Here is a 72,089-nt window from a genome sequence, read left to right on the forward strand (position 1 = left end):
TTCATTTTTTTGTTTTTGCTGTGATGGTGTATTGTGCTGCTTTTATAACCCAAGATGTAGGTTAACACTATGTGTTGTAATTTCACGTATGCTTAAAAGTGAACACTTACTTTGTTCCCTTTTTTGCAACGATTATTTAAAATTGTATTTAAAGAGACAAAAAGAACCAGGCAGACTGAACAAAGCTGGCATTTCAAAAGTACCCCACGACAAAGGTTATCTTCCCTTTGTGGAGTGTAATATTTGTCCAGAACGTCAGCATTAAAATGCCGGCTATTTTTAAATCCCCCACCTCAATTGGTACAATTTGTTGCTTTATTGCAGCAGAATCTAGGACAGGAGAATGTGCATTTATTACAGCTGTGCCCCAGATCGATGGTGGCGCAGTGGCGCCTAAAAATGAATGCCTATTATGGTTTCGGTATTTTATATTTCTTTGACAATGACAAAGAAAAATCATATTCAGATTTTCCAAATATCCAGAATAGAGTGTACGGGTATGACACAAGGAAAACTTTTCTAATTATTGATAAAAGAAAAGAGCTATGATGTTAAGGCCTCCACCAATGGACATCTGTTAATGAATATTAATAATAATAAGGTATTAAATTAATATTTAGTCATAATTTCAACCATCTTGAACACAAACGAAACTGTAAAATCCACTAATAAAATGTGCACTTTTTAGTGGAAAATAAATAAATGCATGGGTTTATGTAGCCATGCTTTTCACTCGAGTGTAGATTGGTACCTAAACGAATAACAGACCCCTATGTTTAGGTAACTAATAAAGATCCTTTAACAGAAAAACGTTCTCTCTGTCCAGGCCTGTAACACCAGCAATCGAGATTTCAAAACGTACCTTTCATGATGACTGTTAGAAATTGGGTTACAGGTTGAATGGGGTGTGAGCCCTGGTCAAGCAGCAACCACAGTCCTAGTCAGGATAAGGTTCAGGCAAACCCTAAATTAACCCCTGCTCACCCTCTGGTAGCTTGGTACAGAGAAGTCAGGCTTAACTTAGAGGTAATATGTAAAGTATTGGTGCAACACTTTAAACCTTAAAATAGTGAAAACACAACACAAAATAATTCCACCCCAGGTTAGAAAAATAGCTCAGATTTGAATAAAAACAACAAGACTCAAACAAAAAAAATCCAATTAGTAGAACCAGAGATATTGAATTTCAGAGTTTTTAAGTAAAATGGCGCTCAAACAAAGAGTAAAGCGCCAACCGAGGATATCTGGTCGTGCTGGACTGAGACAAAGCCAAACATTTAGATGGAGCTCAGGCCAGCAAAAGGATCTCAGTTAGGCCCCCTGGAACAAAGTACCTGAAAGCTTAGGTTATGGAGCATTGTGTGGCAAGATGCGCAATACAGCAGAGGCTATGTATCGGTTCCGAAATGCAGGGAGGCCACCATGCAAAGTCCTGTCGACATCAAGGATCTTGTCTATGGGGCTTTTGATGCAAAGCCTGGTGTAAAAGATACGAGGTGCAGCAGAGGCTATGTGTCAATGCTGATGAGCGGTGAAGCTGCGATGCAGGGTTTTGTCGTCGTCATCAAGGATGCCATTGACGAGGGATGAGAGGAGCTTGGGCTGGGAAAAGTGTTGCATAGCAGCATTTCCAAAGGTGATGCATCTGTCCCAAGATACAGGGCATTGCAGTGATGGCAGTCTTTGCGACAGGTTTAATCCATGCAGTGATGTTTCTTGAATTGGTTCTGCTTGGGATTGTGCTGTGCAGCAGAGGTGCATCGGTTTTGATGAGTCCACCAAAAAGAATGCACCCTAGGCCCACCTCCAAGGGTCCAGGACTGGGGCGGCACACTGGGCAAGGTAAAATAACAGATGGTAGAGTCTAGGTGCAGGAGCAGGGTTGTTGGAAGTCTGATATGTCCCTGGGACTTCAGATCAGGAGGCCAGCCAGCTATCCCTTGGAGTCACTCTGGTTTCTGGGTTCATGAAAGATGCAGGTCCAGTCCTTCTCTCCCAGGAAAGAGGGCAGCAGGCAGTAGGTCAGCACAGCTGTACAGGAGTTCAGCAAAGCAGCAGACTAGTGGAGTAGCAGTCCTTCAGCAGCACTAATGTCCTTCGTCCTGGCAGAGTATCCATGTGTCCAGAAAAGTACTGAAGTGGTGGTGTCTGAGATTTGAGTACCAATCTGCCACTCCCAGTGTTTTCTAACTTTATATATGTTTTTCATTTGCATTGCGATTTATGTCATGTGATTATACATTGCTGTTTTAAGTTTAGTTTGTTCAACTACACTTTTTTAAACGTATATATTAAATTTGTAAATGTGATATTGTTCTTTTTTATCTTCAATAAATTGTTTACTGTATAAACATTTTGTAGCTTAATCCCCTTCCATTTATGAATATTTCTTTGATTGTCTCTTATGGTTGCCTAGATTGTTAAATATCAAACAACCGGTGTCTGAGATTCAGCCTTTATATCCAGTAGTGCCTTTGAAGTGGGATAGATTTAAAAAAACATGTCTTTGAAGTCCACAGATGTCCTCCGTTCTTGGCCTGTGTCCAAACTCACTACAGGAGGTATGCATCCCTTTGTGAGTGGACAGGACACAGCCTATTCAGGTGTAAGTGAGGCTTTACACAGCTCCTCTCTCTGTATCTTACTAGGGACTTACAAGTACATTAAATATGCCAATTGGGTATGAGCTAATATTATCATGTTTAGAGAAGAGAGCAAATGCATTTTAGCACTGGTTAGCAGTGGTAAAGTGCTCAGAGTCTTAAGGCCAGCAAAAACAAATTCAGCAAAAAGTAGGAGGAAGACAAAAACATTGGGGGGACCATACAGAAAGGGAAATTTCTAACAATGACTGCTTGAGTGTTAAACAAGGTTACGTATATTTTTATCAATGTCAGACATTTTGCACCATAAAGTATAGGTGTCTTCCAATGAAAAAGCAGCATTTGCACCCTCACATTACTGCACAAATGTAATTTACACCGACTAGCTAGTTGGTGAAAATGAAACGCAGAGCTGCCTTACATTTGTGCACATATATGTTATCTGGCCCTGTTGTGTCTTTATTGTTTGGATTTGAAATAAACAAAAGAAGTGCAAATACTGTGGTTGATTTACCAGACCACAACCAACTAAATTGGAACCCAGACTAACAATGACTCAATTGCTAGTCGGTTTTAGAAATGAATCAATTGTATTTATTTTTATATTCAGAAATACCTTATTTTTGTATAGACAAACATATATTGGCAAAATACTTTTTGTATTTATATATATATATATAAAGAGACAGACGAAAGATGAGTGAGATAAATTGCAGAGTAGGACAGGCAGTCCGTGCGTTGAACATACAACTTTCACATATCAGTCATTCCACATTCACACTCGTATTCCTTCCATACCATAACAAACATTGTGCATGTGAAATAAGACAGAACAAAAAAGGTCAAGCAAGCAGAGTCAAGAGCAAATCAGAAATAACACTAAAAATGTTGAAAAGATACTTAATATCACAACAATTTTATGACAAACATAATATGTACAATTCCTTATTGACCAAAAAACCTAACAACAAAAGGTACACAAGGTCGACGCGTTTCGAATCGGACCCTTTGTCCGATTCTCATCAGGACCACAGAATCTGAAAAAAGGAAAGAAATTTCCTTAAGTATATTTATGTTTAAAGAGTGGAAAACAGCGACCAGTCAAAACCAAACATAGCCTCCTACCTGTGTGTATTCAGTGTTAAGTCACAGGGGTGGCTGTGGACAGAGAGTTAGTCTATGGTTAGTAATTAAGAACAAGAACAAGCCTACAGTCATCAAAAGGGGTGAATCATGGGAGGTATTCAGATGAAGGAAAATACCTGCATCAAGTGTTTTAAACATCGGATGTTTAATCCAAAACGGGCTGCATGGAGTCGGGGTCGTCAGGGAGCCATTGTGAACGGGCGCTTTTAAAATGAAGGCTGTGAACGTGAAGAAACAAGCACCATAAATTGTTTACATTGAAGGGCGGTAACATAGAGCGAGTCTACTGAGATCTCAATGGAGCGCTAAGTACCTCTAGAGCGTGACGAGTTGCTCGAGGTCCGGTTTTCGATCGTTTGAATGGGGCCGATCAGCAATTCACAGCCGCTGGCTGAAAGAGAACCCGGAAGGGCGCGTTAGTGCTTAGGCTCGGGGATTGAAAGAACAGACATCGAGCGAAGCTGCGTGGCAGCATTTACCTTATGTGAACTCCTTTCGCAGCGTAGATCGGTGGCGTCTCTTTGTGCTTGCCGGTCTTCATGTTCTGGGTGCGGGTAGGAACAGTAAATGAAGGCGCGCGGTGCGCGAGGTTTCAGGTGCGGTCACATGGTCTCAGAGGGAGTTATGGGAGTTGAAGTTTCAGCATGAACCGCGTTGTATTTTAGAGGACTCGAGAGACTTCAGAAAGTTCATTTAACCCATTTAAGACCGTATTAAATTTTAAAATAAGGGTAGCTTCCCGTTGACACAGTTTTTCTTCAATGTCGCCGCCCCTGATGTCTAGATCCAACTTTGACAGCACAGTCCATTTGATGTCCTGTTCCGTATGTCCAGCCGCAGTCCAGTGACTGACAAGTGGTGCATTCGCAACAACTTTTCTCACTCTTGATTTATGCTGGCAGATGCGCTGCCTAATTTCCTGAGATGTTATGCCGACGTACAATTTTTGGCAGGGGCATAAGATTCCATAAACCACATTTCTAGATTTACAATTAGTAAACGTATGGTGCCTCCAAAATGTACCGTTGTAGGAAAAAACATCACCCTCAATCGTTTTGTCGCAACACACACAAGTGCCACATTTATGATGCCCCCGTATGGGCTGTAGGCCAAGTAAATTTCTTAGTGTGGGTGGTTCCTTTACGGGGACTGCTGCACGGACTAGAAAGTTGGCAATGCTTTTTTCTTTTTTAAAGGCAAACAGTGGTGGTTGGAGTAAACTGTCTTCAAGGTGTCTCACTAAATGCCAGTTCTGATTGATGGCTTTCTTCAGTTGATTTGCATGTGGGCAAAATGTCGTTACACATACTGTTCTTTCGAGATTTCGCTTCTTCTTTTTCTCCAGCAAGGTCTCACGTGGGGTCCACCATGCTCTGCGCATGGCATTTTTGAGCAGTTTTTTGGGGTACCCACGTTCCAAAAGGCGATCCAACAGTTTTTGAGCATGATCAAAGTATTCATCTTTAACTGAACAGTTACGTCTGATTCTTAAGAATTGGCCAAAAGGAAGATTTTGGCGAAGATTTCTCGGGTGATTACTGGTGTAATGTAATGCCCGGTTTCGGTCAGTTGCTTTCCTAAATAGCGTTGTCGCCAATGTCCCTTCCAGTGCATAGACTTTGACATCAAGGAAGGTGATTTGGTGATTGTTATAATTGATGGTAAATTTAATGTCCTGAGTGCGTCCGTTCAGCCATTCCAGAAAATGTTTGAGGTGTTCTTCTGTACCATTCCAAATAAAAAATGCGTCATCAATATAACGCATGTAGTGACTGATACATTCTTTGAATGGATTATTGTCCGTGATGAATTTAGCCTCAAACAGGCCCATAAACAGAACAGCCAATTCTGGAGCAAAGGGGCAGCCCATGGCGACCCCTTTGATTTGGTAGAAGAAATCAGAATCAAACATGAAAAAGTTTTTTTGGAGTGCTAGTTTGGCCAGAGAGATAATAAAATCTGTGGGCACTCTTACCGGTCGTTCCCTGTTGTTTAAGAAGTAGCTCAAAGCCTCGAGTGCTTCTTCTTGGGGAATCTGAGTATATAAGGCGACGACGTCCATTGTGACAAGCAGCTGGGTGGTTGGATCAAACGTAATGTTAGTAAGTCTGTTAAGGAATGCCGTGGTGTCTTGTAGATGAGCTGGGATTAAAGCAGTGAATGGTTTCAAGAAAAAATCGATGTACTTAGACACTGGTTCCCATAATGACTCGCAGCCGGAAATGATGGGTCTACCGGGTGGGTTAGTTTCATTTTTATGAACTTTAGGGAGTGCATAAAAAAGTGGTATGCGTGGTTTTTTATTCTGGAGAAAAGAGGCTTCCTTTGGTCCAAGAAATCCTTGTTCAAGTCCCAGTTGAATGATATTAGACAATTGTCCTTGTAATTCTGCAGTAGGATCACTTTTGATTTTTCTGTAACATTCCAAGTTGTTTAATTGGCTCATAACTTCTTCTTTATATTTATCCGTTTTCCACACCACTATTGCTCCTCCTTTATCCGCTTGCTTTATAGTTAAAGTCGGGTCATTTTTTAAGGATAGCATGGCGTCTTTTTGATCTTTTGGCAGATTGAATTTCACATATTGTTTTTTAGATTCCATTTCAGTGATGGCGGATAATAAAGTTTTTTCAAAGGTCAAGACCTCCTTTGGTACTTTGTTTCCTGTTGGACAGAAGTTTGATTTGCGGCGTAGGCCCGTGACTTCTTCATTAGGTTGTATTTCTTGATCTTTAAAGAAAGTTATAAGCCTAATTTTTCTGCAGAACTCGAGGGCTTCTAACTTCATTTTTACAAAGTCTGTCCTTCTGGACGGGACAAAAGAAAGTCCTTTCTCCAAAAGAAGGGTCTCAGTTCTGGTCAGCTCCCTACCGGATAGATTGAATATCACTGAGCTGTTTAGCTTTTGTAAAATTGGCGTCTCGTGGTCATTTCCCATGGTTGGGAGTTGTATTGGGGTCTGCCCCTGTTCCTCCGTGGGCCTCTTCCTAAAAAAGGTTGCTGGTTGTTTCTTTGTTGGTATGAGGTGGATTGGCCACCACTTTTATTTGCGCTGCTGTTATCTTGTTCGCTAGTGCCGGCTTCAGAGCCAGACGAGGAGGAAGTATCTGAGAAGGTGAGGAATCTGTTTTTTGAACGTCCTTGAATGTTTTGGAGGTATCTCCTCGAGTTGGTCGTTGTGTAAAAATCCTTGTTCAGGTACGGGTAGTTATTTTCCAGTGAGTAGTTGTTTTTGTCTGTTTCAAATTTATTTGATTTTTGAGCCACTGTGTAATCCTTAAATTCCAGGATTTCTTTTTCTACCTTCTCCAGCAGATTCTTTGAGTCGGCGATTTGCTGGTTGCTAGAAATTTCTGATATCAAAAGATCTATTTCCTCTAGTTGTTTTTTGGAAATCCTTAGCGCGTCGTTTCCACGGTTAGGACCATGAGGTCCCGGCTGCACTTAGTTTCAATGCAGCTGAAACTTTTTTTATATTCAGGGTCCTCAGTGAAGACCATAGGGATGTTCCGAATTTGGAGACCCCCAGGGATGGTACCAGCCTTTAGATGTTGAATAAGGAAGTGTCCATGAAGATCGGTTCTGATTTGTTTTTTCTTCAGTCTGATCAGTTTTTCAGATTCATTTTTAGTCTGAGCCGTAACACTCAAGGTAACGGAGGCAAATGTAGGCGGGTCGCTGAGTAAATTTTTGATGTGATCTTCGCTATACGCAAAGGTATCACCGTCATTCATAGTCCTACCGTCCTAATGTTTAGGTTAGTCAGATATTAGACACACAACAAATAACATATATATATACACAGTGAAGAGTGAATTCTTAGTTCAAGGGAGGGGAACCTACCTAGTGTGTTTAGAACAAAAACCGCTACGGGGAAATAGCGAAGCCTCGCGAATATGGTATCCGCTTAAATGTATATAACAACAAACAAGGGCTTTGACTCATCCACAGTAAAGCAGAGTCCAATACTAGAAATAAACAAAAGAAGTGCAAATACTGTGGTTGATTTACCAGACCACAACCAACTAAATTGGAACCCAGACTAACAATGACTCAATTGCTAGTCGGTTTTAGAAATGAATCAATTGTATTTATTTTTATATTCAGAAATACCTTATTTTTGTATAGACAAACATATATTGGCAAAATACTTTTTGTATTTATATATATATATAAAGAGACAGACGAAAGATGAGTGAGATAAATTGCAGAGTAGGACAGGCAGTCCGTGCGTTGAACATACAACTTTCACACATCAGTCATTCCACATTCACACTCGTATTCCTTCCATACCATAACAAACATTGTGCATGTGAAATAAGACAGAACAAAAAAGGTCAAGCAAGCAGAGTCAAGAGCAAATCAGAAATAACACTAAAAATGTTGAAAAGATACTTAATATCACAACAATTTTATGACAAACATAATATGTACAATTCCTTATTGACCAAAAAACCTAACAACAAAAGGTACACAAGGTCGACGCGTTTCGAATCGGACCCTTTGTCCGATTCTCATCAGGACCACAGAATCTGAAAAAAGGAAAGAAATTTCCATAAGTATATTTATGTTTAAAGAGTGGAAAACAGCGACCAGTCAAAACCAAACATAGCCTCCTACCTGTGTGTATTCAGTGTTAAGTCACGGGGGTGGCTGTGGACAGAGAGTTAGTCTGTGGTTAGTAATTAAGAACAAGAACAAGCCTACAGTCATCAAAAGGGGTGAATCATGGGAGGTATTCAGATGAAGGAAAATACCTGCATCAAGTGTTTTAAACATCGGATGTTTAATCCAAAACGGGCTGCATGGAGTCGGGGTCGTCAGGGAGCCATCGTGAACGGGCGCTTTTAAAATGAAGGCTGTGAACGTGAAGAAACAAGCACCATAAATTGTTTACATTGAAGGGCGGTAACATAGAGCGAGTCTACTGAGATCTCAATGGAGTGCTAATTACCTCTAGAGCGTGACGAGTTGCTCGAGGTCCGGTTTTCGATCGTTTGAATGGGGCCGATCAGCAATTCACAGCCGCTGGCTGAAAGAGAACCCGGAAGGGCGCGTTAGTGCTTAGGCTCGGGGATTGAAAGAACAGACATCGAGCGAAGCTGCGTGGCAGCATTTACCTTATGTGAACTCCTTTCGCAGCGTAGATCGGTGGCGTCTCTTTGTGCTCGCCGGTCTTCATGTTCTGGGTGCGGGTAGGAACAGTAAATGAAGGCGCGCGGTGCGCGAGGTTTCAGTTGCGGTCACATGGTCTCAGAGGGAGTTATGGGAGTTGAAGTTTCAGCATGAACCGCGTTGTATTTTAGAGGACTCGAGAGACTTCAGAAAGTTCATTTAACCCATTTAAGACCGTATTAAATTTTAAAATAAGGGTAGCTTCCCGTTGACACAGTTTTTCTTCAATGTCGCCGCCCCTGATGTCTAGATCCAACTTTGACAGCACAGTCCATTTGATGTCCTGTTCCGTATGTCCAGCCGCAGTCCAGTGACTGACAAGTGGTGCATTCGCAACAACTTTTCTCACTCTTGATTTATGCTGGCAGATGCGCTGCCTAATTTCCTGAGATGTTTTGCCGACGTACAATTTTTGGCAGGGGCATAAGATTCCATAAACCACATTTCTAGATTTACAATTAGTAAACGTATGGTGCCTCCAAAATGTACTGTTGTAGGAAAAAACATCACCCTCAATCGTTTTGTCGCAACACACACAAGTGCCACATTTATGATGCCCCCGTATGGGCTGTAGGCCAAGTAAATTTCTTAGTGTGGGTGGTTCCTTTACGGGGACTGCTGCACGGACTACAAAGTTGGCAATGCTTTTTTCTTTTTTAAAGGCAAACAGTGGTGGTTGGAGTAAACTGTCTTCAAGGTGTCTCACTAAATGCCAGTTCTGATTGATGGCTTTCTTCAGTTGATTTGCATGTGGGCAAAATGTCGTTACACATACTGTTCTTTCGAGATTTCGCTTCTTCTTTTTCTCCAGCAAGGTCTCACGTGGGGTCCACCATGCTCTGCGCATGGCATTTTTGAGCAGTTTTTTGGGGTACCCACGTTCCAAAAGGCGATCCAACAGTTTTTGAGCATGATCAAAGTATTCATCTTTAACTGAACAGTTACGTTTGATTCTTAAGAATTGGCCAAAAGGAAGATTTTGGCGAAGATTTCTCGGGTGATTACTGGTGTAATGTAATGCCCGGTTTCGGTCAGTTGCTTTCCTAAATAGCGTTGTCGCCAATGTCCCTTCCAGTGCATAGACTTTGACATCAAGGAAGGTGATTTGGTGATTGTTATAATTGATGGTAAATTTAATGTCCTGAGTGCGTCCGTTCAGCCATTCCAGAAAATGTTTGAGGTGTTCTTCTGTACCATTCCAAATAAAAAATGCGTCATCAATATAACGCATGTAGTGACTGATACATTCTTTGAATGGATTATTGTCCGTGATGAATTTAGCCTCAAACAGGCCCATAAACAGAACAGCCAATTCTGGAGCAAAGGGGCAGCCCATGGCCACCCCTTTGATTTGGTAGAAGAAATCAGAATCAAACATGAAAAAGTTTTTTTGGAGTGCTAGTTTGGCCAGAGAGATAATAAAATCTGTGGGCACTCTTACCGGTCGTTCCCTGTTGTTTAAGAAGTAGCTCAAAGCCTCGAGTGCTTCTTCTTGGGGAATCTGAGTATATAAGGCGACGACGTCCATTGTGAGAAGCAGCTGGGTGGTTGGATCAAACGTAATGTTAGTAAGTCTGTTAAGGAATGCCGTGGTGTCTTGTAGATGAGCTGGGATTAAAGCAGTGAATGGTTTCAAGAAAAAATCGATGTACTTAGACACTGGTTCCCATAATGACTCGCAGCCGGAAATGATGGGTCTACCGGGTGGGTTAGTTTCATTTTTATGAACTTTAGGGAGTGCATAAAAAAGTGGTATGCGTGGTTTTTTATTCTGGAGAAAAGAGGCTTCCTTTGGTCCAAGAAATCCTTGTTCAAGTCCCAGTTGAATGATATTAGACAATTGTCCTTGTAATTCTGCAGTAGGATCACTTTTGATTTTTCTGTAACATTCCAAGTTGTTTAATTGGCTCATAACTTCTTCTTTATATTTATCCGTTTTCCACACCACTATTGCTCCTCCTTTATCCGCTTGCTTTATAGTTAAAGTCGGGTCATTTTTTAAGGATAGCATGGCGTCTTTTTGATCTTTTGGCAGATTGAATTTCACATATTGTTTTTTAGATTCCATTTCAGTGATGGCGGATAATAAAGTTTTTTCAAAGTTCAAGACCTCCTTTGGTACTTTGTTTCCTGGTGGACAGAAGTTTGATTTGCGGCGTAGGCCCGTGACTTCTTCATTAGGTTGTATTTCTTGATCTTTAAAGAAAGTTATAAGCCTAATTTTTCTGCAGAACTCGAGGGCTTCTAACTTCATTTTTACAAAGTCTGTCCTTCTGGACGGGACAAAAGAAAGTCCTTTCTCCAAAAGAAGGGTCTCAGTTCTGGTCAGCTCCCTACCGGATAGATTGAATATCACTGAGCTGTTTAGCTTTTGTAAAATTGGCGTCTCGTGGTCATTTCCCATGGTTGGGAGTTGTATCGGGGTCTGCCCCTGTTCCTCCGTGGGCCTCTTCCTAAAAAAGGTTGCTGGTTGTTTCTTTGTTGGTATGAGGTGGATTGGCCACCACTTTTATTTGCGCTGCTGTTATCTTGTTCGCTAGTGCCGGCTTCAGAGCCAGACGAGGAGGAAGTATCTGAGAAGGTGAGGAATCTGTTTTTTGAACGTCCTTGATTGTTTTGGAGGTATCTCCTCGAGTTGGTCGTTGTGTAAAAATCCTTGTTCAGGTACGGGTAGTTATTTTCCAGTGAGTAGTTGTTTTTGTCTGTTTCAAATTTATTTGATTTTTGAGCCACTGTGTAATCCTTAAATTCCAGGATTTCTTTTTCTACCTTCTCCAGCAGATTCTTTGAGTCGGCGATTTGCTGGTTGCTAGAAATTTCTGATATCAAAAGATCTATTTCCTCTAGTTGTTTTTTGGATATCCTTAGCGCAGTTTCCACGGTTAGGACCATGAGGTCCCGGCTGCACTTAGTTTCAATGCAGCTGAAACTTTTTTTATATTCAGGGTCCTCAGTGAAGACCATAGGGATGTTCCGAATTTGGAGACCCCCAGGGATGGTACCAGCCTTTAGATGTTGAATAAGGAAGTGTCCATGAAGATCGGTTCTGATTTGTTTTTTCTTCAGTCTGATCAGTTTTTCAGATTCATTTTTAGTCTGAGCCGTAACACTCAAGGTAACGGAGGCAAATGTAGGCGGGTCGCTGAGTAAATTTTTGATGTGATCTTCGCTATACGCAAAGGTATCACCGTCATTCATAGTCCTACCGTCCTAATGTTTAGGTTAGTCAGATATTAGACACACAACAAATAACATATATATATACACAGTGAAGAGTGAATTCTTAGTTCAAGGGAGGGGAACCTACCTAGTGTGTTTAGAACAAAAACCGCTACGGGGAAATAGCGAAGCCTCGCGAATATGGTATCCGCTTAAATGTATATAACAACAAACAAGGGCTTTGACTCATCCACAGTAAAGCAGAGTCCAATACTAGAAATAAACAAAAGAAGTGCAAATACTGTGGTTGATTTACCAGACCACAACCAACTAAATTGGAACCCAGACTAACAATGACTCAATTGCTAGTCGGTTTTAGAAATGAATCAATTGTATTTATTTTTATATTCAGAAATACCTTATTTTTGTATAGACAAACATATATTGGCAAAATACTTTTTGTATTTATATATATATATAAAGAGACAGACGAAAGATGAGTGAGATAAATTGCAGAGTAGGACAGGCAGTCCGTGCGTTGAACATACAACTTTCACACATCAGTCATTCCACATTCACACTCGTATTCCTTCCATACCATAACAAACATTGTGCATGTGAAATAAGACAGAACAAAAAAGGTCAAGCAAGCAGAGTCAAGAGCAAATCAGAAATAACACTAAAAATGTTGAAAAGATACTTAATATCACAACAATTTTATGACAAACATAATATGTACAATTCCTTATTGACCAAAAAACCTAACAACAAAAGGTACACAAGGTCGACGCGTTTCGAATCGGACCCTTTGTCCGATTCTCATCAGGACCACAGAATCTGAAAAAAGGAAAGAAATTTCCATAAGTATATTTATGTTTAAAGAGTGGAAAACAGCGACCAGTCAAAACCAAACATAGCCTCCTACCTGTGTGTATTCAGTGTTAAGTCACGGGGGTGGCTGTGGACAGAGAGTTAGTCTGTGGTTAGTAATTAAGAACAAGAACAAGCCTACAGTCATCAAAAGGGGTGAATCATGGGAGGTATTCAGATGAAGGAAAATACCTGCATCAAGTGTTTTAAACATCGGATGTTTAATCCAAAACGGGCTGCATGGAGTCGGGGTCGTCAGGGAGCCATCGTGAACGGGCGCTTTTAAAATGAAGGCTGTGAACGTGAAGAAACAAGCACCATAAATTGTTTACATTGAAGGGCGGTAACATAGAGCGAGTCTACTGAGATCTCAATGGAGCGCTAAGTACCTCTAGAGCGTGACGAGTTGCTCGAGGTCCGGTTTTCGATCGTTTGAATGGGGCCGATCAGCAATTCACAGCCGCTGGCTGAAAGAGAACCCGGAAGGGCGCGTTAGTGCTTAGGCTCGGGGATTGAAAGAACAGACATCGAGCGAAGCTGCGTGGCAGCATTTACCTTATGTGAACTCCTTTCACAGCGTAGATCGGTGGCGTCTCTTTGTGCTCGCCGGTCTTCATGTTCTGGGTGCGGGTAGGAACAGTAAATGAAGGCGCGCGGTGCGCGAGGTTTCAGGTGCGGTCACATGGTCTCAGAGGGAGTTATGGGAGTTGAAGTTTCAGCATGAACCGCGTTGTATTTTAGAGGACTCGAGAGACTTCAGAAAGTTCATTTAACCCATTTAAGACCGTATTAAATTTTAAAATAAGGGTAGCTTCCCGTTGACACAGTTTTTCTTCAATGTCGCCGCCCCTGATGTCTAGATCCAACTTTGACAGCACAGTCCATTTGATGTCCTGTTCCGTATGTCCAGCCGCAGTCCAGTGACTGACAAGTGGTGCATTCGCAACAACTTTTCTCACTCTTGATTTATGCTGGCAGATGCGCTGCCTAATTTCCTGAGATGTTTTGCCGACGTACAATTTTTGGCAGGGGCATAAGATTCCATAAACCACATTTCTAGATTTACAATTAGTAAACGTATGGTGCCTCCAAAATGTACCGTTGTAGGAAAAAACATCACCCTCAATCGTTTTGTCGCAACACACACAAGTGCCACATTTATGATGCCCCCGTATGGGCTGTAGGCCAAGTAAATTTCTTAGTGTGGGTGGTTCCTTTACGGGGACTGCTGCACGGACTAGAAAGTTGGCAATGCTTTTTTCTTTTTTAAAGGCAAACAGTGGTGGTTGGAGTAAACTGTCTTCAAGGTGTCTCACTAAATGCCAGTTCTGATTGATGGCTTTCTTCAGTTGATTTGCATGTGGGCAAAATGTCGTTACACATACTGTTCTTTCGAGATTTCGCTTCTTCTTTTTCTCCAGCAAGGTCTCACGTGGGGTCCACCATGCTCTGCGCATGGCATTTTTGAGCAGTTTTTTGGGGTACCCACGTTCCAAAAGGCGATCCAACAGTTTTTGAGCATGATCAAAGTATTCATCTTTAACTGAACAGTTACGTCTGATTCTTAAGAATTGGCCAAAAGGAAGATTTTGGCGAAGATTTCTCGGGTGATTACTGGTGTAATGTAATGCCCGGTTTCGGTCAGTTGCTTTCCTAAATAGCGTTGTCGCCAATGTCGCTTCCAGTGCATAGACTTTGACATCAAGGAAGGTGATTTGGTGATTGTTATAATTGATGGTAAATTTAATGTCCTGAGTGCGTCCGTTCAGCCATTCCAGAAAATGTTTGAGGTGTTCTTCTGTACCATTCCAAATAAAAAATGCGTCATCAATTTAACGCATGTAGTGACTGATACATTCTTTGAATGGATTATTGTCCGTGATGAATTTAGCCTCAAACAGGCCCATAAACAGAACAGCCAATTCTGGAGCAAAGGGGCAGCCCATGGCCACCCCTTTGATTTGGTAGAAGAAATCAGAATCAAACATGAAAAAGTTTTTTTGGAGTGCTAGTTTGGCCAGAGAGATAATAAAATCTGTGGGCACTCTTACCGGTCGTTCCCTGTTGTTTAAGAAGTAGCTCAAAGCCTTGAGTGCTTCTTCTTGGGGAATCTGAGTATATAAGGCGACGACGTCCATTGTGACAAGCAGCTGGGTGGTTGGATCAAACGTAATGTTAGTAAGTCTGTTAAGGAATGCCGTGGTGTCTTGTAGATGAGCTGGGATTAAAGCATTGAATGGTTTCAAGAAAAAATCGATGTACTTAGACACTGGTTCCCATAATGACTCGCAGCCGGAAATGATGGGTCTACCGGGTGGGTTAGTTTCATTTTTATGAACTTTAGGGAGTGCATAAAAAAGTGGTATGCGTGGTTTTTTATTCTGGAGAAAAGAGGCTTCCTTTGGTCCAAGAAATCCTTGTTCAAGTCCCAGTTGAATGATATCCGACTTTCTTTTGTCCCGTCCAGAAGGACAGACTTTGTAAAAATGAAGTTAGAAGCCCTCGAGTTCTGCAGAAAAATTAGGCTTATAACTTTCTTTAAAGATCAAGAAATACAACCTAATGAAGAAGTCACTGGCCTACGCCGCAAATCAAACTTCTGTCCACCAGGAAACAAAGTACCAAAGGAGGTCTTGACCTTTGAAAAAACTTTATTATCCGCCATCACTGAAATGGAATCTAAAAAGCAATATGTGAAATTCAATCTGCCAAAAGATCAAAAAGACGCCATGCTATCCTTAAAAAATGACCCAACTTTAACTATAAAGCAAGCGGATAAAGGAGGAGCAATAGTGGTGTGGAAAACGGATAAATATAAAGAAGAAGTTATGAGCCAATTAAACAACTTGGAATGTTACAGAAAAATCAAAAGTGATCCTACTGCAGAATTACAAGGACAATTGTCTAATATCATTCAACTGGGACTTGAACAAGGATTTCTTGGACCAAAGGAAGCCTCTTTTCTCCAGAATAAAAAACCACGCATACCACTTTTTTATGCACTCCCTAAAGTTCATAAAAATGAAACCAACCCACCCGGTAGACCCATCATTTCCGGCTGCGAGTCATTATGGGAACCAGTGTCTAAGTACATCGATTTTTTCTTGAAACCATTCACTGCTTTAATCCCAGCTCATCTACAAGACACCACGGCATTCCTTAACAGACTTACTAACATTACGTTTGATCCAACCACCCAGCTGCTTGTCACAATGGACGTCGTCGCCTTATATACTCAGATTCCCCAAGAAGAAGCACTCGAGGCTTTGAGCTACTTCTTAAACAACAGGGAACGACCGGTAAGAGTGCCCACAGATTTTATTATCTCTCTGGCCAAACTAGCACTCCAAAAAAACTTTTTCATGTTTGATTCTGATTTCTTCTACCAAATCAAAGGGGTGGCCATGGGCTGCCCCTTTGCTCCAGAATTGGCTGTTCTGTTTATGGGCCTGTTTGAGGCTAAATTCATCACGGACAATAATCCATTCAAAGAATGTATCAGTCACTACATGCGTTATATTGATGACGCATTTTTTATTTGGAATGGTACAGAAGAACACCTCAAACATTTTCTGGAATGGCTGAATGGACGCACTCAGGACATTAAATTTACCATCAATTATAACAATCACCAAATCACCTTCCTTGATGTCAAAGTCTATGCACTGGAAGGGACATTGGCGACAACGCTATTTAGGAAAGCAACTGACCGAAACCGGGCATTACATTACACCAGTAATCACCCGAGAAATCTTCGCCAAAATCTTCCTTTTGGCCAATTCTTAAGAATCAGACGTAACTGTTCAGTTAAAGATGAATACTTTGATCATGCTCAAAAACTGTTGGATCGCCTTTTGGAACGTGGGTACCCCAAAAAACTGCTCAAAAATGCCATGCGCAGAGCATGGTGGACCCCACGTGAGACCTTGCTGGAGAAAAAGAAGAAGCGAAATCTCGAAAGAACAGTATGTGTAACGACATTTTGCCCACATGCAAATTAATTGAAGAAAGCCATCAATCAGAACTGGCATTTAGTGAGACACCTTGAAGACAGTTTACTCCAACCACCACTGTTTGCCTTTAAAAAAGAAAAAAGCATTGCCAACTTTCTAGTCCGTGCAGCAGTCCCCGTAAAGGAACCACCCACACTAAGAAATTTACTTGGCCTACAGCCCATAAGGGGGCATCATAAATGTGGCACTTGTGTGTGTTGCGACAAAATGATTGAGGGTGATGTTTTTTCCTACAACGGTACATTTTGGAGGCACCATACGTTTACTAATTGTAAATCTAGAAATGTGGTTTATGGAATCTTATGCCCCTGCCAAAAATTGTACGTCGGCAAAACATCTCAGGAAATTAGGCAGCGCATCTGCCAGCATAAATCAAGAGTGAGAAAAGTTGTTGCGAATGCACCACTTGTCAGTCACTGGACTGCGGCTGGACATACGGAACAGGACATCAAATGGACTGTGCTGTCAAAGTTGGATCTAGACATCAGGGGCGGCGACATTGAAGAAAAACTGTGTCAACGGGAAGCTACCCTTATTTTAAAATTTAATACGGTCTTAAATGGGTTAAATGAACTTTCTGAAGTCTCTCGAGTCCTCTAAAATATAACGCGGTTCATGCTGAAACTTCAACTCCCATAACTCCCTCTGAGACCATGTGACCGCACCTGAAACCTCGCGCACCGCGCGCCTTCATTTACTGTTCCTACCCGCACCCAGAACATGAAGACCGGCGAGCACAAAGAGACGCCACCGATCTACGCTGCGAAAGGAGTTCACATAAGGTAAATGCTGCCACGCAGCTTCGCTCGATGTCTGTTCTTTCAATCCCCGAGCCTAAGCACTAACGCGCCCTTCCGGGTTCTCTTTCAGCCAGCGGCTGTGAATTGCTGATCGGCCCCATTCAAACGATCGAAAACCGGACCTCGAGCAACTCGTCACGCTCTAGAGGTACTTAGCGCTCCATTGAGATCTCAGTAGACTCGCTCTATGTTACCGCCCTTCAATGTAAACAATTTATGGTGCTTGTTTCTTCACGTTCACAGCCTTCATTTTAAAAGCGCCCGTTCACGATGGCTCCCTGACGACCCCGACTCCATGCAGCCCGTTTTGGATTAAACATCCGATGTTTAAAACACTTGATGCAGGTATTTTCCTTCATCTGAATACCTCCCATGATTCACCCCTTTTGATGACTGTAGGCTTGTTCTTGTTCTTAATTACTAACCATAGACTAACTCTCTGTCCACAGCCACCCCCGTGACTTAACACTGAATACACACAGGTAGGAGGCTATGTTTGGTTTTGACTGGTCGCTGTTTTCCACTCTTTAAACATAAATATACTTAAGGAAATTTCTTTCCTTTTTTCAGATTCTGTGGTCCTGATGAGAATCGGACAAAGGGTCCGATTCGAAACGCGTCGACCTTGTGTACCTTTTGTTGTTAGGGTTTTTGGTCAATAAGGAATTGTACATATTATGTTTGTCATAAAATTGTTGTGATATTAAGTATCTTTTCAACATTTTTAGTGTTATTTCTGATTTGCTCTTGACTCTGCTTGCTTGACCTTTTTTGTTCTGTCTTATTTCACATGCACAATGTTTGTTATGGTATGGAAGGAATACGAGTGTGAATGTGGAATGACTGATGTGTGAAAGTTGTATGTTCAACGCACGGACTGCCTGTCCTACTCTGCAATTTATCTCACTCATCTTTCGTCTGTCTCTTTATATATATATATAAATACAAAAAGTATTTTGCCAATATATGTTTGTCTATACAAAAATAAGATATTTCTGAATATAAAAATAAATACAATTGATTCATTTCTAAAACCGACTAGCAATTGAGTCATTGTTAGTCTGGGTTCCAATTTAGTTGGTTGTGGTCTGGTAAATCAACCACAGTATTTGCACTTCTTTTGTTTATTTCTAGTATTGGACTCTGCTTTACTGTGGATGAGTTAAAGCCCTTGTTTGTTGTTATATACATTTAAGCGGATACCATATTCGCGAGGCTTCGCTATTTCCCCGTAGCGGTTTTTGTTCTAAACACACTAGGTAGGTTCCCCTCCCTTGAACTAAGAATTCACTCTTCACTGTGTATATATATATGTTATTTGTTGTGTGTCTAATATCTGACTAACCTAAACATTTGGACGGTAGGACTATGAATGACGGTGATACCTTTGCGTATAGCGAAGATCACATCAAAAATTTACTCAGCGACCCGCCTACATTTGCCTCCGTTACCTTGAGTGTTACGGCTCAGACTAAAAATGAATCTGAAAAACTGATCAGACTGAAGAAAAAACAAATCAGAACCGATCTTCATGGACACTTCCCTATTCAACATCTAAAGGCTGGTACCATCCCTGGGGGTCTCCAAATTCGGAACATCCCTATGGTCTTCACTGAGGACCCTGAATATAAAAAAAGTTTCAGCTGCATTGAAACTAAGTGCAGCCGGGACCTCATGGTCCTAACCGTGGAAACTGCGCTAAGGATTTCCAAAAAACAACTAGAGGAAATAGATCTTTTGATATCAGAAATTTCTAGCAACCAGCAAATCGCGGACTCAAAGAATCTGCTGGAGAAGGTAGAAAAAGAAATCCTGGAATTTAAGGATTACACAGTGGCTCAAAAATCAAATAAATTTGAAACAGACAAAAACAACTACTCACTGGAAAATAACTACCCGTACCTGAACAAGGATTTTTACACAACGACCAACTCGAGGAGATACCTCCAAAACAATCAAGGACGTTGAAAAAACAGATTCCTCACCTTCTCAGATACTTCCTCTTCGTCTGGCTCTGAAGCCGGCACTAGCGAACAAGATAACAGCAGCGCAAATAAAAGTGGTGGCCAATCCACCTCATACCAACAAAGAAACAACCAGCAACCTTTTTTAGGAAGGGGCCCACGGAGGAACAGGGGCAGACCCCGATACAACTCCCAACCATGGGAAATGACCACGAGACGCCAATTTTACAAAAGCTAAACAGCTCAGTGATATTCAATCTATCCGGTAGGGAGCTGACCAGAACTGAGACCCTTCTTTTGGAGAAAGGACTTTCTTTTGTCCCGTCCAGAAGGACAGACTTTGTAAAAATGAAGTTAGAAGCCCTCGAGTTCTGCAGAAAAATTAGGCTTATAACTTTCTTTAAAGATCAAGAAATACAACCTAATGAAGAAGTCACGGGCCTACGCCGCAAATCAAAGTTCTGTCCACCAGGAAACAAAGTACCAAAGGAGGTCTTGACCTTTGAAAAAACTTTATTATCCGCCATCACTGAAATGGAATCTAAAAAACAATATGTGAAATTCAATCTGCCAAAAGATCAAAAAGACGCCATGCTATCCTTAAAAAATGACCCGACTTTAACTATAAAGCAAGCGGATAAAGGGGGAGCAATAGTGGTGTGGAAAACGGATAAATATAAAGAAGAAGTTATGAGCCAATTAAACAACTTTGAATGTTACAGAAAAATCAAAAGTGATCCTACTGCAGAATTACAAGGACAATTGTCTAATATCATTCAACTGGGACTTGAACAAGGATTTCTTGGACCAAAGGAAGCCTCTTTTCTCCAGAATAAAAAACCACGCATACCACTTTTTTATGCACTCCCTAAAGTTCATAAAAATGAAACTAACCCACCCGGTAGACCCATCATTTCCGGCTGCGAGTCATTATGGGAACCAGTGTCTAAGTACATCGATTTTTTCTTGAAACCATTCACTGCTTTAATCCCAGCTCATCTACAAGACACCACGGCATTCCTTAACAGACTTACTAACATTACGTTTGATCCAACCACCCAGCTGCTTGTCACAATGGACGTCGTCGCCTTATATACTCAGATTCCCCAAGAAGAAGCACTCGAGGCTTTGAGCTACTTCTTAAACAACAGGGAACGACCGGTAAGAGTGCCCACAGATTTTATTATCTCTCTGGCCAAACTAGCACTCCAAAAAAACTTTTTCATGTTTGATTCTGATTTCTTCTACCAAATCAAAGGGGTGGCCATGGGCTGCCCCTTTGCTCCAGAATTGGCTGTTCTGTTTATGGGCCTGTTTGAGGCTAAATTCATCACGGACAATAATCCATTCAAAGAATGTATCAGTCACTACATGCGTTATATTGATGACGCATTTTTTATTTGGAATGGTACAGAAGAACACCTCAAACATTTTCTGGAATGGCTGAACGGACGCACTCAGGACATTAAATTTACCATCAATTATAACAATCACCAAATCACCTTCCTTGATGTCAAAGTCTATGCACTGGAAGGGACATTGGCGACAACGCTATTTAGGAAAGCAACTGACCGAAACCGGGCATTACATTACACCAGTAATCACCCGAGAAATCTTCGCCAAAATCTTCCTTTTGGCCAATTCTTAAGAATCAGACGTAACTGTTCAGTTAAAGATGAATACTTTGATCATGCTCAAAAACTGTTGGATCGCCTTTTGGAACGTGGGTACCCCAAAAAACTGCTCAAAAATGCCATGCGCAGAGCATGGTGGACCCCACGTGAGACCTTGCTGGAGAAAAAGAAGAAGCGAAATCTCGAAAGAACAGTATGTGTAACGACATTTTGCCCACATGCAAATCAACTGAAGAAAGCCATCAATCAGAACTGGCATTTAGTGAGACACCTTGAAGACAGTTTACTCCAACCACCACTGTTTGCCTTTAAAAAAGAAAAAAGCATTGCCAACTTTCTAGTCCGTGCAGCAGTCCCCGTAAAGGAACCACCCACACTAAGAAATTTACTTGGCCTACAGCCCATACGGGGGCATCATAAATGTGGCACTTGTGTGTGTTGCGACAAAACGATTGAGGGTGATGTTTTTTCCTACAACGGTACATTTTGGAGGCACCATACGTTTACTAATTGTAAATCTAGAAATGTGGTTTATGGAATCTTATGCCCCTGCCAAAAATTGTACGTCGGCAAAACATCTCAGGAAATTAGGCAGCGCATCTGCCAGCATAAATCAAGAGTGAGAAAAGTTGTTGCGAATGCACCACTTGTCAGTCACTGGACTGCGGCTGGACATACGGAACAGGACATCAAATGGACTGTGCTGTCAAAGTTGGATCTAGACATCAGGGGCGGCGACATTGAAGAAAAACTGTGTCAACGGGAAGCTACCCTTATTTTAAAATTTAATACGGTCTTAAATGGGTTAAATGAACTTTCTGAAGTCTCTCGAGTCCTCTAAAATACAACGCGGTTCATGCTGAAACTTCAACTACCATAACTCCCTCTGACACCATGTGACCGCAACTGAAACCTCGCGCACCGCGCGCCTTCATTTACTGTTCCTACCCGCACCCAGAACATGAAGACCGGCGAGCACAAAGAGACGCCACCGATCTACGCTGCGAAAGGAGTTCACATAAGGTAAATGCTGCCACGCAGCTTCGCTCGATGTCTGTTCTTTCAATCCCCGAGCCTAAGCACTAACGCGCCCTTCCGGGTTCTCTTTCAGCCAGCGGCTGTGAATTGCTGATCGGCCCCATTCAAACGATCGAAAACCGGACCTCGAGCAACTCGTCACGCTCTAGAGGTACTTAGCGCTCCATTGAGATCTCAGTAGACTCGCTCTATGTTACCGCCCTTCAATGTAAACAATTTATGGTGCTTGTTTCTTCACGTTCACAGCCTTCATTTTAAAAGCGCCCGTTCACGATGGCTCCCTGACGACCCCGACTCCATGCAGCCCGTTTTGGATTAAACATCCGATGTTTAAAACACTTGATGCAGGTATTTTCCTTCATCTGAATACCTCCCATGATTCACCCCTTTTGATGACTGTAGGCTTGTTCTTGTTCTTAATTACTAACCATAGACTAACTCTCTGTCCACAGCCACCCCCGTGACTTAACACTGAATACACACAGGTAGGAGGCTATGTTTGGTTTTGACTGGTCGCTGTTTTCCACTCTTTAAACATAAATATACTTAAGGAAATTTCTTTCCTTTTTTCAGATTCTGTGGTCCTGATGAGAATCGGACAAAGGGTCCGATTCGAAACGCGTCGACCTTGTGTACCTTTTGTTGTTAGGTTTTTTGGTCAATAAGGAATTGTACATATTATGTTTGTCATAAAATTGTTGTGATATTAAGTATCTTTTCAACATTTTTAGTGTTATTTCTGATTTGCTCTTGACTCTGCTTGCTTGACCTTTTTTGTTCTGTCTTATTTCACATGCACAATGTTTGTTATGGTATGGAAGGAATACGAGTGTGAATGTGGAATGACTGATGTGTGAAAGTTGTATGTTCAACGCACGGACTGCCTGTCCTACTCTGCAATTTATCTCACTCATCTTTCGTCTGTCTCTTTATATATATATATAAATACAAAAAGTATTTTGCCAATATATGTTTGTCTATACAAAAATAAGGTATTTCTGAATATAAAAATAAATACAATTGATTCATTTCTAAAACCGACTAGCAATTGAGTCATTGTTAGTCTGGGTTCCAATTTAGTTGGTTGTGGTCTGGTAAATCAACCACAGTATTTGCACTTCTTTTGTTTATTTCTAGTATTGGACTCTGCTTTACTGTGGATGAGTCAAAGCCCTTGTTTGTTGTTATATTTATTGTTTGGATGGCCTCTTTGAAAAATATTTTTATCCCACCAAAAAATGGATGCCCATATCATAACTTCTACAGTGACTGCATAAATGACATTGACTAATCCCTTCGCCTTTTGTAGGCACCTGACATCCAGCTGCCTCGATAGGGCCCAGTTGCCCAACAGTATTAATGGGGCAGATATGTTAAATTTGCTAAATTAAATCTTCTGTACACTACACTAGTTTAACTTTATGTATTTTACACATTCTTTCCAAAGGCTACAAAGGCAGGCTTTATGACTTGTGTCTTCCATTTCTTAGTTTTGAAGTAGTAATAGTTACAAACTGATGTTGTCCAAGAAACAGTTTGCAAAACACAGTGCTCTGGGAGCCCTGTAAAAGTCCACTAACATTATGCAAAAAAGTTATGGATGGAATGCTTGAATTAAAGTTAGCCGCAGGTAATTATTTGGATCACATCCCAATCCATCGTTATTTTGTAAACCATGTCACCTCCGTTTGGACACAGCTATATTCAACTTGACCCTGCTCCAATCTGAACAGTCCAGCCTGAACTGCCAAGCCGGGTCCTCATTGAATCGGAACTCAAGCAACCCAGGACAGGTTTCGCACTAGTTATGGGCTCAACACCCAGGTACAGCTTGGTTCCTGTGACACTGTTCGCATGGGATCCACGTCTGGGCAAAACCGTCCTACTAAGGACAGAACACTGAAGTATACAAATAAAGTGATGGATGGAATGCTTGGAATAATCTCAGCCAAAGGTAATTACTTGGGCTGCATCCCAGTCCATTATTAAATTACACACCATATCACCTTTGTTTGGACTCAGCTATATTCACATCAGTCTTGATCCTGCTCCAATCTGAACAGTCCAGCCCAAACTGCCAAGCAGGGTCCTCCCTGAATTGGAACACAAGCAACCCAGGCAGTCCTGCTCGCCTGTGTCTGACTTGAGGACAGAGCAGGAAGCCAGGCACACCCGCCTAAGCCAATCACAATGCTCCAATGGAGCGTTGTGATTGGTCACGGTGCTCAGGAAGTGGCTGAAGGGGTGGCCATGTTCTCAATGCATGGAGAACATGCATTGCATGTGCGCATGACTGTTTTGGGCGGCCCGAGAGGGTGAACCAAACAGTCACTGTGCACTCAGGAGTGGGCAATCCACTCCTCCCCTGCCCCGCTCCGTAGACAGAGCCGCACTGGCAGAAAAAAACATAAAATGGTAATAACAAAAAGTTATTACCATTTTATGTGTTTGCTTCTTGCACTGCAAGAAAGCAGTGTGAGAACGCTCCTCCCCAATAATGACGGGGCTGCCACTGAACCCAGGACCAGTTTCGCACTAGTAAGGGCCTCATCAGCCTGGTACAGCTTTGTTGCAGTGACACAGTGTGCACAAACCCACATAAAAAATAGACATTGATCCAGGGCTTTACAGGGCCCTCTATTTCTGTAATTTACGGCTGAAGAAAGAACCCTACTTTCCTGCCAGTCATGCTAGTGAAGCAATGCAAAGTCACCAGAAGTCCAATTTGCGGTACAGGGTCTAAGTGACACATGACTACTGTTGTTTACAATTGGTGTTCCAGGATTCGCAGCACTATTTTATTTCAACTGAATAGCTAAAGTAGTACCTCTTTTAAACTTGCCTTGTCAAATTGTTATTGCTTGTTGCCCAGGATGAGGATGCTATATAAACTGCGAAAAATAATATCCTGCTTATTTTGATAATGCGTTGCACAATGAGACCCCATTCATGAATTTGTTCAACAAAGCAAGGTATTTCATACGTATGATTATATCGTATATCATGTAAAGCCATCTCAAACCATGCCCGTTTGATATCTTTGGGGTCCTGGAATAGTTTAATTGAATTGTCACACTTGTAGGGTGTGATTGTTAGTAGTTGTGCTGGTTCTGTCATTGCCAGTGCTAGCAGAGGCAGTGAGTGGTGCAAGCTGCAGTGCCTCTTGACAACGGCCCTGGTACTTATTCTTTTACAAATTAAGCACTGAGTCCTGCCATATTTTCCATCCCACTGAAATTACTGGCTATATCTAAGTAGGTTAGTATGTCATCATTATGTTATTAAAAAAATGGCACTGAGGGCTTTAATATTCTGTGAAGTAACCATTAGAAGAAGCAATAAGCGGAGAGGAAGAAAAAAAATCAAAATAATTAGGCAAAGTATTGCTTTTATTGCAAAGTGGTTCTGAGAGGCAAACTCCTGAAATAGACCACACTGCAACTTCTGTTTCTTTTATCTACAGTTTGCTGTTTCAAGAGCTTTCCTTTGCAAAGCCAGAGTGAGCAAGAACTGAAATAGAAATAACAGACCAGCAACAACACTTACAATAACAGATGAATATTAGGCTTTCAGAAATGAAACAAATATGCCCACTAGCTTGTTTTCCTTATCCACTAGTGGTTGTACAATAACTAATCACAAATAAATCCACATTCCATTACGGCTGCTCCCGCTAAGCAGCAGTGGGGCGGGGAGGGAGGAACAAGAAAGAAGAGGGGTAGAAAAAATAAATTTAAAAAATCACTTACTTCCGTCCTCTTACTGGCTTCTGTTCGAACAGGAAGCAGGAAGCAGGATAGACTCCCCTAAGCCAATCAAAACACTACAATGCAGAGTTGTGATTGGTCTGACCGCCGTGGCTCAGCACTCAGATGGGAAATGGGAGCCAGAGCATGCTCTCCACCAAGACTGTAATGCAGCCTGGGTAGGGAAAGTGCAAAGTGTCATGAATGTTTGACTGGCCCCAGAGGGCTGGCAAACATTCATGTGCACTTTGAAGGGTGCACTTAGGAGGGTGCCACCACTGCCCCATCTGTGCAGCCTAGCCTAGCCCCGCCTGACAAACTTTCCAGCACAAAAAAATTGAATGCTAATAACATTGGTTAATTTTCACTTTATTTTTCATTTTTTGCCATTCTGAAAGGCAGTGCGTCGATGCTCCTCCGCCTTAGCAGAGGAGGAGCCCTTGTCCACATTTGCTGTTTCAAATGCTGTTCTTTGCAAAGCAAGAGTGAGCAAGCACTAAAATAGGAATGAATTGGCCAGCAACAACACTTACAGTAACAGCAGAAAGTTAGGTTTTCTGAAATAAAAAAATATGTCCACTAGCTTAAATTCTTTATCCACTGGTGGTTGTAAAATGAATAATCAAAAATTCTGTAAAATACAGGACCTTGGATGTGTCACTGCAAGCACAAATATTTTCAATAACATTAATGAATGTTCTAGAGGACAGTATCATAGGATAACTACCCGCCACCTAAGTAATGTATCTCAAGCCTAAGGCTAGAGCACATAATTAGCGTTAAAGACAAGCATGATAATGATAATGGCTTCAAGATAGTTCCTTTGCGGGTGTAAGAAAATACACGCTTGGACCATCAGAGGTTTAAAGATTTCCTCTGAAGATTTAGACTGTAAAAAGCTAACACAAACTATGTGCTTTATCCTACTGTACTTTCCAGGCTACATCAGAGTTGACCATGTAATGAGAACCTTAAAAAGAGCAGAAGCAGCAGAAAAAAACGAGAAAGTCATAATCTTACAAGCTAGCCAACTATTGTTATATCACACGTTTTAGTGTACTCCAATATTAAAGGCACAGGTGATAGAAACAACATTGCTGTCAATATTTGGCATTTTAAGAAACTGTCATGGATGTGGCTTTGATGCTGTCTGTACAATCAGCCATACTACCACACATGATTGAAGTATTTAGGGAAGCTACAGAGTGGTGATATTTTTAGGAGATTCTTGTCTTCTCAATAGGGGGCTTGCAAATTGATGTCTCCCTGATGTCTCCTATGAGCCTGGAGCTTTGCTCATAGTAGTGCCTTAGAAGAAAGGTGATGGAGAAGTAACTACTATACCAGCTTGAGCGGGGGGTGGGGTCACTGAACGGATTACATCGTTTTTTATGCTCTTCTTAACTTTGAACTGTGAATTAGAAGACAGAAGCAGAAGTTAATAAATAGCACAGCAGGAAAAAATATACCATGATACAGGTTGTGGGGTTGGAGGCCAGGGCAGCCGAAATTACCCAAATGTGCTTACAAGAGAATGAGAAATGGTAAAATATTTTAAGAAACATGAGTGGCAGATGGAGTGGGAGAATGAGAGAAGAGACGAAAGAGGAAAGAAAAAGGCAACGAAGAACAGAAATTTTAAGAAATTAAAGAAAAACAGAAAGAAGGGAAGAAACATGGAACATGAAGAAATGAGAACGAAAGGAAGACGGGGCAACAATTTTTATGGATCTTCCTTGAAAGGGTCGGGATCCCACTCTGCTTACTCAGTAGCAGCCATGTAGTTTAAAATGGAGGGGCATTTTTTCTGGCTACTCCCTTGCATGTTTCACAATTGAATACAAGGCTCTTCAGAAACTAGTGATGGCAATTTACAAAGAAAGTAATAAACCTGCATCTGACCTGACCTGGTCAGTCCGGTCGCCCCTCCTGCCGCGTGGCCACCCCGAGTGTGCCCGCTCTCCTCCTGCTGCCGCCGCCGCTGCTGAGCCGAGTCAAGACTGCCCCTGCCTTGGTTTTGCCCCTGTCCCTGGCTGTCCCTGTGTTGCAAGCGGTATCTCTGCTGCCGCTTCTCGTTGTTTTCGCGTTTCCTCGGTTCTCGTGTTGCCCTGTAACTTGTATGCTGTAAGTTGTCCCTGATTGTCCCTGTGCCTGCGTGTTGTCCTTGACTGTCCCTGTGCCTGCTTGTTCCTCCTTGTTTCATTTTTCTGCCGTTTCTCGCTCTCTCGTGTGTTTCCTGTAAGTTCCTGCACCATCGTCCACCGTTGTTCCCTGCCCCACCCCGCTCCCAGCCGCTGCTCCCCCGCGGCCCCACCCCCGCTCCCTCCAGCATCCCTGCACGCTCCCCCCACTCGCCACCCCGCTCCCGCCTCCCAGCTCCTCCTCCCTCGCCCCGCCCCCCCCACTCTCCATTTATGGCAGAGTCCCCGCGAGCGCGCAGCGTTCACGCGCAGCGGGCGCGCCGATTGTGCGCCGAAGGCACGCTAAAGGTAAGCCTGTCTGCGCCCATCCGCGCCTGGCCCGCGCCCAGCGCCAGAACCCCTGGCTCCCGCAGACGCCAGCCCACCCGCCGGACTTACGACGCCGCCTCCCTCAACGCACTCAACACCGGCCGAATCCCCGGCTGCCACCGAGCCACCCCAGGACGCACCCACGGACCATTCACCTGCCAATCCTGCAAGTTCTCCTGCATCCGGACCTGCACCGCACCCGCCACGCCGAGCACCAACAGCAACCACCTCAAGTGCATCCTGCTCAACACCCGCTCCGTCCACAGACACGCCGTGGAACTCTGGAACCTGCTCGACACCACATCTCCAGACGTAGCCTTCCTCACGGAAACCTGGATGAACGCCTCCTCAGCACCCGACATCGCCATCGCCATCCCGGACGGATACAAGATCACCCGGAGGGACCGCGTCAACCAGACTGGAGGAGGAATCGCCATTGTCCACAAGAACACCATCTGCATCACGACCAACTCCGACGACACCCTCACAGCCGCCGAACACCTGCACTTCCAGATACACACCGACCCAGGACCACCCTCAGAGGCACCCTCATCTACAGACCCCCGGGACCACGCACACAATTCAGCGAAGACATCGCCGACTTCATCAGCCCACACGCCCTCCCCTCCGCTGACTACATCCTCCTCGGGGACCTCAACTTCCACCTGGAGAACAACAACGACCACAACACCACCACCCTGCTGGACAACCTCGCCAACCTCGGACTCAAGCAACTGGTGACCACCCCCACCCACTACGCCGGCCACACGCTTGACCCCGTCTTCTCCTCCAGCAAGGACATCTCCATCAGCCACGCCACCGGACTCCACTGGACAGACCACAGCTCCGTCCACTTCAGCTTCAGAAGGACCACGCACCACCACCACCCGCAACAGGTCCCCCGCAGAAGCTGGAACAAGATCACAGCCGACCAACTCGCCGCATCCCTGAGCCAGAACCCTCCCGCCAGCTCAGCGAACCCCAACCAAGCCGCCAACAACCTCACGAGGTGGATCAGCAACTGCGCAGACGACCTCGCTCCACTGAAGACCCCCCCGCCAGACCCGGCACCAAGAAAGCATCCTGGTTTACCGACGAACTCAAGAGCTCCAAGAAGAACTGCCGGGCCCTCGAGAAAGCCTGGCGCAGAGACCCAACTACAGACAACATGACCACCCTCAAGCTCGCCACTCGAAAACATCACCAGCTGATCCACACCACCAAGAAAACCGCATTAAAGGAACAACTAGACAACAACGCCTCAACAGCAAGGAACTTTTCAACATCGTCAAAGAGCTCTCAAACCCTAGCGCCGGAAACAACGACATCACTCCCTCGCAAGACCTCTGCAACTCGCTCGCCGCGTTCTTCCACAGCAAGATCGTAGACATACACAACAGTTTCAGCACACAGCCGACGCACCCTACGACCGTACCAATGCCCCCCACCACCACCCTCAGCGCCTAGACCCCGGTCAACACCGAAGACACCATCCGCACGATGAACTCCATCCACTCCGGATCACCAACTGACCCCTGCCCTCACCACGTCTTCAACAAGGCCGACTCGGTCATCGGACCACATCTACGGGACATCATCAACGCCTCCTTCGACAGCGCCACCTTCCCAGAGAGCTGGAAGCACGCCAAACTCAGCGCCCTACTGAAGAAACCATCAGCAGACCCCACCGACCTCAAAAACTACCGCCCCATCTCGCTCCTTCCTTTTCCTGCCAAAGTCATTGAGAAGACCATCAACAGACAGCTGGCCGCCTTCCTCGAGACGAATGGATCCCTCGACCACTCGCAGTCTGGCTTCCGGGCCAACCACAGCACCGAGACCGCCCTCATCGCAGCTACCGACGACATCCGAGCCCTGCTCGACAACGGTTAAACAGCGGCCCTCATCCTCCTGGACCTCTCGGCGGCATTCGACATGGTCTGCCACCGCACCCTAGTGCAGCGCCTCAACAACCTCGGAATCCAGGAGAAGGCACTAGAGTGGATCATCTCCTTCCTCGCCGGAAGAACACAGAGAGTCCGCCTCCCCCCGTTCAGATTCGAGGCCACAAAAGTCATCTGCGGCGTACCACAAGGATCGTCACTCAGCCCCACGCTGTTCAACATCTACATGAGCCCCCTTGCGGCCATCGCACGCCAACACAACCTCAACATCATCTCCTACGCCGACGACACCCAGCTGATCCTCTCCCTCACCAACGATCCAGCCACCACCAGAACCAACCTACACGAAGGGATGAAAGACGTAGCCGAGTGGATGATGAACAGCCGCCTGAAACTGAACTCAGATAAGACGAAGGTCCTCATCCTGGGATCTTCCCCCTCCGCCTGGGACGACTCCTGGTGGCCCCCTGCCCTGGGCAGCGTACCCAAACCAACAGACCACGCACGCAACATGGGCTTCATCCTGGACTCCTCCCTCTCCATGACCAGACAAGTCAACGCCGTCTCCTCGTCATGTTTCAGCATCCTACGCATGCTACGTAAGATCTTCCGGTGGATCCCCACCGAAACCAGGAAGACGGTCACCCACGCCCTCGTCACCAGCCGACTGGACTACGGCAGCTCCCTCTACACTGGAACCACAGCCAAACTCCAGAAAAGACTCCAGCGCATTCAGAACGCCTTAGCACGCCTCATACTGGACATTCCCCTACACAGCCACATCTCCGAACACCTGAGAAACATGCACTGGCTCCCCGTCAGCAAGAGAATCACGTTCCGACTCCTCACCCACGCACACAAAGCTCTCCACAACCAAGGCCCAAGATACCTCAACGAGCGCATGACCTTCTACACTCCCACCCGCCAGCTACGATCGACCAGCCACACCCTCGCCGCCGTCCCCCACATCCAAAGAGCCACAACGGGAGGAAGATCCTTCTCCTACCTGGCTGCCAAGACATGGAACTCCCTCCCCATCCACCTCTGCCTGACCCAAGACCACCTCTCCTTCAGGAAGCAACTCAAGACCTGGCTGTTCGAGCAGTAGCGGACCTCCTCCCCCAACCGCCTTGAGACCCTTCGGGTGAGTAGCGCGCTATACAAATGCTTTGATTGATTGATTGATTGATCTAGTAATGTACTCCTACATACCAATTTTTACCATTTTTTGGTTTGCACAAACATTCCCAGTAGTACACCTGGAAAGCTGGACCACCAATTAGGAAGAGGGCTTGTTAGTGTTTTCTTTCTCCAAATACATCCAAATTTGAGGCCCGATTACGATGCGGTTAGGAAATCTTCCAGATCAAATCGGTTTGGAAATGGTTTTCGACCATCTCAGATCGAGAGAGACCGACCGACCAAGTATGATGCATCTGGATGCTTCCAGATACGTTTTGGTTGGACTCCCATTGACTTCTATGGGAGCATATGTTCCTAACGGCATCGTAATTTGGCCCTCAGTCAGGAACAAACGTTACCGATCCGATTTGGAAGGAACAACTGCCATTAGGAGGCCTTCCTAACCGCATCCTAATCGGGCGCTAGGTAGGAATGTGTTCCTAACCGCATTGTAATTGGGCCCTTAGTGTTGAGATACATAGGGGACTATTATAATGGCGGGCGTTCCGCCTGCCATTATCCACTGCCCGCATGCAATTTACCCCCCCCCTCCCCTGCCTGATTATGTTGGCGGGGGTACCGCGGCGGACGGGAAGACCGTCCGCCACTTTTCAGCATGGTCTATGAGTCGACCGGGCGGAAAAGGTTTGAATACGGTGGCGGTGTCTGTTAGACACCGCCATCCATATTACTGTGCATGCGGGGATCAGCCTTTCAATGGCGGCATTGCCACCACGGAAAGGCATGCAGATTTTGCAGTTGGGGGCCCGTTGCAGGCCCCCAGGATGTTGGCGGGGTGCGGAGGGCACATGGGGGGTACCTATGGTATCCCCCTGCATTTGCATGTACAACGTGGCAGGCACCACGCAGTGCCTGCCACTTTGTGCATGCAAATGCACAGCGTGCAGCCACACAGCACCTCCCGCCACAATGATGTGGATGGGGGATGCCACCGCCACCATGGCAGTGGCATCCTAATTGCCGGTGAGGAACCGCCACACCACTGGCGGGCGGTCCCAGCACCGCAAGGGTAGCGGGCGGACGCAAGTCCGCCCTCCATCATATAAGGCCCCAGAGTAACTATTGGATCCTCTATTTAATAGCTGTATCTACCATTTTAGATTTAGTCTGTGGCTTCTCTAGATTGCACAATACATATACAGAACAGCCCATAAAAAGGCTGGTGTGAACCCACTCCAGATGTACATGTCAAAATTCCATAAGCAATATGTCTGAAACTCAAAAGTGGTAAATCCTAGATCATAGGGCCCGATTTCGCGTCTGGTGGTCTATGACCACTAGATTCGAAGTGGCGCAGCGGTAGTGGTCCTGCAGCCGCTGTATTACGAGGTGACTTTTTGAACCATCCACCTCTGCGCCCGCTTCGCTGGTTGCGCCAGGTAACCACTGTTCCCTGGCGGTAGTGCAACACACATGTCTATATATTATGCAAGGCTGGACCTCAGCCATTGCGGTGCCGTTTTTCGGGGCACCCCCATGGGGACAGAAAACAAAAGGACCTAAAAAACCCACCTGACATGAGCTGTACTCGTAATCTGGCAGGCGGTCCTTGCATTGCTTTGGCGGTGCAGAGCTGGCGCAGAGCTGGCGCAGCACCGCCAAAGTCATAATCGGCCCCTTTCTCTTTCTTTAATTTCCGAATCTTCCCCCCTCATACTTATGTGCTTCTATGTTATGTGCTTTTTTTTATAGCTGTAGGTTTCGCTAAGCATTTTACCATTCTTTGTGATCTACTTCTCTTTGTCAAACAGTAGAAAAACAAACTGAAAGCACAATTCTGCACCTTACAGTCAAAAAATGACACTGGTAGGAGTATTAATATCATCAAGGTTTATTTAGCTATATTTTATGAACAATAAATGTTCTCCACTTGACTTTTCAAGTCTTTCTATTCTTATATATAGAGACAGAAGATAGCTTTTGGTGTTCTAGGATTTAAATCAAAATTGTTCTATTAAATGTTTTATTAAAATAATTTTCTTCCAAAAACTACAGTGTCCATGTTATTTAATAAGCTCAAAATTTAATCACTAATCTTGTTTTGCCAGTGTTCTATCTTTAAAGCACAATTTGTTTTTACCTTACTGATGTACATATAACCATAGACATTTGCCATTTAACTATACCTTGTGCCCCTGCCATGCACTGCTTAAGATCTCACATATTACATCACTCATGACATGTTGTATGACATCACTAATGACATTACTGATGACATCATCCAAGCTTCTGTTATAGACATTGCTCTATAAAATAGCTCAGAATAATGGTAAACATAATTAATACTATTATAAATACAATCCCTATAGGTGACGCAAGCTTCTGTTATGTGCAACATTGACCCTAGACCATACACTTCATGGGCAGCCGAGTTCATGTGGACTACCAACCACAGATAAAAGGGTAACCTCTAATGCACATGGTATTCAAACTGTATACAACTGTTCAGGCAAAACCAAGTTCTACCAGATACTCAAGCCCTGTTGCATGACTAATACTATTCTGTAGTCTTCACCTGTATCAAACCTCTAACAGACATCAAACTTACAGCGAAAAATGAAGTGGATATCAGTAGAAAAGTGGGTACTGTAAACAGTATTTACGCTATGGATACAGTTTACTTAGTACCAAACTGTTTTCCGACAATTAAACTATCATTTGAAATACACCACAGAGAGTTATAGAGTATCTATTTAGAACACTGCACACTCTATGCATAACCTGTCCAAAAAGAGACTATTCCCTTAAAATAACAAGAGTCTGTAGGTGTTAAAGAGTATACTACCAGCAGACTTCATACTTTGGTGAACACTTTGCAGATATCCCATCATCTGAAGCTAATCTAGCACAAATACATATGTTAGTACCTAAATGCTCAAGGTTGCTTGCAATACCTAGTATCTGCTACACAGAATCATTGCCCTGTTGGAAACTTTCTCTGCCAAACCAAAATCTTGTATTCTTACTTGTGCGGAACATACTGGACACATGTCGTCAACTGTAACCTGCACATAGAGTTACTCCTGAATACGAAAGATTTATAACCTGTTCAATACATCTACACACCAATGATGCATTAGGAGCACAAGTGTTTTGTGAACACTTACACCCATAAGTTGAATGCAGGCTAGCCAAAATTAGATAGAGAATTAATTTGGTAGTTACCTTCCACTATGTAAACTATAAAAGAAACTAACACACTTGTTGGATGATGTCATTCGTGATGTCATCAATGATGTCATTTGAGATGTCATGAGTGATGTCATAGATAATGTCACAGAACATGTCACGAGTTATGTAATATGTGATGTGATAAGCTTTTTTTTATTCACAAAACATCTTTATTCGATTCATAGAATCTTAAAAGAAGATCCACATAAAATACATTATAACAATCTCAAACAGTAATACTAAAAGGTAGTTACATTTCCACAGACTTGGATAGATTAATCTAGAGTTTTACAACCATGTTCATACAAATTTAAAAATCTTTACTATAATACAAAATACAAGGGATACTTGAAGCGGGAACAACAACAATATATTTAAAAGAAGAGTACTAAAGTGCTTTGATGGCTAACTTCATTTTCGGAATGTAAAAACTTGGCCCTTCACCCTTAAAATTAAGACAATTAAATAAATAGTTAAAAATCTGCTCTTCATCGAGTCCTTCAGTATAAAGTGCAAGGTGCAAATGCAAATAATATCTAGCAGATTATACCAATAGTACAGGATTATATTCTAAAGTGCTCTAATATAGGTAGATAGTTAAAACTTGAGTCCTTTCTTCATTCTCATAAAATTTGTAGTCAACAGGAATCTACTAATACCAAAAACAATGAGTTGGGTTTTATCAGACTTTAGGATACATAGCATATCTTTGTATTTTCTAATGCCCAGATTTCTCCCCAACGGCTTTATCCACTTTTTCCTAGCATTAGAGTAGGTTGGGCAGAAAAAAGGACATGCGCTACGTCCTCTAAAACATCTGAGTTGCAGGTTTTACACTTACCATCTCCCCCACTCTTGTTGTACTTATCCCATTTTGACGTGAATGTTCCAACTTGGAGAATACCGTACTTGAATTTCAGGTAAAGTATTTTCGCAAGTGGAGGTTCTATCTGGTCTAAAAATGGTTCAAAGCAGGGGGTTGGTTTAAACATTAAAAATTCAGATGTTAATGAGCCATGACCACAATTCAAATTGAATTTACATTCGACAAATTCCCAGTACACCTTTTTTAATTCCCGTTTGGAATCAGTGGTCATTTCATCAGGATTGCTCCAAAATTTCCTTAAGCCCAGGTCAAAAAGCCATTTGCGGACATTAACCAACCAGAGGAAACTAACATGGGTGTCCAGTGCAAGTAGTTCTATCAAAGCCTGCCTGTAAGTGAAGAGTTCTTCAGTGACCCATAACTGTGTTCAGTATGATAGCATCATCCAAACCGCCCTGTGTTCAATACGTTTTAGCCCCAAATCGTAGGTATAAGGAATCAGTGGAGTATTTTGGGGGAGGGGCACCATCGCTCTAAGGGCCCTATTTTCTCCCGCTGCTAGTATAGAGAGTTGTTCTCCACCCCACAGTTCAGATGCATACAAAGCGGCAGTTTGTGCTCTGGATTTATAGATCTCCAGTGCAGGTGTAATAGCCTTTATTCCGGTGGCGTGAAGTTTTTTTAAAATTGGTGCTGCATATTGTGTTAAAATGGTCCTGGACTTTTTTATATGGGGGTACCAGGAGAGAGTAGAGTCTATAGTGACCCCCAGATAAACAAATGTATTGCCTCTCTGTAAATTAACACCATTGAGCATAATGTTACCCGTAAAGCTTTTGTGTGGCCTAATAGCCATGTATTTTGTTTTTGCAGGATTTATTTCCAAGCCTTTTAATTTGCAATAGACATCAAGTTCATTCAGCAGATTTTGCAATCCCCTGGGGGTCTGGGAGAGCAAAATGGTGTCGTCTGCAAATGTCAGGGCGCATATATGGGTACCACCCAGTTTTAGGGAGTCATGGTTTGCCTTTTGCAAAAATTCGACCATGTCGTTGACATAAAGAAGGAACAACGTGGGCGCCAGGACGCACCCCTGGCGTACCCCCCTCCCAACCGGTATTTCCTCCGTGACCTCCCCACCTTGTCCCCAACGCACTCTGGCAAAATTTTCCTCATGGAGTCTAATGAGCTGCATGTAAACAAACAGGAGAGGGGAGGTAGAGTAGTTGAGAAGGATTCGTACTCCACAAGCTAATTCGTATAAACAAAAGGAATCCTCCTTGAAATGACAGGGAAGTGTTCGCCACAGTGGTATGGGAGCACAATTGCCCACATGCATCAAACTGAATTGCATTCGCAAACGGTGCGAATCGCAAAATTCGGTCATTTGTGAATGCAATTCATTGTTTTGGGATGCATTAACCTTTTTGGCTTTTTCGCAATTTAAGAAATCGCAATTTATTTGCGATTTCTTAAATTGCGATTGCATTTCAGAAATCGCAATTGTGCGATTTCTAAAATGCAATGCATCATCTTAAAAAAATTGCGAATTCGCAGATTAGAAGTGCTAATTTAGCATGAAGTCAACCTTCATGGTAATTTTAGAAAAGTGTCAAAAATGCACAAAAGTGCATTTGTGACACTTTCATTCTACACTCACACATGCCCTTGGGCATGTATGTGTGAAAAATGGACTGTATGTTACATTTCAGGGGTGCAGGGGGGGGGGGTCCTTTGGACCCCCCCCGCACCCTAGGAATTGCAATCTCATTTTGCAATTCCTTAATTGAGAATCGCAAAATGAGAATGCCTTCCCATTGATTCCTATGGGCCTCCAGGCCCATAGGAATCAATGTAAAGGGATTCCTTATTTGCAATTCGCAAAATTGGGAATCGCAAATAAGGAAAAATAAGAAATCGCAAAAATAAATGCGAATTTTTCATGCATAGGTATTTGCGATTTCAAAATTGCGATTCCTTAATTTTCGCAATTTAGGAATCGCAAATACCAACAATGATGCATGTGGGGGAATGTGTTTCTTAAAATACCCCTCACACACCAAAAGACCCCTTGGTGTCATGCTTAATCATAGGGGTCTTCGCACCCCTCTAGCGGGATGCGGCGTGCTGCGACATACGACTACGCGGGAGCACTTTTAGTTTATTGACTATATGTGGTGCATGTGAGTGGGTAGGTTTATTATGTGAGTGGTGGGATTTTAAGTGAAGTAGTTAAAAAGTACCTGGCTCGTGGGTATAGTAGAAATTTTTTTTCTTTTCTTTCTTTTTTTTTTTTCTTTTTTTTCTCAGGTCATGCAATTTGCATTTACTTGAGCTGAACCGCTGTAGGCACATAATAGCCTATATATACCCACACATATTTATAGTTTATTCTTCACTTTTGTTAATCACATTAATACATCTGTAAACCATTAGTGAAACGTGAGTAAAGTGGGGAAGTTGTGCCCCTGTCCTGAAGAAGGAGCTTTGCCTCCGAAACATGTCGATGCACACATGAGGTGTTGTCCATAATCACGACAATACACACCTCGCACTTCACTTCTTTTAATAGTACCAGCCCGGGGCCATGAATAAAAAAAAATTCTACTATACCCACGAGCCAGGTACTTTTTAACTACTTCACTTAAAATCCCACCGCTCACATAATAAACATACCCACTCACATGCACCACATGTAGTCAATAAACTAAAAGTGCTCCCGCGTAGTCGTAGGTCGCAGCACGCCGCATCCCGCTAGAGGGGTGCGAAGACCCCTATGATGAAGCATGACACCAAGGGGCCTTTTGGTGTGTGAGGGGTATTTTAAGAAACACTAAGTGCTCCCATACCACTGTGGCGAACACTTCCCTGTCATTTCAAGGAGGATTCCTTTTGTTTATCCGTCTAATGAGCTGCACCAGTATGTTTCTTGGGACACCTTGTTTCAATAGATTTACCCATAACTGGTCTCTTGGGATTGAGTCGAAGGCAGCCTTTAAATCGATAAAGGCCACGTACAGATTACCTTGCCTTAATTTAGTGTATTTCCAGGCTATAGTTTGTAACCTAAATACCTGGTCGATGGTACTGGTTCTTTTCCTGAAACCTGCCTGGCAATTTGACAAAATGCTATTCTCGACTATTCATTCATTTAGCTTTTCCAGTAACTGTTTAGAGTAGATCTTTTGGGCGTTATCTATTAGACTGATGGGTCTATAGTTAGCGGGATTGTCTCTGTTGCCTTTCTTATATATTGGGACGATCTCCGCGCCCTTCCATGACAAGGAATAGTCTGCCCCTTATTAATTGAGTTTGATAGTAGATTAAGGTATGGGCCCCGTACATCCGGGGCATGTTTGAATAAATCCCCGGGGATTTTATCTGGTCCCGGCGCTTTGGACTGTTTGATGGCAGCTATAGCTTGTTCCGTATCTATACTACTAAAATATAGGGGTTCATGATGACTCGACTCCATCAAGTCTTTAATGGTGCCCTGGTGCTCGCTTACTAGAGGCCCTGAACATGCATATAGTTGTGCAAAGTGGCTATACCAGGTTTTGGGGTCTAAATTGTGGTCCTGGACCGGTTTACTAATATTATTTCCGTTGGCAACTTTCCTCCAAAATAGGACTTGATCGCCTGTTGTTACAGCGGATAGCATGTCTTCCCAACTGGAATCCTCCCAATTTCTGCGTGCAGTGTTTAATACCTGGTTATAGGTTTTCCTCTCTAGTCGAGCCTTTCCTGGCTCTTTCTTCCTTAATTCCTTAATCAGGTTCTGCTTCGCTTTCCTACAGTCATCATTAAACCACGGATTAGACAGTGATATACTAGTGCTTTTTGTACATTTTCTACTCCCTGACTTAGTTAAATAGGGTTTAATGTTTTCAGTTGATAATGAGTGAATTTGGGTGAACAGTATGGGGTTCGAATATTGCTTTAAAAGGAAATAAGAAAGAAGATCATGAAAAATATTATAAATGGAGGTGAGGGGTTCAAGTTTTCCTAATATAATAGGCCATTTACCTGCCCTTTTATTATTGGACATTATTGGTTGTGGGTCCTCTTGGTCTAATATGGGCAAAGTCTCAAAGTGTTCCCCCTTGAGATCTAGGCAAAGTGGGAAGTGATCCCTTTCCCTCCTAGACTCTACCCTGAAGTCAATCACAAACGGCCAATGTACAGCACTGATCATGATATAATCAATGCAGGAGGCCGATTGTTCCCTTAAGAACGTTTTTGACCGCTTAAAATCAGAGGGGCATCTTCCGTTGCAAGACCGTAATACTTTTCCTACCGTAAGGTCCAGGATCTGTAATGCGGATACAGTACACCCGCCGATTTTTTTGGTTCTAAGTTGAGGGATTCCCCATGCCAAGTCTTCTTCATCGAGGACAGTTTCTATACCATTTAATGGCTCGTAACAACAATTGAAGTCAATGCCAATTATAATCAGGCTATCACATGGTAATAAATGTAAGATTTCTTCTAATTGTTTAATTAGCGGTGATTCTTTAGAGTGATCTCTCGGTCTTACATATATATTAAATACAGAGATCCTAAGTTTATTAAGGAATTTTAGACTTTGGCCCTGGATATTATTAGAACCAGTGGGTACGGTTTGGATTTATTTATTTAGGTTTCTTGTAAAGCACAGGAATTCAATCTCCAAGGAGATATCTCCGCGCTGTGTTGTTCCGAAGATAAGTAAGGACAGAAAGTTTGTATGACATATCTAGGATTGCTGGGTAGGAAACAAGTACGTCTTCAGGTATTTTCTGAAAGTAACAAGGTTGGAATTTTGTCTTAGGAAGGGGGGTAGTGAATTCCATAGAGTAGGACCTCTAAATGCCAGGGCCCGGCCTCCTTGTCTTTCTCTTTTGATCCTAGGGATCTGCAGCAGAGCTTGATTTTCAGATCTTAGGGATCTTCCTGGTTGATAGAGTTGGAAGATTTCAGTCAAGTACCTAGGGCCAGTTCCGTAAAAGCATTTATGGATGGTACAACATATCTTAAATTGTACTCTCTGGTGTATTGGGAGCCAGTGTAGCTTGCTCAGTAAGGAATGTGAGGGGGATCTCGCAGGGACATTAAGTATCAATCTGGCAGCAGTGTTTTGAACAACCTGCAGTCTCTTCAGCTGTTCTGCATTAGCGGATATAAGCAATCCGTTGCAGTAGTCAAGCCTACTCATAACTAAGGTTTGTACTAGTGTTCTCCGATGATAGTCAGCTAAATATGGGAACACCCTCCTGAGTAGGCCAATGACTCTCATGCAGGTTCCCGTGACCTGTGTGGCATGATCTTTTAGTACCAGGGGTTGATCTAACTTGACACCCAGATTTTTCACACTTTCCTTAGCACAAGGGGCTGTACCCAATTCTGGAGGCCACCACTCAGGTGACCAAAGGAGTGGGGCATTCCCAAAGAGCATGACCTCCATCTTGCCCACATTGCACTGTAGGCAATTGGAGGTCATCCATCCAGCTATGGCTCTCATTCCAGCAGCAAAGGAATTCCTTACTGCTAAGGTCATGTTTTGGAATGGGAACAACAGCTGGGTGTCGTCTGCATAGGATATTGGTATGAACCCAAATTTCCTTGCGACCTTCGCCAGGGGGGCCACATACACATTAAATAATGTGGGGCTTAGACATGAGCCCTGTGGAACCCCCTTAGTGAGCTCCCTGGAGGTGGAATAGTGAGAGCCCAGGCGAACATTTTGGGATCGGTTAGAGATGAAACTTTTCAACCATGATAGAGCAGTTCCCTGCACTCCTACTCCCTCCAGACGACTGATCAAGGTGTCATGAGACACCGTGTCGAAGGCAGTGGACAAATCTAATAGCACCAGAATCATAGAGCCCCCTCTATCCTTTGCCATTCGGATGGTATTGGTCACGGAGAGGAGAGCTGATTCTGTGCTATGATTTGGCCTGAACCCAGATTGAGAGGGGTCCCGACCGTCCGCTGCCTCGATAAATTTAGAGAGATGAGTGTTGACATGTCTCTCCGTCATCTTGCTGATGTAGGGTAGGAGGGATATGGGACGCAGGTTATTGAGGTCTGACCAAGGTAGCGTGGTATTTTTGCGAATAGGGTTCACAACCACCATTTTCCAATCATGGGGAATCCTACCTTCCTTGAGGGAAATATTGATCAGTGCTCTGAGGCTTGGAGCCAGAATTCTGCCCAGTGGCGCAGCCATCGAGGCTGGTAGTAGATCAGTTGGTGATCCAGATTTAATTAAATTAAGGAGCATGTCTACTTCGGTATGACTGATTTCTGGAATCGAAGTCAAAGTGAGTCTACATGTTCCATTATGGGTGGATTCATCTCTGAGACTATCCATGATATCTCTATTGTTGTGAGGAGTTTTAGTAATTTTGTCATAGATTAAGTCTATCTTTTTCTCAAAAAACATCGAGATGTCATCGCATAGGTTTTGGTTAAAATCATCTGGATTCTCACAAGCTATAGGTTTGACAAAGGATTGTAAGACTTTGAACAATTCCCTAGTGGAATTTCCTGCCTCCGTAATTTGTGAATCTAGTTTGTGCCTCCGAGCTTTTTTTATGTTCTTAAGGTAGTTGGAGTGGGCTTCTAGATAAAGGGTTTTACTCATTGAAGTGTGAGTTTTTCTCCATTTTTTCTCCAAGCTCCTACATTTCTGTTTTTCGACTCTTAGATCCTCTGTGTACCATATTTCTGTCTTTGGCCTAATGCGTTGTTTATGTAATTCTAGTGGAGCAATTTGATCAATGGCCTCTAATAGTGTTTTATTAAATTTGGCCAATCCACTTTCAATATTATCCTCTTCAAGAAAGTTAGGTTCTTTCCATATTTGCTGTAGTGCTTCAGGTGTTATTTTATGCCATTTTCTTTTCCATGTGGGTGGAAGAGGTTTTTGGGACCGTGAGTATGAGGTAAGTAATTGGAAAGGTAGTAGGCAATGGTCTGACCAATGGATAGGAGTAGGTAAACAACATGTTATTTTAGGGCAGTTAGTTAGAATTAGGTCTAATGTATGGCCTCCTATGTGTGTTGAGCCATTGTTTTGAATTTTTAGTCCTAAACTGGATAGATCATCAAGTAAAGATCTGGTATCGGGATTGTTTGATACATCAAGATGAATATTAAAATCTCCGAGGAGGATAAAATCTTCATTGGCTCTAAAATATGGGGCTAATAGTTCCATAAGATTTAAGGAAAAATCCAGACAGGAGCCAGGGGGCGATATAATAATGCCCCTTTCCACTGTGACTTGGGGGAAGAGGAAAATCTAAAAATCATTATTTCCATCTGGTCGTTGCTACACTGGTCAAGTGTTGAGACCTTTAAGTTATCTTTATAGACAACAGCCACCCCACCTCCGGTTTTGATCTGGCGATCTAAGTGCAGAATCTTATACCCGGCAGGTATCGCTAACATGATTGTGGGGATGGTATGAGGTTTAAGCCATGTTTCAGTAAGAAAACAAATATCTGGCAGTTCGGAGTTAATAAGATCCCACAATTGATGGTGGTGTTTGGGTAGCAAACGTATATTCAGTAAAAAGCATTTAAGTCCTGGGGATCCTTTCCTGGCAGCATGAGTAGTGTTGTCTGTGCTATCAGCTCCAGTTAGGGAAAGAGTCCGAGCAGACTGTTTAGTCACAATTATAGAGCCCACATTGGTGGGGATATCTCTAGTTAGGCATATGTTTGTAGCCTGGAAGTGGCAGTTAGCACAGGAAAAGGGACCTTCAAAGTTAGGCCAAGTGTCACGTATGCATGTCTCGGTAGAGGTTGTATTTAAACTGAGAAGAGTTTCTATGGAGTAACATAAGGTTGAGCTAACCTGAGTATTGAATGATCCAGAGATCCGTGCCATGTCCCTTGTCCCGTCCTGTCGCGGACGGGCGCAGACGGGCTTTTCTTCGGCGCTTCCTAGGCGCGCTCGAAGGCACCCCCTGCGCGCAACCGCTGCGCGCTTGTTGGGTGGGCGTTGCTAAATAGCCCTGAGGGCAGTGACAGCTAGAGCGCTGACCTCTGCTCTAGCGGAAGTGTGAATTGTAATGCCTGGTTCTTACCTGGCCGCCCTCCGCTCTACGGCAATAATTGCCGAGTCGGACCGGGGCAGACAGGCTTCAGTATCGAACCAGACAATGCGGACAATGCGGGGGAGAGTATCAGGAATTTAGGCAGGTACAAATAATAATTGCGGATTTTTAAAATCAATTCCAGCAAGTATTTAAAATCACCGCTAAGCTACGTAATTGACCATTAAAATGCCTAGCGTGTCGTTCTCTTTCCTAACTCCTCGCAGCCCTCGCAGTCAGGACAAGCAAGCAGTCAGTATCTTTACCTTCGTTCACAACAGCGGGTCGGGGGACGTTGCCACCACCTCCCTACCGCATTTACATGTTTTTTTACCCAAATTAGCAATCCACCCGAGGGTCTTCCTCTCTTCGGGATTTCAGCTTCAACGCTAAAAGTCCTGTAGCCCTCCTTATAGAGTGGTTTCAATGCCCAAGTCTCTTGAAAGAGACAAATATCGTTATTATCTACATAGTCCTGCCAGTCTGTTTCCTGGAGTTTCTTAGTAAGTCCTGCTACATTCCAAGATAACATTTTCATTGGATTTACTTCGGAAGCGCTAGACTTAGAAATATTCACCCCTTGGGCCTTAGTTTTATTCAGTCCTACTTTTGTGATCAGAGTAGACCCTGCTGAAGCAGCTCTCCCTTGATCATGGGGTGTCAATGGGGGGCTTAAGGCTATGTTTGGGCTTTTACTACCCTCTGTGAACTCAGGTATTTTGTTAGTCTTGTTATTCCCTTGTGGGGCGTCCTTAATCAAGGTTATAAACTCCTCTGAGCAGGCGTTAGATCTTAGTGCTAAGACACCTACGTTCCTCCAATCTATTCTATGTGGTAGTCAATCATTGACATCCAATGTACTCCGCACATTAAATATATTAATTAATGGAATTGGGCTGTTTCTAAATCGTATATCGCTCCTGTGTTGTCTTCCTTCATTGCCCCCTTGGAACATACTTGGTCAATAGAAGTATCCCAGTGGTAAAACTTTGACTCCCTCAGTGTAGTTCCTGAGTGTACCTGCCAGGTCTAAAATACGACTCACTAATTTCGGGGACCTAAAGCTTAAGACAACACAATCGCCCGCCGGGTCTTTTCGTGATTTGCCGACCCATATAACCCTTCTCACCATTTTGAACTTTCTAAATAAATGATCTCCAAGCCCTGTTTTGCCATTCAAGAAATAAAGTGCCTTGTTTTTAAGTGAGGACCAATGTTCCTCATGTTGATTCATAAGCTTGGGGACATTTGCTAGGATGATGGTATAGGGACTCGCCTCTGGTGGAAGGTGGAGAAATATTACAGGGGGCATGTTTTTTCCCACCCCCTGCAATCTCCCTGTGGGGCCCTGGGGCACGATCTTATCTCTAGGGTCAGGATGTTATAGAGGGCCACAGTGTATTACTGTTTCCGAGGGCATTGGTAATTGGCCCGTTGAGCCCGCGGAAAGTGGTCTGGGTGGAGCAGTCCGGTCTATACCAGATTGTTCTTCGCTTGGCGCTTCCCTTATAGGGTTATTGCATTCTTTGCATAGGTGCTTTTCTAATGTGCTTAGCCGGGTGTCTATTGCCTCCTGTTTCTCAAGTACCGGGTTAATCCGAGCTAACAACCTTTCTTACAGCAATTTGATGAAGTCAAGTTTGTCACTAGATGTACTGTAACTCAATGCTGATGCAGGGGGTTTGTCACCACCCGTGGCCCCCTTATTAACATCAGGATCCATGATTGTTTCCATTGGCACCACCGACCCATGGGCAGGGTTTTTATTCCTTGTTTGTTTAGAGATCGGGTGGCTTGTCTAGGTGCACCACAAGCTTTCCTTTTTGTAGATTGTTCTTTCCCTCTAGTGGCTTGTGGGGCCCTTGACTGCCGTGTGCGAGCAGATGGGGGAGAAGTCAAAGGAGTTGGGCAAGATGTTACAGCCATTAAAGGGGATTGTAAGGGACTCTGTTGCAAAGTGGTTATTGCACAAGGGGTTAAAGAACTCACTGGTTCCATTACCGATGAAGCTTGTACAGGAGCAGAAAATACCAACGGATTTAGCGGGTCCAATGAGAGCCTCCTCTCAGTGAGCTGGATCTCGTGTATTAACATGGATTCGGCCCGCATGAGAAAGGCATCTAGGGTCCCTGCCCCAGGGCCCCCCTTGCGTGTGTTTTTACTCATTGTGTGGGTACCCTAGTAAAAAAGGGATGGGTTGAACCGCGTGAGATACCCACAAACTGGGGGCCTCTGAGCTGGAATCTGTAATATGTCTTCTAACACAATGAAAATTAGTGATAAACAACCCTCTTGTCCTCCCCGATATCCAATAAAACAAATATTACAGCCTTACTTATGCTTCACATTGTCCCCTGTCAATAGCCTGGCCCAGCTCGGGCTTCGCTCAGCTGTATTTGAGCACCTCCTGGCGCTGATGAGTGACGCAGCGATCCGCAACACTGAGGGCTTCTGGGGGATGTAGTTCTCAACTGCAATCCCGGCTTGGTGAGCGGTAAAGGCGCGCTCAGGCAGCGGCTCCCCCCGTGGTCAGCACCCCTTCCCGAGGCAGGCAGCAATAAGTGTCCTAAGCAGCGGACACGGGAGCAGCAGCAAAGTGTGTCCCAGGAGGTAAAACGATCCCCTGCAATCAGCGTTGTCAGAACTGTCAATGTTATCAATGTTTATGTGGAAACAGCAACTTTCCCCACAGCGGGATGCCAGCACCACCGAAAGACCACTAATGCACCTCTTTGTGTAAGCGTCGCTCTCAATCCTCCAAAAAAGTGCTTTCCCTCGTCCACTCCTCTTTCTCCTGCTCAACGAGCCTTCATGGAAGCGGTGTCATGTGCACGTAGCTAGCTGCAGACAAAACCAATCTGCTGCCGACCGCTAAGCCCCAGCTGGCTGCCTCCAGGCTATCCGCTCCGAGCTCCGAGCCCGGTTGGTCAGAACGTCGTGCACCGCCTCCAGCAAACTTCTCTGCATCCACTCTTGTGCCGCCGCCGAGTCCGCCGCCAAAAAGCTTCACCCCTATTCACGATGTTATCCCGAGTTCTGGTCAGCTTTGCTACACAGAATCATTGCCCTGTTGGAAATTTTCTCTGCCAAACCAAAATCTTGTGTGCTTACTTGTGCGGAACATACTGGACACTTGTCGTCAACTGTCACATGCACATAGAGTTACTCCTGAATACAAAGATTTATAACCTGTTCAATACATCTACACACTTATGATGCATTAGGAGCACAAGTGTTTTGTGAACACTTACACCCAGAAGCTGAATGCAGGCTTGCCAAAATTAGACAGAGAATTAATTTGGTAGTTACCTTCCACTATGTAAACTATAAAACAAACTAACACACTTGTTGGATGATGTCATCGGTAATGTCATCAATGATGTCATTTGAGATGTCATGAGTAATGTCATAGATAATGTCACAGAACATGTCATGAGTTATGTAATATGTGATGTGATAAGCAGTGCATGGTGGAGTCACCCTCCCCCAGCCTTAATTGGCCCAGGGTACACCATATCCCTGAGGCCAGATCCAATAAAAAGTGGAGTGTCAACACGACCCCCTCCCCAAGCCATAGAGGGCACTGGAGACACTATCCCCAGAGCCTAATACAATTAAACAGGGGAGGGGGCATGTGGCCCCCCTACTCATGTCTTCTTTAGCCCTGGGAATCTAAGTGGAGGGGGGCTGCAATCCCATCCCCGAACCATATTAGTCGTGGGGGACTCAACCCCCTGGGCCAAATATAATAGAAAAGGGAAGAGGCCCTACAATGCCCCTTCCCAAGCCTTAATAGGCCATGGGACCCCATACCCCTGGGACAAAGTCAATAAAAAAAGGAGAGGGGACCACATGGTCCCCTACCCGAGCCTCATTAGGCCCTAGGGGTCCCATACCCCAGGGCTGTATCTATTTTAAAAGGAGGGGGGCCATGCTGTCCTCTCCAGAGCCTTCCTACGTCCCGATAAACCCATCCCTGGGGCTATGATTTATTAAAAAGGGACGGGTCCTTGGGACCCATCTCCAGGGCCTCTTTATAATAGGTGGCTGCCCAAGTGCCTACCCAGGGCACCCCCCCAGCCAACATGCTGGGGACATTAGGTGGAGTCCCAGGACCCCTGTGGACCCAGCTAACTCCCCACATGGTGCGGGAGCCATCATACCTTCCACCCAGAGGAAGTAGCTGCTCTTTGCATGCTCCCTCAGGGCGGGAGCAATATGTGTTTTTCTTCCCTGCCCACATGAGTGTGGGCAGGGAAACAGAACACAAGTCTGCTCCCAGCCTGGCGAGGGCATTTAAACCTCTCGCCGGCTGAGAGCAGACTTACAGTCTAATTTAGAGTTTGGCAGGCCGAGGTACTCTTAACACCTTAGCTACGTGTAAACATCCCTCCCCAGTGCTGCGCTGTCCATTGGAACCAGTGCTGAATGGACGTCCAATGGTCGTGCGCAGCACTGGGGAGGTAGCGCTGCTGACGACCATTGGCCGTCAGCAGCACTTAAGGGGTTAAGTCAGGAGTTGAGTGCCTTGAACAGTGGTATGACTGCTGCTGCTGGCAAGTAGCTTGTTGGCTTTGTGGGTTTCAGGTGCTCCAGACCCCATTCTTACTAGATTTCAGGAATGGTTTGTCTGACTGCAAGCTGGTTACATTGCACCATACTATGAAGGTGCAATGTGGGTTCCTCATTGCACCAAGGTTCCTCCTTGATTTACTTATGTCCACTCTCGAGCTTAAAATGATTAATACCTTCCAAACACTACTTCTGCCACTAGAAGCAGTAGTGTGTGGTGGAGGAAAGGGGAGCAGACACATGCAACACTGCCTCCAACCTAGTGTTTAACAAAATAGTAGGAAAAAACAATTGTGATACAGAAATATCATGTCAAGAAATATCAGAATTTCAGAAATATCGTCGACAGGAATATCGAAGGTAAAGATATTGTTTTTAGTGTTTTTTTTAATATTGTTGTAAAACAATATTGATGTAAAAAATAATGTATGTAATATTGTTTGTAAGTGTTAATAAGTATGCAAGTTATTGTAGTGTGTTTGATTGTAAATGTTTATTACATTTTATCATTGTGTTTCTAGTAAGATCATTTATTAGTTATGAAAATTGTTAAAGTTTGTATTTTTAGTTGCATTAATGCATATAAATAATGGTTTTAAACTTTTTTTGTAGTGTAATATTGTTTCTTAGAGGTAGGGAGCAGGGAGATTTTTGGAAAGTGTATATTTTAAAATATCATGAATGTTAATAATTTAAATAACATGCAAAATAATATTTTGCAATTTTAAAATGTCTTTTATTTTCATTTATTAACTGTCATTTTGAATAAACAATGATTAGACAAATTTCAAATGTAAAATATTTTTTCATTAATTTTAATAAAGTAAAATTGCCAGAAATTATTTTGATATAGAAGTTTCAAATTTTAAACTTTTTCTGGGAAATATTTTCTTATTATACAAATATTTTAAATTTCTTTTTTATTTTAACATTTTTAATAAATTGAATAATGACCATTATTTGAAAAAATAGAAATAATAAGAAAAGATTTTCATATAAACTATAAAAAAATTAAAACGTTTTTTATTGTATTTAACGATACAAATATATAATGTTTATTTTGCTTTCAAATTATAATCATATATTAAAATTATATTTTGAAAGCTTTTAAAGAATAACATGTTTTACATTATTTCTACATTTTAGGACTGTTAATTTTGGATTATAATTTTTTTATGCTATAAAGTTTAGGAATATTTTTACTAATATTAAGTCTTATTTGCAATACATTTAAAAAATATATTTTTATGTTTAAATATGTGCATACAGGTTCATAGTTTTGGATAGTGTATTTTTAGATTACTTTTTATTGTATTTTAAAATGCTGACATTCTGTGTGATTTTGGAGCATTGATTGTGTATATAAATTGTTTAATTTTTATTACCTTCTATGAAATGTTTTAGATTAAAGTGTATATAATAGGGAAGGGTGAAGAATTCCCCTCCACCGGCGGAGTTCTCAGAGTTTTACCCACTCTGTGCGTAGTTTCGAAAAACTATGCAAGGCAACGCGAAGCAGAGTTTTTTCTCTCGCACGGCTCGCCAACATTAATTTGGCGAGCGAGAGATGTCGCGTGCTATACCACCTCCAACGAGCAGCAGAAAGAAGCAGCACCACCTGGTGCTCTGCGTGATGCCATTCAGGCATATTTTACAGACCAGGAGAAACTCCTGGTGCTAAAAATCGGTGCACTTCAGGAGCTCCACATAGCACGACTTTGCAAACTCTGTCCAGGCCTAGTATATGGAACATTTTAACTCTTTAGCATCTACTATCTTCTACAAAAAGCCTTAGATTGGAGTGGGAATAGTAACTGTAACCCATTTATTGTCCAACACCTTCCCCCAGTATGGCTAGATTGGAGTGGGAATAGTAAAAAGTCATTCCTTTAGTGTCCAAAAAGCTCCCCAAATTGGTGTAGATTAGAGTGGGAATAGTACATTTGTCCCATTTAAGTCCTTATTACGATGTTGGACACCGTTGCTGAATCTGGATTGACCGACCTCCAGTCAGTGGTAATGACCGCAGCATTATAATGCACCTGCACATGGTGCTGTTGCAAACTCCCAATTCTCTATGGCAGCTTCTGCTCCGGCCGTAAATAGGCCATAGCACAAGCTCTCTTAGAGAAATAGGAGAATCTGTTCATCCCTGCAGCATTTGGCAGGCACCTCAAGGTGCCTGCCACACTGTGCAGGGATGAACAGGGGGCACCCCTCGGCCCCCAACCGGAGGCCGCAGGGAGAACTGAGCCCTGCTAGGGGCCCCCAAAGTTGCTTTTGACATGCTTTCCATGTCGGAAAGCCTGACATGGAAAGCTTGTCGGAAACCGACATCATGATCCCGACGGCGGAAACACGATTATTGGGAGTGCTGTCAGGCTTCCGACTGGCCCATCGGAATCCAGATGCTACGAGTGCCCATTTTCACTTTCAAGTGCCTGCATTGTAATGCAGTGTTCGAAAGTGAAACCCACGGTGGGACTTGGAAAGTCCTCCGGCCTGCAGTCGCAAGCTTTCCAAGTGTCATCATAATGAGGCCCTTATTTATTTATTTATAACGTTTTATATAGCGCGAACTTGATCCGGAAGGATATCAGAGCGCTTTACAATTTGAGGCAAATGTAACAAATCAGGACATTAGTCTAACATTGGTAATCTAATGGGTTTGGACCTCTTCTCTTCCGAATCCAAACCTGTTAGTCATTATTTTCATTAACAGGAGTCGCTAACACTTTTTTATAACTAGATTATGTTAGATTGTGATTATTTAATTTTATGAGTTTAGCCTGAAATCTTTTATTTTACCTGTATTTGTATGTAGTAGAAATAGTTTATGTTATTTTATTAGTATTGTTGGTGTTTGGAAATAAAATAAAAACATTGGGCCTGACTATGTTTAAAGTCTGAAAGCTGTATTATGATGATGGCGGTTGAAGCTTAAACCAGCCGGAGAGTCTGACGGGGTTCCGACAGGCTCAAGGAGCCCCTCAGCCAATTGGAAAACCCTCATAATCCCTTAAGGACGGCATTTCAGCCATCGGATTTATGATATCGGTTTCTGACAGCCAATCCATGTCGGCCTTTCCAACATGGATTGGCTGTTAGAAACTGACTTTGGGGGCCCCTAGCAGTGCCCGCTTCCCCCATGGCCCACCGCTTTTTGGCCGGGTGCAGGGATGTTTGAAGCCTTCCATTTTTCAATGGGAGCTTGTGCTGTGGGCAGTATCAGGTCACCGCGAAAGCTCCATTGAGAAATGGAAGTGTGCGACTGGACCATGTGCGGTCACATCCTAATTGCGCAGCGGGCAGCTCCAACCGACATCGTAATGAGGGCCATAATATTTGTATGTTTCTAGGCAATAGTATCATTAATTACATTATTTATAGAATAAAGACATGTAACACATGTTTCTCATTTTATTTATGTTTTAAAAGTTTGTATATTGTATAATTTTACATTTCTGAATATATATATATCAACATAAACATTATTATAATGTATATATGTTTAACATTATTTTTTGACATGTTTTAAATGTTTAATAATTTTTTTAAAAATTGTACATATTTCCCATTCATTCTATGGTGAGATAGTCTTTTTGTTAGTTTCATTTAGTGGGTATTTCTTTTCACCACTACCTTCTATTATGTAATCAATTTGTGTTATTTTTAGTTTATTTTCCCAGAACCAAGTCCTGGTAAGGTGCTGCTGTTTTTCAGAACAGGTAAGTCCTTTTGTAAGGTCTTTTTAAAGGGTTTTGAGGGTAGAGGCGTTTTAGGGGGAGGTCTACAAGTTAGCTATAGTGTTGTTTGCAGCTTTGTGTTATGTAGATGTATAAATATCATTGTTTTTCACTAGTTAGTAGTTTGGGTTTTTTTGCACTATTTTAGCAATTAATCATTATGTTATGTTAAATTGCGTTATGCTATTTATATTTTGAAGGTTAAATGTGATCTATATATATTTTAGGGAGTGTAATGTGTTTTGCAGGTGGATTTTTCTACTTCACAGTTTTTTGTACATGAGTGTGTGCTATAGGTATAGGGAGTTTCTGGTTTGTTTTTTTTGTTGTTAAAGGAAGTCATTTTGGTTTATCATAAGCCAATGCTTTTTACTTTGATTTCTTTTTTGGGGGTTTCAGGAGCATTTTTTGTTTTTTACTTTTGTGTTTTCTTTTATGTTTCCTAGATACTTCGGATAGCTTTGAGGGATCTCTATTAGATTTTAGTTACTTTTGCCTTTATTTTGACTTTTTCCACAATATTTTTCAGTTTTTAGAGGATTACTATTTTGGACAATGTGGTTACAGAGGAATATCTGCAGCTACAGAACAGTAAGTTTCATTTATTGCGTTTTTTGGATGAGAAATGTGATACTTTATTATTTGTGTAAATATTATGTGATTGGTATTTCGAATTGTGTGGTTTATGTGTTGTGATTAATTTATGTGATGGATTGATTATCTTTTTAGGTACTTAGTTGGTTACGGTTACATTTTTAATTTAAATAATTTATATCATATTTTATTATCTCAGTCTTCATTATTATTGGAATTATATTACATTTTTCGACTGATGTAATACAATATTATAGTTATTAATAAAAAAGTGATTTGTTAAATTGGTTTAATTTATCTGATAATTTGTAGGACTTTGGTAGGTACATATTTATTTTATAAAATGTATAATAATTTTGGCTATTAATTCTAGGTAATCTACTCCTTTGTTATTTATGAAGAGGTTGACTTTTAATTGAGCATGTCATACTGTCTTTTGGGTTGTTTTCTGAGTTTAGGGGCAATTTGGCTAACAGATTGTTCCAATCATAGTTGTTGGTAGCCTTGCTTTTTTTGTAATGTTTCTATAAATGTATAGGGTGTAGGATTGGTTTTGCCTGGTGTGGATTGGAAGGCATTGGCCCGTCCTTCCACAGCGCTGATTGTTTTGGCTTCCTTTGCCAAGGTGCTGTCATAGACATTCCACTATTGTATTTGGGATTTAGGTTGGTGTCTGTGTACGGAGCGATGCAGTCTGCCAACTCAAGTGTATTTGAAAGTATCCAATAAGGGGCCTAGTTTGTCTTCATTTTGTTGGTAGAAAGGGCTTTCAATTAGTAAATTTTTGTGGTTGGCTGCCTAGGTGACAGAGACATAGGCTAGTGCTATCATTTTTTAAATTTTAAATGCAAATGAGCTGTTTGTAGAATATTCTATACTTAGAGTTCGGTGGTGGGGTGCCAGGTCCGCCCGCTAACGCATAGCCAAACCCGTGGTTGGGTGGCCCGCCACATTCCGAGTGATTCTCCTGTCTGGCAGGTTTTTTTTTTAACGTTCCCACGGTGGTGCCCTGAAAATGGGCACCACAATGGGAATGCCAAAAACAGCTCCTGCACAGCATGGACTTAAAAGTCCATGCCATGCAGGAACTGAGGGGCATGCACACAGGGGGCACATGTTGTGTCCCCCTGCATGCACCCTATTGTGCAGAAGCTCAAGGGATCACTGTAGGGCCCCCTTTGTTTCCTCTGCGCCACGGGTTTCATGGAGGAGGAACCGCCATGAAAATCGGGTAAGAAAGGAAACTTGTAATATGCTTAGCAGAAACACTGTGGTCCTGCCAAGCATATTGAAGCCTCCTGACCGCTGCAACACTGCAACCACAACAACAGTTCCCTGGCAGCTGCAGAGTGTAAATGGCGGTCTGACCGCCCTAAAAGTAATATGGTGGCCAAAAGACTACCATTGCCACGCTCTAATGACTCTGGAGGTCCGTGGACCACTAGACTCATAATTAGGCCCTTAGGGCAGATTGTTGGTGGTGTCTCCATATGCTTTGTGTGAAATGATAGTTCAGTCTTTGTGGCTATGTGGGGGGAATTTTTTTAAACGGATTGAATCAGGACATCCTCAAAGTCAATTATAATTTTTGGGGAATAGAAGTTATTTGTTTTATGTTTAATGTGGTGGTTTAAGAGGTCGAATTAAGTGATTCTTTGTTTATTTGATTGTAGGACATATATAAAATGGAATTAGTATTTTGATATTCACCCTGAATGGTGTATATCCGAGTGAATGGTTTGGGGCACATTTTGAAGGTCTCATCCATCATCCACATTTGACATTGACTAGATTTTAGTATGTTATTTGCTGTAGAGTATTTTAGGATTTGTTCTCATTATTTACGTTGTCATGTAAAAGGAAAGGTTCTTCATTATGTGTCATCGTTACATGTTCAAATATTTGTATGCCTTGGTATCTTTGAGGGGATTTTAGTTTAAGTATCAATTTTACTTACTTTAGGCCGGATTACAATGACGGTGAGACCACCATCAATTTGTCAATTGTCCCCCGTGAGCAAGGTCTCGGCTGAGACTGAAACGTGTTGGGATTTTGTGTTGGCAGTGGCTTGAAAATTAAACACCCTTGAACTATTTATGGAAAAGATTTGATTCATTGTCTTTTATAATCTAAACAGAGCAGCGAGTGCGGTGAGGTAATCCCTGTTCAAAGGGATAGTGCAGCGATAATTGTAACGCTTGGTCCTGCCGTACTCGATACGCACCACCCAAGAGGCACCTAGCAGTCAGGAAAACGGGACCATGCAGAAAGGAATATCCAACCAAGAAGTGCCCTGAGGCAAGGATACGCCATACTGCAAGCTGGTAACAACCATTTATTCACGGAACACAGACCTCCCCAGTCCGAAATCAAGTTAATTCCAGACGCGTTTCAGAGCCATCACAGCTCTTTCTTCAGTGGAAAAGAACTTACAGGAAACTGGCGACTGCTCCATCAGGCACCATTAAGTGCATGCGCACCGCCCACCAATTAGTCCTGCATGGGCTTGCAGGTGAGTAAAATAACGGCATGCTGGTACCTGTAGTTTGAGTATTAGGAGCACAATAACACCCTTGTGAGCCCAGTAAAACTGCAATGTTTAGTTCACATGTGTTGCCTCAGTGGGCTGCAGGGCTGGGATGGCCTGTCATCTTTCTCCTTCGCTGCAGTGCCATAAATATGCCCCAACAGAGTGTCGAGTCTTTGGCCCCATGTTGACGAAGTCCCATGGTGACGTAGCCTCTGCGGCCAGGCTGCCACATTCATATCCAACCAAAAAGTGCCCTGAAGCAAGGATACGCCGTACTGCACGCTAGTAACAACCATTTATTCACGGAACACAGACCTCCCCAGTCCGAAATCAAGTTCATTCCAGACGCTTTTCAGAGCAATCACAGCTCCTTCCTCAGTGGAAAAGAACTTACAGGAAACTGGCGACTGCTTGCACACCACCCACCAATTCGTCCTGCATGGGCTTGCAGGTGAGTGAAATAACTCTTTTCAAACAAACAAGGGGACCCAATGGGTACACCAAATTCTTGAAAGTGCCTCCCCCCACCGAGGGACACCTACACTATTAAGTGTACAAATCCGCGGACTCCGAACGCGGATATATTCAACGGCAACCCCGCAGGGGCCCCGCTCAAGTCACAGACTCACCCCGAGCCCGAAGTGAACAAGTACGGCTGTACTTGCACATTATCCAACCAGGTGACCACGTGACCGTGTGGAACCAACCACTCCCATCTTATTCCGAGACCTGCATACTGAGAGCAGTCACTCCATGACCATCACGGGTGGAACAAAACACCAGGCAAATTAACACTCTCGTCCTGATGATGATCCCGGTTTATTATGAGCCAGGGGATCAAAACGTTGACAAATTCACAGTTTTATAAAAATGACCCTTGTGTTATATTGATTGTAGTTACTGTGATTGTGAGCCTGCCATAATATGTAACCATTTGCAAGCCACAACATTGGCTCCTCCACTTTTGCCTGTTACTTCCCCTTTTTATTTCCTTTCTTTATTTTTTCACTATCTTTTCCAATTTGTGTCTTCTCCTTGAATGATAGGTACAGGACTGAGCCCTATCACTTGTTTGTGTATATATTGTGGTTCTGAACACCATATCAACTTTATAATAAACATCCTTGACCCGGCTGGGTCCACGGATTTAAATTATAGTACTGACTCTAGTCTATAAATTCATCTTGTTCTGAAACATTTCTCTCACTACTAGGACCCTTGTTCATATAGTAGGTGAGTAAAATAACGGCATGCTGGTACCTGTAGTTTGAGTATTAGGAGCACATTAACACCCTCTTGAGCCCAGTAAAACTGCAATGTTTAGTTCACATGTGTTGCCTCAGTGGGCTGCAGGGCTGGGATGGCCTGTCATCTTTCTCCTTCCCTGCAGTGCCATAAAAATGCCCCAACAGAGTGTCGAGCCATTGGCCCCATGTTGACGAAGTCCCATGGTGGCGTAGCCTCTGCGGCCGGGCTGCCGCATTCATATCACTTTTTGGTTGGATATGAATGCGGCAGCCATTCCATCTGTAGTAGCTCTTCTCTATTGATTAAGTCTGTGTCATCTCCAGTACATTTTGATATTATTCCACCAGTAAGTGTCATTCAAAAGGAAATAGTAATTCAATCCCAAAAGATCAATCTCATTTAAAAATCCTCTCCTGGAATATAGCAGGGCTAAAGAAAAAACTGCTACTGACCCAGTGCAACGAGTATGTGGAAGCATTCGACATATGCTTATTCAAGGAGACTTGGAGCGTAATTCCTTTACATGAATCTGGCTATAACACTTTTTATGCTCCGGCAGTGTCTATAGGTAAGGGGCAGCCTTCAGGAGGATTGGTAGCATGGATTAGAATAGACCTGGGTTGGACGATCTCCCTACATAACACCTCATCTTCCGATATTATGTGGTTAACAATAAAGGACATGAAGGGAGGAGAAATATTGGCGCTATTTAAGATTTATATTAGGGACAGTGGATGGCAAGTCCTCACCCATCCTAGCACAGCTGGAAGAAGAACTAAGCAATTGCCTCCCTCTCTCCAAAGTCATTGTGGCTGGCGATTTTAACTGTACATGTGAGCCACTAAGTAGTGAAGACTTTCTAGGGATTATGGATGAGCAAAATAATTGGGCAGTGCCACCGTTATCCTTGCCTCCTATAAAGAAAAGGACCCAGATTGTAATCCAAGTAAATGCTCTAACAATAGAGTATGGTCTTAGAGCTGCGAATGGTAGAAGTCCATCATACATCCGGAGGTCTAACACTTTTAACAAACTTACATGTCCTTCCCAGATCGATTACATTTTGGTGGACTTGCATCTTTGGGCCGATGTTATAGATATGGAAGTGGGCCAAACCGTTGATAGCAACCACAATCCATTAATGCTTAAAATTAAGAACCTGTGGTCCCCATCTATAACAAATGTAGGTGTGATCCCTTTTTCTCACACTAAGGAGTTAACTCCCTCGAATTGTGGTAGGCGCTTAAGGGGGTAGAAGGTCGCGGGGCAAGATTTGAAACTCAAGAACATTTCTTCAATTTTACTGTTAAAGACAGCTGCACTTGAGGCAGCATCCTCTGAAGTCCGGGGGAGGGAGAAGGTGCCTACAATATATCTAGAAACAATTGGCCAGAAAGTCCCCATACATGGTACACAAAGTCATGTAGAGGAAAAAGTCAGGCATTAGTTGCAGGAGTAAAAGATAAAAATCCCTCCAAAGTCCGAACAGCGAGGAAGGAGTATAACCCATCCTTGAAACAGGCAAAACGCAGTTGGGATGATGCCCACTGGCAGGATTTAAAAGACGCGTGCAGTGCAAAGGGACTCCACCTCCTTTTGGGATTTAATCAAAAAGGGAGAAAGGAGAGATAAAATCTTAATCCCTAATCACATTACCAGTTTGGCTTGGCAGGATCATTTTGCTCAATTGTACATGGAAGCGGATGACTGTCCCCACACAATTCCATCAAAGCAGACACAGGTCTAGCTAGCTTCTGAAGCCACCAATCTCTTCCAATTGAAAGAAATTGAGGTGGCAATAAATTGTATCATTCCTGCAAAGGCAGCTGGACCCGATGGCATCCCAGGTGATCTAATCGTTGCAGAGCCGCAGAAGTGGGCCCAATATAGTTTGCTCCTAATTAATTTTTTACTAAAGGGAACTGAAGTCCCAAATTCTTGGAAGGGGGCAGAGGTTGTACCTATATTTAAAAAGGGAGACAGCCAGGACTCTGCTAATTATAGGCATAATAGCCTAATTTATGTTATTCAGAAAGTGGTTGGCAGAGCCCTTTTAAATAGGATTCAGAACTGGATGGAGGAGGAGGGTATTCTCTCCAATTATCAAGCGGGTTTTAGGAAACGCACTAGCACAATGGATAAGGCATTTAAACTACTTCTCCTTTATCGGAAAGTGGTCGTAATTGGCAAGGGAAGCCTCTACCTAGCTTTTTTTGATCTTCAGACCATGTTTGATTTAGTCCCTCGTGAAAAGCTATGGGTAGTGCTCCAAGAAATGGGAATCCCTTTTTATATCTTAAATCTTTTAATACGGCTTCATGAGGATAATTATGCCCGAGTCAGATGGGGGAGCAGGGGCAAACCACAGAGAGGATACCGGTTAACAGGGGGGTCCGCCAGCACTGTGTGTTGGCTCCTACCCTCTTTTCACTTTATGTGAATGGAGTGGTTAGTCTTTCAAGAGAATACCCAACTGACGCCCCAACCCTGGCAGGAGAAAAAATACCAACCCTCCTGTTTGCCAACAACACTCTTCTTATATCGAAAACCTCAGTAGGACTCCAGAAACTTTTCAGCCGCTTCCAATGTTTTGCAGCTTAAGGAGCCTAACAATAAATACTTCTAAAACAAAGTTTATGGCTTTTAACCTAGGAAAACGCTTTAGAAGCAAACTTACTCTAAATGGATCTTTATTTGAGAGAGTCCACACATGTGACTATCTGGGTATCAGGCTTTCCGATAATATGCAATGGCGGTCCCATTTGGACAAAATGTTACTCAATCACAAGCTGGTATCGGGAGCTATTGGTAAAGACCAACGCTCATCTTCAAGTAGACTGGTAGCCCCAGCCATCGCAGTGTATGAAGGAAAGGCTGTGAGTTCAGCACTGTACGGTGCAGAACTCTGGGGTTTCGAAAAAAAACAAGAGATCGGTAGATCAGAAAATACATTTTTTAGCGACCTCGTATCTCTCTCTATTAGCACACCACTTAAGCCTTTATTCTTTGACATGGGCAGACGATCCTATAGCGATATGGCTAGACTTCACCCCCTATTATTTTAGGTAAGATTAAGGCGCACCCCAGAACTCATTAGTTATGAGACTGGCCATACTGAGCTCATTACACTAGATACCAATAAAGGGGTCAAATGTCTCAGGGATCTAAGGAATATGTTGATAAACCTGGGTCTAGGCGAAGCCTGGGTAAATCAGCTCCCACCGCCCAAAAACGAGCTTAAAAGGATCTATTGGAACTGGGTCAACCAACAGGATTTACACAATCCAAAGCTCTGGAGATTAACCAAGGAGTTTCTGCAACATAAATTGGCCAGATCCTTTGAACCATATTTAGATTTTATTGGGACGCCTAGAGACAGGGCACTGTGGGCCATATGAATCATACAAATTTGCATTCACAAAGACCAAAATTCGCAGAATTTCGGCCTTTGCGAATGCGAATTTGCTAAATGGGATGAATGAATGAAAATCCGGTGCAAAATAAGGAATCGCAAAATTTGCAATTCCTTATTTTGCAATTGCATTTAAGGAATTGCAAATTTAGCGATTCCTTAAATGCAATGTATGAAGCTAAAAAAAATTGCTAATTGTCCCTAAGGAATCGCAAATTACCACCAACTTCAAGTTGGTGGTAATTTGCGAATTTCTTTAAAAATGCCCATTTTTGCATTTTTCTAAGTGCCATGTGACACACATACATGCCCTTAGGGCATGTATGTGCACCACATGTGCACCCATACTTATTTCAGGGGTGCAACAGGGTGTCCTTTGGACACCCCTGCACCCTTGAAATTATTCTCAATTTGCGATTTGCAAATTGCAAATCGCAAATTGAGAATAAATTCCCATTCATTCCTATGGGCCAGGAGGCCCATAGAAATGAATGGGAAAGTATTCCTTAATTGCGAATTCGCAATTAAGGAATATCAAGAAATCGCTAAAAAATTGTGTTTTTTCTTGATACATACCAATTAGCGATTCTGAAATAGGGATACATTTTGCTGTGGGGGTTACCTTGTGGGGCATCAACTGCTGACCTCCCCGAAGCCCGCTTGTCTCCCTCCCGCCACCGCACCTTCAACCTCGAGCGGCCGCTGTGTGGAGGGAGGCCTGGAACTACACCCCCCAGACTGCCGAGCGGCAGAAGACGCCGCCGCCCGCAAATCGCGCGCCAGGAGGCGCATAAGTCCCTGCACAGCCCCGGTGGAGCGGGGGATACATTTTGCTGTGGGGGTTACCTTGTGGGCCATCAACTGCTGACCTCCCCGAAGCCCGCTTGTCTCCCTCCCGCCGCCGCACCTTCAACCTCGAGTGGCAGCTGTGTGGAGGGAGGCCTGGAAATACACCCCCCAGACTGCCTAGCGGCGGAAGACGCCGCCGCCCGCAAATCGCGCGCAAGGAGGCGCATAAGTCCCTGCACAGCCCCGGTGGAGCGGGGGATACATTTTGCTGTGGGGGTTACCTTGTGGGCCATCAACTTGCGACCTCCCCGAAGCCCGCTTGTCTCCCTCCCGCCGCCGCACCTTCAACCTCGAGCGGCCGCTGTGTGGAGGGAGGCCTGGAACTACACCCCTCAGACTGCCTAGCGGCGGAAGACGCCGCCGCCCACAAATCGCGCACCAGGAGGCGCATAAGTCCCTGCACAGCCCTGGTGGAGCGGGGGATACATTTTGCTGTGGGGGTTACCTTGTGGGCCATCAACTGCTGACCTCCCCGAAGCCCGCTTGTCTCCCTCCCGCCGCCGCACCTTCAACCTCGAGCGGCCGCTGTGTGGAGGGAGGCCTGGAACTACCCCCCCAGACTGCCTAGCGGCGGAAGACGCCACCGCCAGCAAATCGCGCGCCAGGAGGCGCATAAGTCCCTGCACAGTCTCCGTGTCGCGGGATCGCGCGCGGGTCTGTGCCGGGCTAAGGGCGGGCAAAGGGCGGGCCCTCTACGGCCCTCAGAGGCCAGGGGAGGACGGGACGGGCCACCTCCCTTGATCTATTACATCATTGAGGTAATGAGACTTCGACCCCTTCCTACACATTTATTAAGGGATATCTCGACTGAACAGTAGCTGAACATTTTCTAATATCCCTAGATTGTCTTGTTGTCCTGCATTACTCTAATATCAGCAAACCCAATCATGACTCGCAAGGGGGCTATGAAGAAACCTATCAGCCAGGGAGGTTTACGCCCTGGGTCACAAGATCATGGTAGGGCATCTCCGCCAGCCGCTAACATGAATGAACCTTGCCAGATTACAGATAGCACACCCACCAAGCAATCTCCTGAATTAACGAAGGGTGGAGCGCAAAACATCTCGCTGCTGGACGACTTAAATTTTCTTTACAAAACTAGGTATGCCATTGTAGAAGAAAGAAATTAAATCAAAAGTCCCCCACCTTGCCCCACTAAAACAACCAGTACATCTTCTCCAATCGTCAGCCAACTGGAACACCCTTCATTACCCAAAAATGTAAACACGCAAAATATAGGACTTCCCCAGCTCTCATCCAGTAAAAGGAAGTGGGATGGGGTTAACTCCATAGGGAACCAACCCAAACTATAAAAACTGTGCTCTAGCCCCTCATCGACTGTAACTAATCCCCTCCTAATTTCGGAGGAAAAATTAGACCTTCTATCATTTCTCCCCTGATGGAAAAAATTACCACTCTAGAGGATAGACTGCTGGGAATAGAGAAAAGTATCAAGGCCAACTTACCTCCCACCGAAAAAATTGTAACATCTAACTGTTCCCACCCACTTGGTACAACCGAAGTCCCAATGCCACCTCTAAAAAACAGTAATGATCAAATTAATCCCCTAGTCCCTAACTCACCATCCCCAATTGCCCCTAAAGTCCAATCCAAACCCGGTCCATCCAAATACACTGCTACTAGAGTAGAGCCTTATAAAACAATTCATATTCAGCTACCTCCGGAGGCTGCACCTTTCGTGTGTGTCCTTGCGGGAGTCCCAGCACTTAAACATGGAAAAACCGAATGGGAACAAGACCTACTAAATAAAGTCACGTACTGGCTAACTAAAAATAGGCCCTTGCCTCTAGATCTTGACCATTAGAAGGGTGGGCTGGTTAGGTCCCCTACAAAAAGACATTGCCGGCGACCTGGTTCTAATAATAATAAGATTTAGAAGTAGACTAATTGTTCCTTACCTCCAAACTTTGCATCCCAGAGAAGGTGACGCCCTATATCCATCTGGGACCTATACGATTTTTACCCAAGCATGGCATTCATCCCTCGAATAAGACCAAAGGCAAAGTCAACTTACTCAAGGGTTAAAAGCATCCGTGCATTGAGTGGCAGTGGCCTTTCCGCCTTCAATCATCCCGTAACAATGAACATTGGCCACAAGTATAGAAAACTATGAATTGTCATATGGAACTAAGGAACTTATTCCCACAGTTTGGACCAATGTTTCTATTTTTATTTTTTATTTTGTAGATACTTTGTGTTCCTGTATGTAAGTTTTGATGACTGCTTTTAACTGTATGCTTTTATGATTTTAAACTAAAATCGAATAAATCTTTCTATTCAATAAAGGGGTCAAATGTCTCAGGGATCTAAGGAATATGTTGATAAACCTGGGTCTAGGCGAAGCCTGGGTAAATCAGCTCCCACCGCCCAAGAACGAGCTTAAAAGGATCTATTGGAACTGGGTCAACCAACAGGATTTACACAATCCAAAGCTCGGGAGATTAACCGAGGAGTTTCTGCAACATAAATTGGCCAGATCCTTTGAACCATATTTAGATTTTATTAGGACGCCTAGAGGCAGGGCACTGTGGGCCATATGAATCATACAAATTCGCATTCACAAAGGCCGAAATTCGCAGAATTTCGGCCTTTGCGAATGCAAATTTGCTAAATGGGATGTATGAATGAAAATCCGGTGCAAAATAAGGAATCGCAAAATTTGCAATTCCTTATTTTGCAATTGCATTTAGGAATTGCAAATTAGCGATTCCTTAAATGCAATGTATGAAGCTAAAAAAAAATGGCTAATTGTCACTAAGGAATCGCAAATTACCACCAACTTCAAGTTGGTGGTAATTTGCTAATTTCTTGAAAAATGCCAATTTTTGCATTTTTCTAAGTGCCATTTGACACACATACATGCCCTTAGGGCATGTATTTGCACCACATGTGCACCCATACTTATTTCAGGGGTGCAACAGGGTGACCTTTGGACACCCCTGCACCCTTGAAATTATTCTCAATTTGCGATTTGCAAATTGCGAATCGCAAATTGAGAATAAATTCCCATTTGTTCCTATGGGCCAGGAGGCCCACAGAAATAAATGGGAAAGTATTCCTTAATTGCGAATTCGCAATTTGCGAATTCGCAATTAAGGAATATCAAGAAATCGCTAAAAAATTGCGTTTTTCTTGATACATACCAATTAGCGATTCTGAAATAGCGATTTCTTAAAAATCGCTATTACAGAATCGCTAATTGGTATCTTGATACATATGGCCCTGAATATGCAGTTTAGATTTGGGTCTTTAGCGCTAAACACTATATCTGCCAAATGGGACTCACCACAACTCACCTTACCAAACGGCTCTTGCTGTGATGCTCAGCAAGAAACTGTAGCTCACTTACTATTTGCCTGCCCTAAGTAGTATCCAACTTATGGTTATTGGAGTAAGATCAGGCATAGGATTGTGTTCCTCACGCTACTAGTGAATAATTAGTAATTGTGAGCCATATGTATTAGCAACAAATATATGTATATTTTTTTTATTCTTTAAAAAAAGAGTCGTCTATTTATTAAATTGGCATGTATAGCAAGATTTTATTGTGTTTTAACTCAATGTAATTTTTTTAATGTACACCCATACCATAATATATGAGTGCAGAATACTTTTATGATACTTGCTTGTGTGCAAGTGATTGACTGGGGATATGTATTATTTACTGTCGGTGTTGCTGAGAAGCCTAACCTTGTACACACTGCAAGTCTGGCAAGGAGACACGCTCCCAACGGAAATCCAGTTGCAAGCTTTTAAACAAATTCAAAGCTATTGTTATAATAAAAGCTAACCTCGAAGGGACCCTATCCTCAAAAGCTTACAGTCAGAGGAAGTCACGCTTTGTTTTACAGTGCACACGGACAGAAGCTCACTTAACCACCCTGGCTTGATACATTCTGAAAAGCACTGCAGACGTCACAGTGTCCTTGAAAGCATGCAGCGCAGCTCAGAGCTCGTGTCCTAGTTTAGGTGAACATTAGTCTGCCATTCCTGATGAGAACCGACATAAACCATGAATAAGCCTTGTTACCTGTGGGCGCGATGCCAGTGATGAACCTATCACAGTAATTTAAAGAACAGACAGCTTTTCCTAAAGTCATTTGCTGCAAAGTGGCCAAGCAAAACTGCTTCTATTATCAGCATACGTCAAATGTTGTTTCTAACTAATCTTATTTCAATGTTTGACCTAATATCAGTATATAAAATAGCAGCAATTTGTTTACAGTTTGCAGGACCGGTCCTAGGACTTCTGAGGCATGGGGGAAAGAGAAGATGTGAGGCCCCTCTAAGTGCATATTGCATCACAAGAGGTGACATCACAGAAAGTGACATCGCAGGACTATTGATCTTATTTGGCATCACTGAAGCGACCTAATATGGATATTAGTAACATGGACAAAAAGATGAGACCATGGAAAACAGGTGAGCAAATATCCATTTCTTATAAAAAGCAGATACAAGGAAATATTGCAATCAAACAATGAGGAGAGAATGAACACATAAAAATACAATTCCAGTGAAACATAAAGTAACTCCAACATTCTAGATTATTTTCACTGGGTGGCTTCCTGGTATTGATTCATTTAGAGAAGGCCAGGGATCTGGGTGTGTTTAAAGTGAAGGTATTCTGCAGATTCAAGGGGTTTTCAAATCACAGTTTTTAATTTGGTGTTAGAACCGTAAGAAGTGGCAGAGGCAGAATGGCAGGATTCTGATGACAATCCTCAAACTCCCCAAAAAGACAGCAACATTGTTGTTTATATTTCCAATTTTATGGGGTTGTCCAACTTGGGGAATATTTGGGTAGGGTAGGATTGGGAAAAAAAGAAATTCCCATCTTCATATCATGTCCTGTACGCATCTGGAGGTCACTGGTCGAATCTGCCCGTGTCGCCTACATCCTAATACAAACATCAGGATATGCCCCCAAATTTCAAGGGAACCAGAGTGTCAAGAAATCAGCAGCATACATTTGACAGCTGAATCTGAAGGGGGGAACAAAACAGGAAACATTAAGTTGAACTCTGAAAAATAACACAGTAAAGAGCCCAAATGATTTCATTCTGACAGGACAATATTGAATAAGTAAATTTGTTGTGACAAATCAATATCTCGTGTGTAGCACTATATGCTAAAATGTGGTCTTCCTTGCCTTTCTTCAGATTAAGGCATCAATCCTTTCACTGTAGTTCAATGTTGCTGCAATATCACCTTCAATTGAAAGAAGGGGCAATCCTGATAGTCATTCCTGGGACATCGTTGAGCGTAATTAAGTCTATCAATTTGAGGCGTGAGAAACTGTGATCATCAGATGCTACTGTCACTGGAATTGTAAGCAGAATTCTTAGGGCAAGCACACAATTTGGCTAGATGTCTTCCAATCTGTTAATATAAATGTACTGAAGACCCTCTAACATATTTAGTTTTTCAGAAAGGACTAGAGCAAGACAGGAAATCTCCTGAAACAGTTCAGTCCCATCTATGTCAGAAGATATGACGCCATCAGCTGAGCTGTCTGACAGAAGATGATGTAGATAATTGCAGTGCTTCTGTAGGGCTTCACTTTTCATGTTTTATAAGCTGGAAAAATTATAAAGAAAGCCAAATTACTTTTGGTGATTTTTCAGCTGCTCAAATTGTATGTCAATGCACATAATTGCTGTATCAACCAAAGCATTAAAAAACTAGGGGGCAGACTTACAAGCCCCGTATGCCACTTTTGCGCCGCCGTTGTGTCACTTTTGTGATGCAGCGATGGCACAATGCCAGCGCCATGCCAGCGCCATGCAGTGGGGTATTTACAACGTGACGCATCTAGGGAGATACGTCACACGTTGTAAAACCCTGCGCCACATGAAACCTGCGTCAGGTTTCGGGGGGGGAGAGGGGCGTTCCGGCGCAGGAACGCCTCGGAAAAGTAGCTGAGTGAAATACACAAGATTTTACTCAGTCACTTTTCCGACCCCGCTGCATCAAAACCTTATGCCTGCTTGTAGCAGGCGTAAGAAGTGACGCAGCACAGCTAGTATAGGGCAACCCCGAGCAGTGCTGAAGTTGCGTCACGCTTGCGACACAACTCCAGCACTGCGTCACCTTTACGGCATCAGATGCGTCCCGCTTCTTTCTATTCTTGTGCCATGGTGCGCCGCATTGTAAATGAGGCCCATCCATGGTGACACAGGAGGTGACTGCTGTGATGCAAAATAACTGGCGCATCCCTGCTGATATGCAGGGATGCGCCAGTTATTGTAAATCTGCCCCTGAATGTGAAATTGTTCTTTTGGGTACGTTATTGGCATGCCATCTCCCTCATATTCAAACATTTTCCTTTTTTTAGATATTCTTCAATCACACTTGAATTATTTTTGAATTTCCAATTCATCTGCAAGTTCATTTGCTGATATCAATGTAGCTGTAACTCATTCACGGTGATACTTTGTTTAGAATGCAAGTAGTTCCTGAACGTGTTTCACAGCTACATCAAGCTTTATGCTCTAACTCTGCATCAGTTTACAGACCATGTTGATTCTTATTAAAATATCATACCATATGACCAAAGATCGGAGGAATTCGTATGATTCAGGCTCTGATGCTAGTGATGTTGCTTCACTTCTGGATTTCACATCTTTATCCAATTCAGACACCTGCAGAAATGTTTCATGTATTAAACTAATCTGAAATCGGACCATTTTGACGCTTTCCAGACGACATTCCCACCGAGTAGCAGAGAGGCTTTTGAGGGAAAGGGTCACTCCAGCTTTAGTTAATACATTCCACCTTTCTCTTGGTGCAGAGAACAATGAGTAGAGTTGTTGAATTACACCAAAGAAGTTGGCAGCATATGTAGAGGAAGCTGGAGCATCTCCCAAGACCAGGTTCCAAATGTGGCAAGCGTATTGTGTAGAAAAACCCTGTCTGTTCTCTTTTCAGATTTGAGCTTGCACGCCCCTGTAGTGTCCACACATATTTGCATCATTGTCATAACCTTTCCCACAGCAATCCGCAATAGAAAGTTTCAGTGCCTCCAGTTTGTGCAACAATGCATCAGTAAGAGCCAGTTCACTTTGCTCTTCCAGGGGAATGAATCCAATGAAATGTTCCTCAATAGTCACACATCCATTTGTACAACTGACAAATCTCACCATAAATACCATCTGTTCGGTATGACTCAAATCTGAAGTACAGTCAAGGAGCACTGAGTAATATTTGGCTTTTCGGACACTCCATATGATTTCTTTGGGAACCATCTCGGACATCAGCTCAATCAATTCATTCTGAATGTGTTTGCCAAGATATTGTGTATGAATCTACTTTGTGGTAACTCTGCAAACATGTTCCATCATAACCGACTCAAATTTGCCTAAAAGTTGTACAAGCCCTAAGAAGCATGTGGGGTTGGTTCTGCTGGCCAACACTGCAGCGGAATGCCGTTATGTTCTGCTAGGTACTGTGTAATTGCTAGGAGCCTCTTCAAGACATTTCACCAATGCATCTTCTCCTGCTGGATTGGAGCATGGTTTTGCTTATCAATAGTGCATTCCTTCTGCAGTCGAAGTTCAAGCTCCTTCCACTCCCTAAAATTTTTAGGTGCTCCTGAGAATTTTCATGTTCATGTAAACGCTGACCAAGATGGTGCCAATCAGACAAGCCGCTGCTCACAAGCTGAGTGTTAGTGAAAGAAGTGGTAAGCAATTTACAGCAAAAACAAAATACAGCATTTTTGGACGTCGAATACACTAGCCACTGGCAGTTAGTTTGCTGACCGTTACTCATTTACCTTTAGAAATAAGTAGGATTGAAGGATCAATTTTGAGAGTCATGTGGGAAATAATCACATACATTACGTCCAGCCTAGGTAGGTCCACTTTCTACTAGGTGGCAATGTATTTTATCATCTTGAGTAGTAGGCCATTTCCCTGGGTCATCATCAATGTGGTGGAAACACTTTTCAGCAGTTTTGCTGGTAGTTTCATCGCTACCAGTCTCTGTTTCTTTTAGAATGTCTAGCCGCTGGACATACTGGTTCTTTATTTCACAATCATAATATTCAGACTGCATATTAATTGTGACTTTGACTTGCTGTTGAACAACCAAGTTCTTGTGTTCCTCTCCTTTGAGTTTGGAAGTGTCATTGGCTTTTTCTTGCTGCTGGTCCTCTGGTTCCTGTTCTTGCAACTGTGATGCAGGTCCTTTTGTAACTTGCTGCTCATGTTCCTGATCACATTCCTCGAAATTAGAGACTCTACTGGCTGTGGTAGTAGTGATGTGTTTAGGATTTTGACCCAGGATGATCTTCTCCACTTTATTGTCGCACTGAATGAGTACACTCGCGGCAGTTATTGCATGGTGCTGGTCCTGTGGTTTCTCTGGCTCCTGATTTTGGAACAGAAAGATTGATGTGTTGGGGTTACTTTCCTTCTCATTGTGCATCCCTCTTCTCATAAGTTTAAGTAGCGCTTCCGACTGACTTTTATCTTCTGTTCCTGCTTCCTTTTCCCCCTGAATGCACCAGAGGCATATTTCTATTCATTGTCGCGGTCGCAGCTTTCCATTTTTCCTTATGTTAAAAAGCTTGACCCTGCAGATTAAATGTAAAATAAAATACCATATTATATACAGAAATGGAAACATACAGTATGTGTACGTTTTTTTAAATATACCTATCATGAAAAATGTATGGGATTCTATTTCAATAGCAAATCAAAAGCATGAAAAGTTAATCTTTTATCTGATATCCTATCCCCTACTACTTACCAATCAATATTATTTACCAACCTCAATCTAAAACATACTTTAATATGGTGACTCCTACTGTACCTCCATCATTTTTAAACACTGTGGATAATATAAGTTGCTATGACCCAATTTAATAAGACTGTACATTTTATCCAAAACATACTTCTCTCCTTCATGACCTACATAATAGAAAAAAGAAAGGAAAAATCTGAAAAATTAAGAGGCTACAGTTGAGGAAGGTCCCTCAACATATGTAGGGACTTTTTACACAGATCTATTCGATCTGCAGACACTTACTTCAATTTCATTGAAATAAGCGTAATCTGCAGGTAACCGGATCCAATGTTAGAGAGATTGCTCCTTCTCAGCAGGTAGAGTTTAATTTATATAGAAGGTGAGTTCTACAGCAAAATATAGAAACTATTGTAATTATTTACTGTAAGAATGCACCATCAATCTAGACAACCTCATAGGTAGTATTCTAAACACGTTGTTGATACTCTGGCAGCCTTTGTGAGAACCTTGCACTACATATAGGCCCAATTCCAGTGCTCTCAGTCATGGCCTGTTATGTGTTGATATATATACACACACACACACACACACACACGTTATATGTGTTTGGGGCTCAGATTTTCTTCAATGAGCTCCTGGTCACATTTGTTAAACACAGGGCTGCTCAGTATCGAGGCAACCAACACTTGGTTTCACCCTATTCCGCTTTCTTTCACCATCCTACTCTTCCTGTCTCTTTATTTCACTCTTGCAAGTTCATTTTCCACTTTCGTTTCTCCCTTTGTCAGTACTTTCCTATGAGGTCCTGAGGACCATTGCTGTCAACCCTGAGACAGCAGACAGTGCCCTTAATGCATAGGCACACTGGGCAGCTGCCCGGGGGCCCCACAAGCATAGAGTCCCCATGCAGACCAGAATTTAACACTGATTTTCCTTTAAACATTTTTATTCCTGTGAGCGGTTGTGTAAGCAGGGCACAGTGCACTGCTTTGCATGAGGTCCTATAACGCTGTTAAGACTGCCCTGCACAGACATGGCAGTGTGTGGAATACTTTGTCATAGATTTCAATATGCTGTGATCAATCCAGATGTTTTCAGCGGGTCTGCTCTTTGGAAATGTTCTGCCAGCTGTAAATAGACTACTGCAGACCACTGCTGGCAGGGAGTGTTTTATTTGTGCCTTTTTCATTGAAAGGCTGCATGCTAATTTGTGAATTTTTTATGAAAGGACAGGTCCCCTACCAAGGAGTGATATACCCGCTTAATACAGACATGCAGATGGTATTGTTAGACTTCTCTTTCTTTTTAGGTCAAGCCTGGGCAGCGCATGCGCCTCTCTGCGAGCCATGCTGTATTAGAGTATGTACTTGAAGCCCCACCTACTATCTGCCCATATTTGTCATTGGCTTGTGTCATTGCCCTTCGTAAAGGACGCAAGCTAATGTAAATTACAAAAAACTATTTGATGGACAGAATGTAGATCAATGTCTTACATTCACCCCAGTACAAGGATCTGGGCCTAAATCCATCGTTTTTTGCACTCCACACCACCCTGGGTCAGATAATGGCTTTATGCAAATCAGCTCTGACCCTGTGCCCCATGGGAACAGTCCAGTCCGAACTACAACAGCCATATCTTTCCCAGACCGGAATCAAGCATCCGAGGACCGGACCGGTTTCGAGGTAACACCTCTCATCAGCCTGGCTAGCTTGACTCCAGTGGTGTGGAGGCTCTGGGACCCACGTCTGAGCTACCCCAGTACACTCAGGGAGAAAATTACAAAAAACAATTTGATGGACAGAATGTAGATCAATGTCTTACATTCACCCCAGTACAAGGATCTGGGCCTAAATCCATCGTTTTTTGCACCCCACACCACCCTAGGTCAGATAATGGCTTTATGCAAATCAGCTCTGACCCTGTGCCCCATGGGAACAGTCCAGTCCGAACTACAACAGCCATATCTTTCCCAGACCGAATCAAGCATCCGAGGACCGGACCGGTTTCGAGGTAACACCTCTCATCAGCCCGTCTGAAATGTATCGGCATCGCCGACAATGCTCTCACAGTAGTCTCTTCTCTTCTATCTGGAAGAATACAATCAGTAACTTTGGGCAGCTATGATTCTCCTTCCTTTATCCTCCATGTGGAGTCCCACAAGCTTATCCTGGAGCCTAACTCTTTTTAATATATAATATATAAGTGTCTGAATTGGCAACGCTTATTAGATCCTTCAGATTTGCACTAACTTCATATGCAGGCGATACACAAATCGTCTTGGCTGTTTTCAAAAATACTCTGCCACTGATGCAAACATTTTTAAGGACTGCAAGCTGGCAGTCAGTTCATGGATGAGCTCTCACTGCCTTAGACTAAATTCAAAGAATCATTTTTGCCAATTTCTTGCCGGTCTGGTCATAGAGTTGGTGGCCAAATGAACTAGGAATGGCACCCATCCCAGCCGCCAAGACAAAGAACCTTGGCGTAATTCTTGATAGCAAACTGAACTTTGAGGCACAGGTT

The sequence above is a fragment of the Lissotriton vulgaris genome, chromosome 5 (assembly GCF_964263255.1).
Source record: "Lissotriton vulgaris chromosome 5, aLisVul1.2, whole genome shotgun sequence".
In the NCBI taxonomy this organism is placed as follows: domain Eukaryota; kingdom Metazoa; phylum Chordata; class Amphibia; order Caudata; family Salamandridae; genus Lissotriton; species Lissotriton vulgaris.